The sequence below is a fragment of the Carassius auratus genome, chromosome 18, assembly GCF_003368295.1.
Source record: "Carassius auratus strain Wakin chromosome 18, ASM336829v1, whole genome shotgun sequence".
In the NCBI taxonomy this organism is placed as follows: Eukaryota; Metazoa; Chordata; class Actinopteri; order Cypriniformes; family Cyprinidae; genus Carassius; species Carassius auratus.
The window spans coordinates 17685592-17757680 of record NC_039260.1 but is presented as its reverse complement, the minus strand read 5'-3'; the positions used below and the strand labels follow the sequence as shown (position 1 = coordinate 17757680).

The 72089-nt window shown below is 37.1% G+C and overlaps 3 protein-coding genes across 4 annotated transcripts; all 3 read right to left on the bottom strand.

Moving 5' to 3' along the window:
* Positions 1-28202: 28202 nt before the first annotated feature.
* LOC113118567 (anti-apoptotic protein NR13) lies at positions 28203-34596 on the bottom strand. Its single transcript, XM_026287842.1, has 3 exons — positions 34441-34596; positions 33057-33467; positions 28203-29063 (listed from the first exon to the last, which is right to left on the bottom strand). Exons 1-3 carry the CDS (start codon positions 34501-34503, stop codon positions 28941-28943), a joined length of 597 nt encoding a protein of 198 aa, XP_026143627.1. The 5' UTR covers positions 34504-34596; the 3' UTR covers positions 28203-28940.
* A 564-nt stretch (positions 34597-35160) lies between these two features.
* On the bottom strand, positions 35161-50871 carry LOC113118566 (guanine nucleotide-binding protein subunit beta-5b). Of its 2 annotated transcripts, XM_026287841.1 has the most exons (13): positions 50784-50871; positions 48977-49126; positions 47389-47500; positions 46674-46810; positions 45699-45740; positions 45095-45171; positions 44812-44944; positions 43230-43373; positions 42808-42899; positions 40130-40178; positions 39534-39630; positions 35830-35996; positions 35161-35512 (listed from the first exon to the last, which is right to left on the bottom strand). In XM_026287841.1, exons 2-13 carry the CDS (start codon positions 49100-49102, stop codon positions 35501-35503), a joined length of 1188 nt encoding a protein of 395 aa, XP_026143626.1. In that variant the 5' UTR covers positions 49103-49126; positions 50784-50871; the 3' UTR covers positions 35161-35500. The 2 variants fall into 2 exon arrangements, with proteins under 2 accessions (XP_026143626.1, XP_026143624.1); XM_026287839.1 differs by lacking the exons at positions 48977-49126; positions 50784-50871 and having other exon boundaries at positions 35165-35512; positions 47389-47649.
* A 1845-nt stretch (positions 50872-52716) lies between these two features.
* On the bottom strand, positions 52717-54624 carry zgc:171509 (trypsin domain-containing protein). Its single transcript, XM_026287838.1, has 5 exons — positions 54460-54624; positions 53965-54115; positions 53551-53801; positions 53219-53355; positions 52717-53126 (listed from the first exon to the last, which is right to left on the bottom strand). Exons 1-5 carry the CDS (start codon positions 54524-54526, stop codon positions 52977-52979), a joined length of 756 nt encoding a protein of 251 aa, XP_026143623.1. The 5' UTR covers positions 54527-54624; the 3' UTR covers positions 52717-52976.
* Between the last annotated feature and the right edge of the window lie 17465 nt (positions 54625-72089).

The following is a 72089-nucleotide window of genomic DNA, read 5'->3' as shown; positions in this document are numbered from 1 at the left end:
TTGGTATTGACGAAGACTTGACCCTCTTCTGGTTTCTGTCTTGACTCAGACAGAGTCTCGACTACAACACTGCATGGTGTTGAAAAAAAAACGCTACAGTAGTAAGTGGTGCTTAGCTGTGCATTTGCCTAGACGACTTGAGGGTATTGATATGTAGTTGCTAATGGATTCTGAGAGTTTTTTTTAGCATGTAGCTAACATGTTCTGGGTGGTTGCTAGGTGACAAATCCATTTTATTGGCAAATAACTCTAGTTGCTTAGAGAAACAATAGCATAGTATAACAGAGATATCATACATGTGCATTACACAAACTATGCTGGACGAGTTATTTACCAAAGCTTAAAGTTATAGTTCACACAAAATAGAAAAATTCTGTAATTAATTACTTATTCTCATGTGGTTCCAAATCTGCAAGACCTTTCTTCATCTTCAGAACATAAAGATATTTTTGATAAAATCCTAGAGCTTTCCGACCCTGCCTAGACAGCAACAGAACTACCATGTTCAAGGCCCAGAAATGTAGAAAGGACACGTTAAAATAGTAATGACGTGATGACAGTGGTTCAACCTTAATATTATGAAGCAACGAGAATACTTTTTGTGCATTAATTTTATTAAACATTTTTTAATAATGACTTTATTCAGCCTTTCTTTCTCTCCGGGTTCATGACAGTACCAAAACACATGGGTGTGCATTCCTCTTTTTGTAAACAAGACACAGCGCATGCGTGTTCTACGTCAGAATGCTGACTCCTGTGTCAGCAGCACCACACTAAACAAGCTTTCAGATTAAATAAATAAATAAAAAATCTTAATCTGTGTTCTGAAAACAATTGAGGGTGTTTTGGGTTTGGAACGACTTGATGGTAATTAATGACAAGAGTTTTCATTTTTGGTTGAACTATCCCTTTAAGATTTATGGTTGAGGGTTTGCTCAGATCCTTAACTCCAGTTTAAGGCGTAATAATAGTGATGTTTGCCTTGGCAAACACGGCTAATTCTTTCCTATTACTGAATTCCCCACACCACATTCATCCAGTCTTTCTCTTCATTAGCATTTCCCATGGTCTGCTATATAGTCATCAACACCAACAGGCTGTGACAGAATAGTGACAGAAGCATCACCTGCTTCTATTTCCCATGACTGAAAGAGATCAGTTTCAACTAACCAACAGATCTCTGCTCTTCTCGGCTGTGCCCTCTGGTGAACTCAGCCCATGCTTTGCTTTTTATTGTGTCATATCCAAACCAGGTTTGTGTCATTCACACACAAGCCGAGTGACCCTCACTGACAATACCAGTCAAACTGTCAGATGGCGTTAGGATAAAAATAATGGCTGTAGAGCTGAGGGAACAAAAGGATAAGCTGCTTTTGAAGGTAGTCAGCTGACAGCAGCTTAATGGAGCACTTGTTTAACTCAAGGTCACAGACGTTCATTTTCACAGATAGCCAGTTACAGCACTGTATGAGGGATGAAGCCATTATACACCCCAACGTGCTCACAGAACTTCTAGCAGACTATAGCATGGCCCTAAAGTAGCATCTAGAGAGTGTCACTCTGGTTTATTGGTGTCATATAAAGTATTTTTAGATTCTCAGCTGGCTTTGATAAAGACCCTTCACTTTAAATCACACTATCCCAAAATGTGCTATTAATAAACCCGCTTTTTCAAAGTATGTGAACACTTGTTGGATATTGTGTACAGAGGATGTTCTGATTTATGCAGCTATATAACCAGTGTTTCTGTTTTTTTATTCCTGGATCAAGTTTTTGTCAATTGTGTTGTTTTCTAGTCTGATTTGGTCACCTTAGTCTGCGATGATACTGTCAGCAGATGACAACATAAATGAGGTTCCATGCTAAATGACCATCCTAGAAAATATCTGATACTTTATACCACTTTTCACTATTCTATATTTTTGGTTCTTGATTTTTAATGGATGTGCAGCATTCCAAAATTGCTGATATAACAGTCCAACATTACTGGGACTTTTCTCTATTTATATCACTCCACTTGTCTGTGATTGTACATTTCAGACAAAGTCTAGCTGTGTCTCATTTCGAAGGTTGCATTTGTCTGCTTACATACGTCATTGAGAATGTCTCGTTTCAGAAAAGTAATTATTATAAAATTAACTATTCCTCAAGATGCATAAATTATTGTAATTTCATTTTTACTTTGTGATGTAATGGTTACTTTTCTTAAATAAGGCAGCCTCAATGACATATGCAGCCGATAAATGTGACCTCTAGAGATGCAGCATTCAAAATTAGACACAGCGTGTTTGTCTGTGCCAGGGGTCCAGTCCTGCTCCAGGAGGGCAAAAGTCCTGCAGTTCAGTTCAAACCTGTCCCAACACACTTGATTGGAAGTTTCTAGTTGCCCAAGACAAATTTCCCTTCGGGGACAAATAAAGTTTATCCTTTATCCTTATCCTAATCCTGAAGACCTTCAGGTGTGTTTAATCAGGATTGATGCTAATAGTGTTCTGTGCATTCGTTGTGGGGATTTATCAGTGATTTTTCAGGTTTTGCAGGTTATAGCTATCACTGGGGGCGACTTTATGGGTGAGTCACTGGGTGCGTCCAAGATCTGAAAAAAAAAAAAAAAATGCAGTCTCCAGTGAAGGATACATAACTAAATAATCCCATCCACTAACACACAGGCAAAATGTTCTCAATTCTGTTCTTGGATTCTGAAAGGTTTAGCTTCAATCTCGATTAAACAACTAAACTAATCAAGGTTTTCAGGATTACTAGAAACTTCCAAGTGTGTTGCGACAGGTTAGAGCTAAATTTAACTTTGATATCCCGGTATCCCATGCATTCAATCCCATCACAGCTGAGATGAAAAATAAAGTGGCTTGTGAAATTTGTGGTTGGTTGTTTTCAGTTGCATTGGTGTCTAAAATTGTTTTTCAAGAACTTATTTGACTTTTTAATTCATATAGTAATAAATAAAAAAAGGCACTGTGTGAGTAAATACACTAATATCCTTGCTCTTCCCTATACAGGCTTTACCTAATATTCTCTTTGTCCTGTGTGTGTGCATAACCTCAGTGAAGTGTTATTGTTCAGATACAAAAACTGAAGCACCATGTTGAGTGGCACTATTGATGCAATACGATCTTTTTGTTTGCTCTTGATGAAGCACTCAGCAATGACATGAAACAGAGAAAAACTGAATGTCATGGAAAAAGTATTAAATGAAGGAGAAGATCAAATGCATGCCAAAACCCTGATCACAGAAGATCATTGTTATATAATAGTACTTAACACCACAGCAAAGACTATCAATGTGATATGTGTAAGAACACACTGCCCTTCTCTATACTTGTTTTTGTCTTCATTTAATAGACAGAATGAACACGCATTCTCCCTACATGGATCTTTTATATTGTGTTGTTAATAAAAGTATTTTACAATAAAATGAACTCTGAATTTAGTGTGGATCTGTTGTTCTAATTAAACACATTTTCCAGAAGGCTCTTTAAAATCTGACTGAACTCAGTTTTCATCCACTCGGAGGAACATAATGTGGAAAAACTTTACGGTTGGCCATGGAACAGTCCCTGAGTGATCTCAAGAGGTTGACAAGACTTGTTAAACAGGTAATCCAGCATGTGGAGCACCTGTTAGCTCTAGAGTTACTAAGAGGATGACTCACGAATCATTCTCTGGAATCAAAGAACATCAGACCGACCAAAGCCTTACGCATACAGAGACTCTCCTTCTCTCCCTCCCACACCTCACGTTTTTCTGTCACTCTTAAACTATGAGGAACACTGAATGTGTCTACAATAATTACCCTAATGACCACATTATATGGATAAAAATCATTATTCATACTTTGTTATTCAGTGAAGATTATTCAGTGAATAACACCCACCCTAATTATAATTGGTGTGTCTAAGTGAGAAGCAATTTATGAATGAATGATTCTGAGAAAGATTTTTTTTTTTTTTGTGACAGGTGATTCAGATCACAAAACCAGCCTAAATTGTTTGTTCTTTTCCAGTTTTAGCAACATAATAATTTTTTTTTTTTTTAGCATACATAATATAATTTTTTATAAAATAAGTACTGTTTATTTTCTATGGCTGCGTTTCTTTTCTCTCTTGCTCCATTTCCACGTCTTCATCAAGCAACAGTGGTAAATCAGAGACGCATCCAAGCTTTAATTGAGGACAGTAAGAATGGGAGGGCTGTAGATACGGCTTTGGATGCGACTAGCACAGGGAGTCCAGTACATTGCTTGGTTCCGGATACAATGCCCCTGGAGCAGGGCAAATGGGTGACTGTAAGGAGGCATTGTTGCGGGTGAAAACACAGCTGTTCGGTTCCGATCAAAACATCAAATAGATTATTCCCACTCAGTGATGCACTCACTGAGAGACCTGATGAAAGTGCTCTAGTTATTGGTGATTCTATTGTACGGACCTTGAAAATAGAGACACCAGCCACCATAGTCCACTGTTTACTGGGAGCCAGAATGCCTGACATCTTGGCAAATTTAAAAATGTAGGCTAATGCTAAACGTAAATTCAGAAAGATTGTTACCCACACAGGCACTAATGATGTTCGACTTCGCCAGCCTGAGATCACAAAAAATAACATTAAAGTGATGTGTAAACTTGAAAGTATGATATCAGACATTTTAATATGCTCTGGTCCCATCCCTTTTTACCGTGGTGATGAGATGCATAACAGACTGTCGTCACTCAATGGCTGGATGTCTAAGTGGTGCCTGCAGAAATAGGTTTCAAAGACAATTGAATGAGTTTTTGGGGGCAGACCTGGTCTGTTGAAAAGAGATGGTATTCCTCCCTACTGGGGTGGTGCCTCTCTTCTCTCTAGAAGTATGGCACAAAGTCTTAGAGTTTCTACTTGACTAACTGGGACCCAGGTCAGAAAGCAGACAGACTGGCTAAACCGGCCATCTGCTAGCCACCTCATGTCACAGAAGTCAGTTAATTATCAGTACACAGAGATCCTTTTACCTAGATATCACACTATAGAGACTGTCTGTTCCCTGAACTAGAAAATAAAATAAAAAAGTAACAATTTATTTGATGTTCAACAAATAAAATAAAAGTATATAATACAGATAAACAAATAATAAAGCTTGGCTTCATTAATATCAGGTCCCTTTCTATGAAAGCACTTTTTGTAAATGATATGATCTCTGATCATAATCTAGATATGCTCTGTTTGACAGAAACCGGGCTAAAACCTGATGATAACATTATTTTAAATGAGTCTTTCTCCCAAGATTACTGTTATAAACATGAGCCACGTCCAAAAAGTAAAGGGGGAGGTTTTGCTACATTTTATAACAATATTTACAGTATTTCTCAGAGGGCGGGCTTCAAAAATAACTAATCTGAACTAATGGTGCTTCTGTGTCTTTTAACATTATCCAAAGAAACAAATGTTAATGATAAATCCCTTATAACGTTTGTGCTGGCTACTGTATACAGGCCACCAGGGCACCATACAGACTTTTCATCAAATAATTTGCTGATTTTTTATTTGAGTTAGTGATGGATGCAGATAAAGTTTTAATTGTTGGTGGTTTGAATATCCACCTCTACTGGGGTTAGACAATACATGTCAGGACCTACTCGTAGAAATCATTCTCTAGATTTAATAATGTCACATGGAATTGATGTTAATGGTGTTGATAGTGTACTGATGGTGTACTGCAACAAAGCGATGATAACTCAGATCATTATCTAGTCTTGTGCAAACTCCATATAGCTAAAACTGTAAATTCTACTCCTTGTTAGGAAGTATGTTAGAATCATCACCTCTACCACAAATGACTGCTTTGTAGCAATCTTCCTGATTTATATCCGCAGCATATCCAATAGCTCAGGACAACTTGATGATGTAACAGAAACTATAGACTCTCTTTTTTTTAGCATTCTAGCTCCTTTATGTTTAAGGAAGATTAAGGAAAACAGTCTGACACCATGGTCTAATAAGCACACTCACACCCTAAAGAAAGCAGCCCAGAAAATTGAGCGCAGCTGGAGGAAAACAAAACTAGAGGTATTTCGTACTACATGGAGACAAAGTACCCTATCCTACAGAAAAGCATTCAAAACTGCTAGGTCTGATTACTTTTCGTTTCTTATAGAAGAAAACAAACACAACCCCCTAGAAAGGACCTCTGAAGCCCTGAATGTCAACGGAGACCAGGACAACTAGATGAGCCCCAGAGACAGATCCACAGTCAAGACCTTGTCTTCTAGACAGTCATCGGGACAAGATCACAGGAACCAGACGAGAACTTGATTGCACAAATACTATTTAAACTGAACTGAGCTTTCGGAATAAGGAATTAAGGATTAATTTCTCATTTAATGTAACTGCATGAAAAAGAGCAACCTGCATATCCTTTTTAGTCCCATGTAAGGCATCCAGGTTTGGAACAATATGAGTAAATTGTGTAAAAATTATTCTGAGGAGGATCATACCTTTAAGCAAACAAAGTAAAACAAATGTATAAATTACTTAAAGATAGCATATTGTAAAGATTTGTGGCTGTAGGCACTGTTGGTTTAATTATTAGAATGCGGAAGCAACAAATGGGATCGATACTGCTGAGGTTTTTAATCAAAACTCTTTTAACACAACAAGCACAAGGTCAAAGGGAGACTGAGTAGATTGTCAAGCAGTTCATCTTTTAGCAGTGCATAAGTGCCATCCAACTAACCACAATCAAGTGCTTGTATGAAACTCCTAAACAGAACCAACTGATCACACACACAGAGTTTTGCCTAAAAGCACAGTAGTGACCCACTTACAATGTGGCACAATAGTTTGTGGTCTGAGGATTGCATGTTTATCCTGGACTCAAAAGTAATTGGTTGTGATATCATGCTGTGAATCTTTTCATCCAGAGGGCCTGGGCCACTTTTTAAAGTAGATGAACATATTGGAAGAATTCAACTCACGAGAGGTGTGGAAAGCTCCTAAGCTTGTAACTTGTTGAAAGCTTGACAATGTAATTGATCTATAAATGAAGATTGTATCTGTACTAAATGTTGGCTACTGTATTACACTTATTATGTAGTAATTTGCTAAATGACTACTTATAAGGGTCAAATGAACACAGGCTCAAAATATAATTTATGGCAACTGATTAAAACATAATTCACATACATAATTATGAAATGGGAAGGCATTATGCATGTAAATATATATTATTATATAAAAATAATTAAATACATATGCTGCTGTTTTTCAGTATTCTTTGATTAATAGAAATGTATACAGCATTTATTGAAATGTAAATCTATCATTTTAAATGATTAATTTAATGCATCCTTGATGAAGAAAAATTACACTTTGAAAAATCATTTTGAAAAAAAATCTTTCTACAAATTATGAATGATAGAGTATCACAGTTTTCATAAAAATCTTAATAATAATAAATTGTACTTTCTTTTATGTAAAGCAATTTGAATTACCATTGTGTACGAAATGTGCTATATAAATAAACTTGCCTTGCCTTAAATACAATACAATACAATACTATACATAACAATAGCAATTATTGTAATTAAATTATTAAGAACTCAGAAAATCTGATGTTATTTTATTTCAAACTGATGTTAATCATCACTGTAGAAAGATTATAATGCAAAAAATCAAAAACAATAACAATGATAATCTAAGAATATTTAAGAATAGGCTATTTATTACTTATTGGTCTGTACAGTTTAGCAAGCCACTAAAAATAAAACCGTAGAATCTGACTGTTCAGGTTATACAATCAGTAAATGTACAAAATGATGCAGCCATCAACATCAAACACACAATAGCACACGACAAGTAAATAATCCAAACCTCGAAGGCAAACAAAATCTTAAAACACAGTAATAACCAAGCCCAGAAAAGACAACAAAAGATGATACATTCAGCGATACAGTACAATAGGTTCTAGCAACATGAGCATGAGAATAGTGAGACTGAATAAACAGTCAACAGAAACCAGGTGAAAATAATCAGTTTCCCCATCGAATTCTAATGATGGTGCCCTCTTTTGGTGAGCCAGTGTAAATGCAGATATTATAGACAACTGTTGACATCAACTAACAAGAATAGCAGCAGACAAGCATAGCCCTCTAAACACATTACCTTGACATAGTATGACAACATTTGATATGCATTCAGTACTTTAACATTAGTAGATATACTAAAATACATGAGATGGTGTCCATAATGCAATTTTACAAGCATTTTACTCTGAACACTTCCTAAGAGCAAATATTTACAAATATTGTCCGATTGTGTGTTTTATTGAGTGAGTGACCTCCAGTTATAATCTCAAAAGTAAAACTGGTTGTTTTCTTTAAAGTTGTTTTCTGGCTTTTTACCTTTATTTGAGTAGACCATTGAGGAGAGACAGGAAGTTGAGATGGATCTGGAAAGAAAAAATAACCAGAACAATCCAATACACTCCACTTGACCTTTAATTTTAAATTTGAATCACAAAATCACTTCACATTTTGGCAAATGTAGTATGCCATTTGTGTATACCATTCATACGGTTTGCATTCTGTGCATTGTGTATATATATGAAATAGTTTTGCAGGATACGACTATTGTGGACCATGCCATTCTGAACATAACCAGAGAATCCTATGTGTGTGTGGTCAGCATGAATACATGGAGAGGTGATAAACTCAGATTCCTTCCACCTCAGCTGCTGTGAAATGTCACCTCATAGCAAACACAGCTAACGTTATTCAGTATGCTAACTTCACTCAACTGATCATGTTTCAGTCGAGGTCCCTTCCTTGTTTCACCTTTGATCAATTAGCTTTTTATTTAAAAATATTACATATATGGAATGTGAGCCAAAATCATCACAATTAAAAGAACCAAAGACATAAACTACTTCAGACTGTGTGCACTGAATTTCTTTAATATATGAGTTTCACAATTTGAGTTGAATTACTGAAATAAATGAACTTTGCCATTACATTCTAATTCATTGAGATGTACCTGTAAATGACCACTAAACTGTAACTGAATGTTGACAGATTTTCTACATAGATTTGTATTTTTAATATTTGATCTACATTTGTGACCAATCACGGAAAGTAGGGACACAAGTCGGTTCTGGGGCATTTTGAGTTATTCACAGATTCTGAAAGTGTAGTCTCCAAACTTTCCAACGATGTGTAACACATGGAAATCTGATAATATCTGGAAAAGTTGTGGCCATTTGAAGGTAGTTACTCAAAAAAAGCTCAAAAAGCAGAAAATAGCCTCTAAAGATTGTACAGTTCTCACCTGTTCTCACTGCTGGGAGTGACAATAGGGCTCATTTACATCTAATTACATCTCATTTACATAAGCCATACCCCCTGTAAAGCTTCATGTTTGCATAGCAAAGACAGACACAATGGGAAAAATTTGACCGCATACTATTAATAATAAAGGATAATGTGCATTGTAAATGTCAGTTATTTATCTTTTTTGACTTTTATAAAAATGATTTAGAGGCTGAAATATGTGAGTTTTATCTTTTTATAAAATCTTTTTTGTCAAAACTCTATTTGAACTTGTGCATTGTAAATAACGTTGCAAGACACTCCTTTAAAATCTGTCCATCATTTTAAATGTTATTATTTTAATGTTTATGTAAACAAAAAGTACATATTGATGCTAATTTTATTTGTTATATTTTTATTTTGAATTGATTTCATTGTGTAGCATTAGGACTTTTTGAACAGGATTCTGTGATAACCGTGATCATTTTGGTCACTATAATCATGAAATGAAATTTTCATGCCATTTCATCTCTAGTTATGATCAACTATGATAAACAAAAATTCAAGGACTTAATATGGGGACACATTTTGAGTCAGAGCAATGTTACATCGTGTTACCTTGTAAAATGCATTGTTACAGTTTTCATGTGTCAAAGACAACTATGCAAAAAGCTTTTTTTTTTTTGCATTTATTTTTGGCCATATGACAGAGGTCTGATATTCTATTTGTCATATTTCTGTTTTGCATAAAACTGAAGAATATTCGGTACATCCTATACTGTATTCTAAAATGATCTGATATTAACTTTTGCATGGATTTTATTGAAAAGAGCTCATGTAACCAGTCATTTCACAGTGCGTCTGTGAAATGCTGAGGTACCGTAGTAGTTTTGTGTCTCGTTGCCTTCAATGAAATAAGTAACCATCTCAAGTTTGCACTGTGCGTCTGTTTGCCTCTAAATGTCCAATAATTTGCATGTCCTGCCACTCTTTTTCCGCAGCTAAAGAATCCAGCCGTATGTTGTACATAATGTCTGGAGAAAGCTTCTGGCTACCTCTCTCCTCGTGTAGCATTTACAGTCAAAGTCACGGATTTTCCCCATTTCTCTGTCTTTATCCCCATCAAATGTTGCTATCGATATAGCCTCTGATATCTTACGGTCCAACTCGTCTGATGCCAGTCCAATACATTCGGATACAGCCAGCCAGAGCGCTGCATAGTAAGTAGCCACGCTTCCCTCGGAGGGCGGGGGCAATAACAAAAGAAACAAAAGCCGGCTTATCCAGTATTGAAATACACACACGCCCCTACTGAGTGCTAGAATCTCCTAAAAACTAGCCGATTTCAACCTCAAAATGTACACTTTTAAATATACCAATATTGCTATCTCAAACACGGAGAGGCTTCTTTGTGATCTCAACTAAGAGATTCTGCAAAAAAAATGAAAATCACCAATTTTGAAAAAAAAAAAAAACGCTTCTTTCTCATTTTGCTCGAAAGTTGTGCTGCCGACTTGTGTCACTGGTTTTCGTGACGGATCACATTTATTATCTACAGATCCCCTCTGGTCCCACTTTGCCAAAATTCTAACTATCTTGTGGCCTCAAGATACTAACTCGTGGCCTCAAGATACTAACTTGTGGCCTTAAGATTCTAACTTGTGGCCTCGAGATGCTATCTCGTGGCCTCAAGATACTAATTTGTGGCCTTAAGATAAGTAACTCGTGGCCTCAAGATACTAACTCCTGGACTCAAGATACTATATGTGGCCTCAAGATAATAACTCGTGGCCTCAAGATACTAACTCGTTTCCTCAAGATATGTAACTCGTGGCCTCAAGATAAGTAACTTGTGGCCCCAAGACAAGTAACTCGTGGCCTCAAGATACTAATTCGTGGCCTTAAGATAAGTAACTCGTGGCCTCAAGATAATAACTCGTGGCCTCAAGATACTAACTCCTGGACTCAAAATACTATATGTGGCCTCTAGATACTAACTCGTGGCCTCTAGATACTAACTTGTGGCCTTAAGATTCTAACTTGTGGCCTCGAGATGCTATCTCGTGGCCTCAAGATACTAATTTGTGGCCTTAAGATAAGTAACTCGTGGCCTCAAGATACTAACTCCTGGACTCAAGATACTATATGTGGCCTCAAGATAATAACTCGTGGCCTCAAGATACTAACTCGTTTCCTCAAGATATGTAACTCGTGGCCTCAAGATAAGTAACTTGTGGCCCCAAGACAAGTAACTCGTGGCCTCAAGATACTAATTCGTGGCCTTAAGATAAGTAACTCGTGGCCTCAAGATAATAACTCGTGGCCTCAAGATACTAACTCCTGGACTCAAAATACTATATGTGGCCTCTAGATACTAACTCGTGGCCTCTAGATACTAACTCGTGGCCTTAAGATTCTAACTTGTGGCCTCGAGATGCTATCTCGTGGCCTCAAGATACTAATTTGTGGCCTTAAGATAAGTAACTCGTGGCCTCAAGATACTAACTCCTGGACTCAAGATACTATATGTGGCCTCAAGATAATAACTCGTGGCCTCAAGATACTAACTCGTTTCCTCAAGATATGTAACTCGTGGCCTCAAGATAAGTAACTTGTGGCCCCAAGACAAGTAACTCGTGGCCTCAAGATACTAATTCGTGGCCTTAAGATAAGTAACTCGTGGCCTCAAGATAATAACTCGTGGCCTCAAGATACTAACTCCTGGACTCAAAATACTATATGTGGCCTCTAGATACTAACTCGTGGCCTCTAGATACTAACTCGTGGCCTCAATATACTAACTCCTGGACTCAAGATACTAACTGGTGGACTCAAGATACTAACTCGTGGCCTCAAGATACTAACTGTGGCCTCAAGATACTAACTCGTGGCCTCAAGATACTAACTCGTGGACTCAAGATAGTGAAGTGTCTGACACATGGACACTTTGTTTTTAAACTGGACCCTTTCCTGTAGTGCAGTGTAATACTTCACATTCTGTACAATATTGTCTGTTTTAATATTCAGTGTAATATAGTTTATAGGCCACGAGTTAGTATCTTTTTTTTTTGACAAAGTGGGACCAGAGGGGCTCCGTAAATATCTGATACAATAAGTAGGCATGCATAAGCAGGATAATGTAGTAAAATAAACCCCATTTTAGCACCTGATTGGGATATATATTGTTTGGCAGTATATCTTACATCTTAAAAAATGCTAAAACAGTCTAGTACTGCATCATGATTAATCTCAATTTGCACTCAGTTTTAATAAGTAGAAAAACCCCAGTGCTGATCCATGTGCGGATATTAATATCAGTATGAGCTGGCAAATAGAAATGTGTCATGCTCTCAGTCATGCAGTTACCAGCACAAGTGAACCATCTCACTTTCCTCAACATGTAAGGATAGGTGCTATGTTTAGTACAGCAGCATTCTCAAACACATGGGATGGGAACAACTCTTCCACAGAGTCAATGAGTGTTAAACATAAAACAGCCTCTCAGCTTTCATTATTGGACACAGAGAGTGACAGAAACCTTCACACCAATCACACACACACACACACACACACTGTTCCTGTATGTGCTAAGTACCATGTGTATGTGTCTAAATACCACATGGTTTGTGCCGTTTGCCTCATTCATACAAATTCATACACATTAAAGACTAGTGGAAGTGAAGTGAGTTTAAAGTCTGTGTAGTAGCTTTATTATAAATGAAGGTTTTGTGCCCTCTAGTGAGGAACCCAGAGCATGACAGTAGCTGTCATCAACCAATAAGAACTGCCTGGTCTGATGATGTCAGCAAAACAGTTTCATTCATCTAATGCAGGGGTGCACATTCCTGTTCCTGGAGATCTGCCTGGCAGAAAAGTTCAGATCCGACCCTGTGTTTGATGTGGAAAGGTAAATCTCCAGAAACAGGATTGGGCATCCTTTCTCTTCTGTATGTCTTTAATAAATTAGCATTATCTATCCATCCATAGAATCCATGAGGAAGAAAATGTTTATACTGCATGCTGTTAAAATCTCTCATAAATGTAAAAGAGACAGCCTATTCATAAGGTTAAGAATAATCAAATATATAAGCAAAAAAAAAAAAAAAAAAAAAAACAGGCTACAATCTACAGGGAATTTATATACATAAAAAATGTTTAGAAGTTATATTGTTAAGTTCCAAAAATAATAGTTTTGCTAAAAATGTACTCATCCTCATGCCAGTCAGATGTAGATAAGTTTGTTTCTTCATCAGAAAAGTGAATGGGTGCCAGAAGAATTTCTTATATATATTGTAAATCATAGAAAAAAGTGAGCATGAAACATATCCATCGTGGAAACATTAGTGAGATGCAATTTTATATGAATTAGCCACCAGTTTGCCAAAATGTAAAACAATTGCAAATTATGAGATTTTTTTATGGGATATTTAAAAAAAAAAGTATTCAAATATTTTCTGGAGCTATAAGACAAGAACAGTTTGGTGCTGTTTTCATTATGTGGATCACAACACAATAAAAAATCATGAAATGTTTTAGAATCTATTTCTTCAACTGATGTTACAGAATGCACTTATATGCATGTAACACATGTATCACAGATTCCAGAGTGATGTTTCTGAAGAAAAATGAGAATAAATCGAGCAGAAAAAGAAAGAAAGAGAAGAACAAAGGAAGGAGTGTGCTGAAGCGTGGTTAATGTCTGTATTGTGAGGATCAGACAGATCAGATCGCTCAGTCTAAAGTGCCCATCAGTCATAGAGATGTTCCTCCAATGATTTTCATCTCCTCCCACCGGCTCGTCTCTTAACATCAATGGACCATCATGGAAATAACCCTCAGATAGGAAAACACCTGTCTTCACGCCCAATCAAACATGACGTAATTCGAGATTCTAGCGGCATTACACACCCACAGCCAAATCAAAATAAGTGCCACAACATGTATGATTCGTTTTTTTCTGGTTTCGAGATGCAAGGGTGTGGACCTTTAGGCTGGTCTTTGAACATTCTGATCTGATTGACATTGTTTCTGCATGTATAATTTTCAACACGTCATCATTCACTGCTGCTCTTTTTCATGTAATGAGAGTGAATAGGGCTTATAGAGTCCAAAAAGTACATGAAGCACTATAAAGGCATCATGAAAGTATTGAACTTGTGCTCTTTTGGAAGTCTTTAGAGGTCATACAATATATTTTCACGAGGTACATGGCAAAATATTAATAATATGTTCTGAAAACCATATACATATATTATTATGATTATTAATATTATTATTTTCTAATTAAGCCTCACACAAAGCTTTAATAGAACACTAGGAATACAGTGCACAACTGATAATAGACTACTGTTAAGTTTTAAGGGTTTTGTTTTTTGACATTATGCTTTGTTTGCTTTCATTGTATTTAAAAAAAGCAACATGAACATTATTCTAAGTTGCTCTTTTTGTTTTCCACAGAAAAGTTACATTTATTTATATAGTTTATATTGTTCTTTAAGTAATACAGATTGTTTCAAAGCAGCTTTACAGAAATATATAGGCAAAAAAAAAATAAAAAAAAATGAATCAATTATGAAAGTGCTTCAGTTCAGAGTGGCATTGTTGCCAAGTTAATCAATTCTTAAACAAATTCAGCTCAGCAGTTCTACAGAAGGCAATTCAGAGAAGAAAACATAATTTTCACTTTTGGTCAGCTATTTACATTCCCAGACTTATTCTTCGCTCATGTTGTTTGCTTTGTGGGGGAGGGTTGTTCCATTAATAACATCTTCTGAGAATCATGTTTTTTTGTGTGTCACAGATGTTGTCAGGCAGTTTCTACAGATTCTTATGTTGTTCACAGCTGGAAAACATGGTCAGCTGGCCCAGTGAGCTCATTGGGCGGAACACAAGTGATGTCATAAAAAAAATGTCCTGCCAGGACTTGTTGTAATATCAGGAGTCAATGTCTGTCTGGAGCCTCCCTTTCCCAGCACTAAAGATGATTGAATCCCAGTAACCCCAATTAACTGTAAGACAGCTGACTACACGTCTTTTAAAACATGTGTTTGGTTTCCAGCTACTGCAGAAATTGCTGAGATTCGAACCTCTGGACTTTTATTGATGCTGCTAAGGAAGGCTTTATGGAAATCTGGGAATTACCCCATTTTAATAATCTCTGTAATCCCAAAGACAAACAACTTCATGAACAGGACTATAAATTATGAAGGCCAGATGTTTAGATGTATATCTTCATGAAATATACATAATCAGTAACACTTTGTGACGTTACTGGTCTAAATGAAGGCTTGATGTCCTTAATTTTCTTAAACACAATACTCATTATCAACAATGCTCTATTCATGATTACTCCAACAGGAAATGAGGTCACTGATGTTCCCTATGAATTCTTGTAGAATTAGCGACACTTAGCCAAAGTCTCTTAAAGACAAGCCATGTCATTTGGCGGCCATCTTTGAAATGCCTCTTTGGGCATCCAAGCACAGCTTCTATCTCTTTGAATGGGGAAACATCAAATTCTTCAAAACTGTTCACTACGCTTAGGATTACATTTTTATATTTTAAATCATCAAAGAAATCTGACAACAACTGTGTCATAAATGTTGCTACTTTTGCTTGAATGTGGTTATTAAAATGCGTATTATTCAGGCGCAGTCTTAAGAACATGTCTCCGAGCGTTGACTGTTTCTATAGCAACCGGGACTTCTAATGGCATATTAAGCATGGCATTTTTTCCAATTCAGAACTATGCAAGTGATATGTCTTGGGTATTCTATAGTCTTTGACTTATCACCTTTGTTTTAGAATTGTTTTGTTAGAACAGCCCTTCACACAAAAACAATTAGTTAGAAACACATTGTGTGCCTCTCCTCTGGTCTGGAACTCAACATGACTCTTTGCAAAGTTTTCTGAGGAACGGCTTTATACGCATTCAATATTTATACATCTGCTGAAAGTTGAATAAATTAGCTCTCCATTGATGTATGGTTTGTTAGGATAGGACAATATTTGTCCGAGATACAATTATTTGAATATCTGGGGCCTCATTTATCAAATGTTGTGCAGAAACCATCCTAAAATGGATCTTACGATCATCTCTCAAATATGCGTATGTGTGATTCATAGAATGAACGAATGATACACGTCTCTTTAGATGTCAAACCTATGAATTGCAAATTAATGTCATTAACATGTAAAAGATCACCAGTCATCATCCATATTCTTTCATTGAGAACAGCAAGCTGCAAGAACATCTTGCATTTTCAAAAACCTGCAGTAGCCACTCGAACAAGTAAAAGAGCGTACGTCTGCTCAGACCCTGATGTGACGCTAAGCACCTTTCTACATCAAAGCCAGTTCTTACAAATATAAGCATTGGCATGGATTTAACCCTCATGTGGTGTTCGGGTCAATTTGACCCGGAGAAGATTTTCTTTTTCCCGAAAATAATAGTTAATGTTATCGCTTTGGACTGAAACTTAGTGACTTTGTTCCCAAAGGGTATAACTAAAACTCAATTTTTTGGGGGAAATTTTATTACTTTTTTGTGGGGGTTTTGTTACCTTGTTACACTTGTGGTGTTCCTGGTCAAAAATGACCGGCCCATAAAAAAAAGCTTATAAATCACTCATTATACCATATTTTCACCCAATCTTGGATTCAATCTTTTTGTCAACTTGTTCTCTTTCAATTAGGACTGGTTTTATATTTCTGTTTGCATCTGATTAATCATGGGCCTCATTTATCTGAGAGTAGGCATCTCATTTTTTGAGTAAAAAACAAATAATTTATGAGTAAATTTGAAAATATGAAAAAAAATTATGAAAAAAATGGCTACTGTTGATCACACTAGTCTACTCTAATGTTTCACCAGGAATATTGTTTTGAAACTTTTGTTTTGTAAAAAATATGGCACATAGTCACACTTGTGGTGTTCCCGGTCAAAAATGACCGGCATATAAAAAATAGCTTAGAAATCACTCATTATACCATATTTTCACCCAATCTTGGATTCAATCTTTTTGTCAACTTGTTCTCTTTCAATTAGGACTGGTTTTATATTTCTGTTTGCATCTGATTAATCGTGGGCCTCATTTATCTGAGAGTAGGCATGGTCAAAAATGGTCACAATGGCCGACCATTGAAAGTGAATGGGAGAGACTGAAAATAACAGAACAATTTAGTTTTCAGGAGCATGTTCATTATTTTCATGTACACATATGAGCATATGTGCTTGCAAACATCGAGCCCTTGGACCTGTGCATGTATCGATACATTTATACACACGCTACCCAATCACACACACGTTAAAACACACAAACTTTTTTGAGTATTACACAAGGAAAACCTTCAGGAGGAGGCTGTTCCTAGAAGAGCTGGGGAAATCCATGGTGACCCCCCTGATACAGAGGTGCCAAAATATACCCAGAGCACTGCCCTCTGCTACATTGGTGAGAGACATACAAACACCAGAACCAGGTCCTTCAGCTGGCACAGGCAAAGGAGAGAAACGAAAGAGATGCACTTTGTGTGCCCCAAAATATGTGAAAACAGGCACTGTCTGTTTCAAATGCAGAGTGCACATTTGCAAGACACATACATTATACTGTTGTCAGTCATGTGCATAAGTGACACAAAATGACCAATTGCAAGTTACCTTAAAAATGCTTTTGTTAGTCACTTGCATGAGTTCACACAGAGACCGTCACAGTTTCTTATTTTGGTTAGTTCATAATTTGGAAAACTGAAAGAAAATGAACAGTGTTTGTTTTGTGTTCTCTATATGACAGCGTTTTTGCTTTTTTTTTTTTTTTTTTTATGTCACAATGGTCAGATTTGTCAGGGAACAGCACACGTGTTACTGTGCACCCCTTTTCTGAAAATTAAAGCATTTCAAAATACAAGCCCTGTGTTTTGTAATCTTCTACATTCACTTTCAATGGCCAGCCATTTTTGACCGGGAACATCACAAGTGTGACTTTGTGCCATTTTGTACAAAATAAAAGCATTTCAAAAAAAAATTCCTGGTTAAACATTAAAGTAGGCTAGTGTGATCAACAGTGAAACTTTTTTTCACCTTTTTCACAATATTGACAAAATTATTAACAAATAATGCTTTTTTTCACTCAAAAACTGAGGTGCATAAGCTCGGATAAATGACTCCTACAATTAAATAGTTTGAAAATTAAATGCAAAACCAGTCCTAATTGAAAGAGAACAAGTTGAAAAAAAGATTGAATCCAAGATTGGGTGAAAATATGGTATAATGAGTGATTTCTAAGCTATTTTTTATATGCCGGTCATTTTTGACCGGGAACACCACAAGTGTGACTATGTGCAATATTTTTTACAAAACAAAAGTTTCAAAACAAAATTCCTGGTGAAACATTAGAGTAGACTAGTGTGATCAACAGTAGCCATTTTTTTCATAATTTTTTTTTCAGATTTCCAAATTTACTCATAAATTATTTGTTTTTTACTCAAAAAATGAGATGCCTACTCTCAGATAAATGAGGCCCATGATTAATCAGATGCAAACAGAAATATAAAACCAGTCCTAATTGAAGGAGAACAAGTTGACAAAAAGATTGAATCCAAGATTGGGTGAAAATATGGTATAATGAGTGATTTATAAGCTTTTTTTTATGGGCCGGTCATTTTTGACCGGGAACACCACAGGTGTTATTGGGTTTTGAACACCACATCAGGGTTAAGCGTACACACTGTCTAAGATCAAATCTGAGCATATGCACGCTTTATAAATGAGGCTTACTCTCTTCTTTGTCAGCCGCGCCACAAGAATACATTTTCTACATGTATTTACGCTTTGATTTGAAAGAAAACTGTGTATCCTTGTGTCACAGCTGACACAGAAGAGCGTAAGAGGAGACAAATGACTGAATAAAGTCTTCTTTTTTATGCGTGTACAAAAAGTATTCTCGTCGCTTCATAACGTTATGGTTGAACCACTGATGGCAAGTGGACTATTCTGACAATGATTTTCATACTTTTCTGGACCTTGACAATGTATTTTACTTGGTAGTCTATGGGACAGTCACAAGCCTCCCTGTTTTCATCCAAAATGTCTTAAATTCTGTTATTCTGAAGAAGAACAAAGCTTTTACGGGTTTGGAACGACATGAGGGTAAGTGATTAATTACAACATTTTCTTTTTGGGGTGGAATATCCCTTTAAGATTGGTTTTGTGGTCCAGGGTCACATGCTTTAAAAAGATATATTAAAAATCCCACTGATCTAAAAACTTTTAAATGGTAGTGTAGGTAAACGACTCATTGTTTTCATATTCTTTTTGTTCTCTGGTTTATTTATTTTAAGAAGCCACATGGCATTTTATGTTGGAGTTAAAAGAGTATTGGTCATTTGAGCAGCTTACAACTTTAGCAACGCCACTAATAACCTCCGAATCAGCATCCTCAGTGGCCAAACCTACAAAAACAAGGATAGTTCAGCATCCCCCCGCCTCTTTGATAATGCAGCATCTGTTGTTTGTAATAACATAAATGAGGTCAATGAATGTTTAACCAGCCCCCAATGAATCACTTGGTGTATGAAATAAACACAAGCACTCTATTCCAAAACACAGGCAGCATTTTCACACCAAAAGGTTACCTTGCTTTCAAAGGCACATTATTTTGGCCACATTAAGGGCAATATGTATTTATTTTGTGGAGAAAGTGATCCCAAAATTGCATTGCCACACACTTGGCATCAAAATAATACATAAGGTAAAATAAATGATGAGTAATGCTTACATTATTACAGCTTAGCAACATGCTAATTTCAGATTCCAATGATTTTTGTTATTATTAATGTTGTGTGTTCATTAAAACTTTTATTAATCACGCAGTGGCTCCTTGGTAGCCAAAAGGCTCAACTGTGGGCCACAAAAAGCCAAAGGTGTGTGTGATATCTCCCCTCTGCTGATTGAACACATGCACAACACAGTTTTTCCAGTGGAATGAGCACACGAAGCAAATGCTTATCTGATCCCTCATATCTGGCTATCATTTCAGTGCGTGATAAAGATCAGAGGATGAAATGTGCTGCACCACTATCACCGTTACCGCATCTGGCCTTTGGACAGTGAATGATTGACACAGAGATCAGTAGAGGCCAGGAAAAGGCAACATGACACTGTAGCTTGAAACACCTTTAATGAGGCGGACAGAGTGTCCCAGACAGGTACAATGTACAGATCGACACTCTTAATACTGTTTAATTTTTAAAGGAATACTAAAGGATAAGTTATGAGTCATGCTGCTTTTCACTGTTCTATGGAACATGACAGATGCCTCCAGATGATTAGCAGTTTGTAAAAGTTTAAAATAGTAGACATAACCATATGTGAATTTACTTGAAGGACAAGATTATGAATTTAAACGAGAATAATGTTCACCAAAACATCTAGGATAATATGGTAATTCTAAATTGACAAACCATCTGAGAAATTATCAGAAAAACCTTTTAAGATGTGTGATTTAACAGAAATATATTTGGCAGAAATTAAATAATTGGATAATATTGAAAAATACAATATAATTTTTCACAATTTTTTAAGATAATGACAATACTTTAAGTAATTGCTATTTTGACCAAAAAATAAAAATATGAATATTATATTATATTATATTATATTATATTATATTATATTATATTATATTATATTATATTATATTATATTATATTATTATCAAGCTTAAATTTGTATAATTCATGAATGAAAATATTTTGTAACATGATATTGATGTACCATGGTAATGCAATGTCTGATTTTAAAACGCGTTTCAAAATGTGTCTTTTTTTAAACAAAGGTCAAAACTCCTGTTATAATGTAGATTTTTGAGGGTGCACTCTTGTCATAAATTAATCTATTACTTTTCCTACATAATTTTTAACAAAAAACATTGTTAAAATATATATTTGGGAGTCTTAGACTTTTCCAACGAAATATAGTTTGTCAAGATTAGATTAGATTTGATTGTAATATAGTGAACTAAATGTAGGCGTCCCATAAATGGGACATGGTGACAGTTAAAGGGTTAACTTCTAAAAGCTTTATATAAACACTGCTCCACTCACCGGTCTCGAGTCCCACAGAGTAGATCGGAAAGGATACAAAAGACGAGTGACGACAGTGAAGGACGAGAGAGGACCAGGCCTGCACTTTATTTTCTGTTTTGGTTTTGTTTGTGCATGGCAGCTGTCCGTGAGGGGCTGTCACACTGTTTTGTGTTTATTTTATTATTACAACTTAATTTGAATGTTCGCCGGTTTCCGTCTCCTTCTTCCCCATGATTATGAAGTTTGTACTCCGTTACATACATACATACATAATAATATTATTACACTTTACATATACATAACACAGCTCTATACATTTGAAAACAGTTACTACATAATAAAAAAAGTCACATTAAAGTCACATTTAATTTTAATTATTTTATAAAACAAATTCATTATTTATCAATTTATCAAGTTTCTGGCATAGGTTGTCTGTATGAGTGATTAATAATTTTAAGAAATACAGAACTGCTCAGAATTGGTTTACACTTTACATGTTTTGCGGCACATTTATAAGAACACTGCCAAGTCTACTGCGAAAATGTCCTACAATGGTCTGACGTTTTTGCAGTTTGGCCACTAAGAACAAAATCTCACGTTGCGCCTATGCACACATGACTTTTGTTCTCTTTCATGTCTCCTGCTTCTCGACTTCACGAGTCCTAACTAGAGATCTTTAAGATTGTTCTTCTCACAGAAATACAGCAGGAATGTCGTTCAGGATAAGGGCCCACCCAGCGTTCCATAAAAACGGCTGATAAGACCACCAGCAGGTCTGGATGATAACGCAACATGATCCCAGGCATGGGCCAAGTTCATATTGTTCCAGCTCATTTTCAGTACTTCTGGTACTTTCCTTAAACACCATTTAATTAGAGGAGAGCCACAAATACAATCTGCTGCATGCTGCCTTAACACTTAAAAATGAAATGACATAGGACAAAACTAGCAAAACCATTATTAATTATGTTTAAAACATCTTATTTCAAAGTCTTCATCACGGTCTGAGGTAAACGTTTTGTTAGTGATAAGTGTTGTGTGTTCTAAGTGTGGACTTATCTTTGAGAAAAGGGTGAGACAAGTCACATCTGTGATGTCAGAAGCAGCACAGGAACAGGATACAGCTCAGCGCTTTAATTGAATTCTCAGAAATGTGACAGGAAAACGCGCTCTGACTCTACACAACACATGGGTGCTAGACCAAAACCGTCAAATTCAGCTCTGTTCTGCATCTGTCAGCTCTGCAGGCTGATACGAGAATGACTGAATTCTATTTAGTCTTGCACAGTGGTCTCAACCACATTTCCCCCAACACTGCATATCTGTTAGGGGGCTACATTAGTCTTATACTGTGTGACGTATTTGATCAACATTTGCATGTACATTTTATATTTACTAATGGAATATTAAGCATTCCTAAGCATGTAATTCCTAAGCATGAAATATAATTCAATATTTTGATGGATTTAAGGAAAGAAGGAAAATAACTACAATGTACTGCAAAGTAATTAACCTGAACTTTTTGCGAATCATTTTTTATTTTTGAAATATGCACAGTGCACACTCTTAATATTCATATGCCAAAAACTGATCTATTGATGTTTCTTGTCGCGCCACAGTCCACATTTCAGAGACATTTGACAAAAAAAGCTGAGTAGTTTGCATCACTGGATATTACTGTAAGTCGTTTAACACATTTATATCGTAACAGTTGTCAAATATTATGTGTTTAGCTACTTACATTTTACCTCGCATGCTTGCATTCTTTCACTATTAAAACATTGCATTGAGTGCTGACAGGATGAAGAATTTTTGCAGGCCAAAACACAAACATATGGAGCTCCACACATGACATGCAAGAAAAAATAAATAAATCGCGCGCACGACTAATTCGTTCCCTTCGATGTACTATAACATGCACACGATTACTGTTTTGTTCCCTCGATTTACTAAATCGTCCTGTCGATTTACTAAACAAAACGCAATGTAAAACAAGTTAGCATCAACAAATTTATTTATTTATTGGTTTGGTCTGAAATAATGTCTGTGGTTAACACAAAGTCAAGATATTTTTACATTTTATTTTGCAGTTTTTTAAACCTTCTATTTGTCTTGAAAATGCGGTTGCTAATAAGTGGCTAAATGAGACTACAGAGGTTGTAAGAAATTAAACGTTATTATACCAAACAGTCAAAACCCGCATTCTTTGATTTGATTGGCCATCTCAGTCATAGTGACATTGATGAGTGCTGTTAAATGACTGAAGCAGACCAGCCTAAAATGTAAATGTATTTGTTATCCTAATGACACACAAAGCTGTGTGTAATGGAGTGCAGCAGAGCAGCATCAAGGTTTTCAAATATTGCGAGAGACAATTCATATCTGATTATTGGAGGGTACTTGTTACCCTTAAAGGAATAGTTCACCCAAAAATGATCAAATGATCTAAACTGCTATTCACATTTATTGTACATTTCCATACTCTGTATGCCAGAGACCTCCAATCCTGCTCGTGGAGAGCTACTGTCCTGAAGACTTCAGTTCCAAACCTGCTCAACACAACTGCTTGTAACTATCAAGTAATCCTGAACACCTTGATTACCTGGTTCAGGTGTGTTTGATTGGGGCTTGGAGCGGAAATTCTCCAGGACAACATTGGAGGCACCTTCTGTGTCAACACCTGACTCATTTTGTTGGTTTCAGTAATTTTCAGAAGCATACTATGAGCAATATAACTTTCCTTTGGGTGAAGTGAGTGCTGATTTGAATTATCAGAATGGAATCAGAATGCTGGGAAACAATAGCAATATTGTGTTTTATAACACACACAGAAAGTAGCATGTTTTCAGTGCTAACATAACTTCGCAGAACCAGTTACTTACAATACTATCAAAGACAACACACAACTCAAAGAGATCTTTGATGCAGGTATCTGTGGAATGACTTCAAAGAGAAAACTGATGTTATGATTTTAAGCATCATGGGAAAAGATGAAAAAGAAACTGAATAAAAGCATGTTATGATGAGGTATAAAGCATGTGCAAAAATATTTATTTGCTGTCTGCAAATGTGTTTGTTTCGTTTTTGTTCCAATATGCTGGTATAAACTGCATACTGAATGCCACTAAATGTTCTGTCTTGGGTTCCGGCTGAAGTTCAGTGTGTTAGCTCAGATGAAACATTAAGCAAATGCAGACATGACCCACTGAGACAAAGAGCAATGTAAAAACTTGAAAAAAAAAATGAAGAAAATACATCCTTGTTCTGGTTCCCACATCAGATCTGTGAGTGAGGGGGGTAAAGGCTAAATCGGAAGAGCACATGCAAAGCACTCAGTCCATCGATGCAAACTATGAGATAATGTAAAGCTGTGTAAATACAGACACAGAGTCTTTCAGTTATCGTACATATTCTAGACAGGACTGTGTGCCATTTAGAAATGAATCAAGAATGCCTTGAGCAGAATGTAATTATAAAAGAATGAAATAGAAATTTAAAAAGAAAAGCTTTTCGTTTTCAAAATCAATTACCTAAACATGCTCATACACATAAAATCTGAGGTATTTATAAACCCATTGTTAAAAATTCTTAATTTCCATACCACATACCACAAATTAGTGTTCATTTTAATATGTTTGTTGCAAAATGACTAAGATCAAAAAATCATTTGCATTGCAATTTACGCAATTACTTTTCATGCCATTCAATTGCTGCAGGACATGGCCACATCGTTCGAATCCATGAATTGAAAGAAAGCCAACCCCAGGGCTCTTTTGGATTTGTTATGCACAGATCTGATCTGAGCATGTATACGCTGAATTATTTTATTTTATTTTTTTACGTGGAGTGCTTTGGGCTAAGTCAAGCTCCAAGTAGTTTTCCTTGTGGCAGATCTGAAGTACTGCAGATTTTTGTAAATATACACATTTTAGAAATGCTCTTAGATCACATGACATATTTTATCCTTCATTTTATAAAAGAGGCTCTTGGTCTAGGGTAAAACAGTCTTAAAGAACATTTGTTTCTGTATTTCCGTTTTGTAGCATTGTCAGCATTTGGTAAATGGAACAGCTGGAATGCTCTGCTGAGTCAGTTACTGGAAACCAACACAGTTGGCTTTAAAAGAGCAGAAAGAGAAAGGAAAACATGTAATCTTGGCTGTAACAATGGCACTGCATGATTGTAGTCAGTTTGTTGCTCTGTTGGCAGATACATTTTTGCACACCGTGAGCTCTGAACGTTCACTGAACAGCACTATATGAAATAATGTTTCCCCTGATCTACACAGTAGGGAGATCATATGGAAAGCAAATGGAGATGTTTGCGTAAGTCTCCTGTTTCCCAGAAGCTCCTTTTGAAGAACAAGAACTCAAGTAATATCACATGAGTCTCTTTCAGAAGAAATGTCAGTAAGGTCTTATCTCTACTTAGGCTTTCCAAGACATCGAAGTCTACGATTCAAAAGAAATATATACCTCAATATGAATTCAAACATTTCTTTTCAAATGTTTGGTTCTTAACTTATTCCACTGAAATGCTGCATTCTTCCAGACGATCTCACATCTGCCAACCAGTACTTATTTATCTTCCAGAACATTTTGTGTATGACTACAGCTGGTATGATAAAGACACAACAGAATTACTCTCTCAGCATGTGTGCTTGTGTGCACAACATGTTGGGAAATGTGATAGTCAGCAGAATGGTATCCAGTTTCTCTTAAGTGGAGGGATTTTTTTATTTTATTTTTATTATTATTATTTTATTTTTATTTTATTTCAAAGTACACAGAAAACATACTCAAGTATGCAATGGCAGACAAGAATGCTTGACCAATGCATTGTATTTTTACTTTTTACCTTAGCAAGAAGGGAATAATTAATTATCCAGGTACCAGGCTTTAAACAATGTAAACAATTGTTGACCTGGGGGGACTTCTAGAAAGTAGGTTATGCCACATACCTGGACAAGTTTGTGGATAGGTAAATGGATAACCTCACATTTCAGTTCCAGAAACTGAGTTAAGTTTTAGGGTGTGCGTGGTTTAATGTCGTGGAAAAGTTCATTTATTTCAGTAATTCAGCTCAAATTGTGAAACACGTGTACTAAATAAATTCAATACACACAGACTGAAGTAGCTTAAAAGTATTTGGTTTTTTTAATTGAAACTCAAGGTCCTAGAGTGTGGAGGAAGGGTGGAGAAGCTCATAGCCCAAGTCCAGTGTTACATTTCCACAGTCTGTGGTGATTTGGGGTGCAATGTCATCTGCTGGTGTTGGTCCATTGTGTTTTTTTGAAAACCAAAGTCACTGCACCCGTTTACCAATACATTTTGGAGCACTTCATGCTTCCTCCTGCTGACCAGCTTTTTGAAGATGCTTATTTCATTTTCCAGCAGGATCTGGCACCTGCCCTCACTCCCAAAAGCACCAAAAGTTGGTTAAATGACCATGGTGTTGGTGTGCTTGACTGGCCAGCAAACTCACCAGACCTGAACCCCATAAAGAATCTATGGGGTATTGTCAAGAGGAAATGAAAAACAAGAGACCAAAAAATGCAGATGAGCTGAAGTCCAGTCAAAGAAACCTGGGCTTCCATACCACCTCAGCAGTGCCACAAACTGTTCACCTCCATGACATGCCGAATTGAGGCAGTAATTAAAGCAGAAGGAGCCCCTACCAAGTATTGATTACATGTACAGTAAATGAACATACTTTCCAGAAGGCCAACAATTCACTAAAACTTTTCATTTTATTTTATTGGTCTTATGAAGTATTCTAATTTGTTGAGATAGTGAATTGGTGGGTTTTTGTTAAATGTGAGCCAAAGTCATCACAATTAAAAGAACCAAAGAACTACTAAACTACTTTTTAAACTACTTCAGTCTGTGTGCACTGAATGCTCACGAGTTTCACAATTTGAGTTGAATTACTGAAATAAATGAACTGTTCCATGACATTCTAATTTATTGAGATGTGCCTGAATACATTGACGTTTCAGACCCTACATTCCCTAGACTCTCAATTAATGCTTTTATTTGCAATGTCAGTGTTATTAACTAAAAGAACACTGCATGTGATCTATTTACATGAATGCTCTATAGCATTGCGTAGCATCCTTATATACTGCCAAGTGTTGTGAAGTTTTCTCTGAAAGGAATTTTGAACTAATATATATATATATATATATAAAACTTCTTAACTCCAATTGACATTTTTCCCAAATGCTAAAATGTTCATATAGTACAACACACTGTGATTGTCGAAAGCATGTGAATATGAGGTAGACAACATGTCAGTTGCCAAGCATTGAGTCGTTAACAGTGTAACAAATGCATTGTTTATCGAACAAGTTTTAAACCGCAAGGCGGGATTAACACCATAAAAGTAGAAAAGGGTACTTTGAGATAGCTGAACATACAATTACCATAAGTTATAAAGATTTGGATTAAATCAACCCACAGTTTAGGCTTTATATGACACTAAGTTAACCTTGCTTTCTAGAATACTTCCAAGAAAGTTAAAATTTGACCATCATTATGCATGTTTTTGGTTTCAGAAGGCCCCTTTGTAGCCCAATAATGTGCCATTCCTATATGCTTTATGTGGACTACTTTTCTATGCACCTAATTAGAAATTAGGTGAGAGAATCTCAGGGGCTCTGTAATAACACATCTTTTGGCAATTATGCAACAAATACTTGCGTTGCAAAATGAACTGTGCCCTGAAGACAACAAAACCTGGGCACTTACATATTAGAGAAGCAATCAGAAATAAACCAATTATTATTATCATGTACATACAAAATAAAACCTTAAGTAAAAAACAAAATCGTTTCACAGTTAAATCATTTTATTAAGAAGATAATAAATACAAATGCAAAAAATATAATGTTTTTTACAATTGTTGGGAATTGCCTAAATAGTAATAAATTGTTCTCAAGAGGTAAATAAATAAATTTACAGCGTAAACTTACAATGGGCAAAATATCACAGATGTTTGGAACCAAACAAGCTAGCACCTTTAAAACAAATGACTTCCAGGATGAAACTGAGAGACATCCCAAAGGTGTAAATGATCATATGTAAACCACTAGTAAAGGCAAAAAGTGGTCTAACAAAGACAACTGCTCTGTCATTACAAAATATATGCATCTTATCTCTAATGTGTTACAGTGGTTTCTGACACAACTGATTGGTGGGCATCTTGTTTTCAGACTGAAAGAAACTTTACAAACAATAAACTGTGGTCTAATCTTCACAAACTGTAAATACTATCTAAACTAATTTGATTTACACAGGAACAAGTGACAAAAGCAACTATAAAATAAAAAAAAGCACCATGTTAGATATGAAAAGATTTAGAACTTCTATCCTTTTCTCCTGAAGGCCATGTGAAGAGTGTACAATCGACAAAGAATGACTGTTTGCTGTAATTACAGGCGTGGACATGTAAAAAATGTGCAAAAAACCTGAAGATCAGAACTGTTTTGACTTATTCCCATATGACAGAAAACAGAAAGCAGGTGTGGTGTGTATGAAAGAGAGACAGTGAGAAAACCTAAAAACATTAGCGTACTAAGAGAAAGGTTAGACCAGCTAAACCCACTCCTGCTGCTGCAAACAGTGCTGTCTTCATGGAGGACTCTTGGTTCATCTGTCTTGCATTGTGGAAAAACCTGCAGAAACCCTCCTACAAAAGACAAGACAGATCAGGATGAGATTCACATTTTGCTTCCCATATGATCCAGTTAGATCAGTATGTTGGACCTCATTAGACAAAGTAGCTAAAATGTCAACAATATACAGAGAGATTACATAATAGCACAGCCTACTTACACACTCAGAAGAACATATGAGAGTATTACATAACCCTGCTCTCAGGAGGAGCGGCACATACATCTTTAACATTTCCAATTAAATATTCCTCAGAGCTCTGGAGTAGAGGATCATCCACATGTCAGAATCTAGTGAGCAGCCTAACAAAACAGCATACTGAATACTGCTTTGGCCAAACGTAGCAGACATAATCCATGCACTCCTGACAAAAGGACAAATGGAAGAGTAAAGGAACGCTCACTTTGACACATCCTATTAAAACTGCTCGTTCTACTCTCTTTACAGCCTTCAGAAGCATTCCCAGTGTCAGGAACAAGTGGATAGTGTATTTTTGATACCCGCCATAAATATTAAACTAATACACGGCATCGTGGATCAAGTCAAACGATTTTATGTTTGTTCAGAGCATTTGACTGCAGATTGTTTTTGTAAACAAGGAACAGTGTAATGGAGAGTTTGTAAATAAACTTTTATTGAAAGAAGCAGCAGCCTACCATATTAGATCTGATAGCCGCTGCATCGCAAACTAGAAGTAAACCATTTCATAAAGCTTTGTCCATAAATGTGTGTTGATAATTTTAGCCAATAATTTTGAAGCTGCCTCCTCTTTATAAAGAGTTCATTTGAATATACACACATACACACGGTACAGACCAAAAGTTTGGAAACATTACTATTTTTTATGTTTTTGAAAGAAGTTTCTTCTGTTCATCAAGTCTGCATTTTTTTGATCAAAACTACAGAAAAAATAATAATATTGTGAAATATTATTACAACTTAAAATAATAGTTTTCTATTTGAATATACTTAAATAATAATAATAATAATTTATTCCTATTTTCAGCATCATTACTCCAGCCTTCAGCGTCACATGTGACATCCAGTCTATCACATGATCATTTAGAAATCATTCTAATATTCTGATTTATTATGAGTGTTGGAAACAGTTCTGCTGTTTAATATATTTGATGAATAAAAGGTTAAAAAGAACTGCATTTATTCAAAATAAATAAAATTCTAATAATATATATTCTAATAATATATTTTCTTTATAATCACTTTAATCAATTTAACACATCCTTGCTGAATAAAAGTATTTATTTTATTTAAAAAAAAGGAAAAAAAAAATTACTGACCCCAAATTACTGACCAGTAGTGTATATTATTACAAAATATTTATATTTTAAAAACATAGCTTTTTTTCTTTCTACTTTTTATTCAAAGTATCCTAAAAAAGTATCACATGTTCTGAAAAAATATTAAGCAGCAGAACTGTTTCCAACTTTGATAATGAATCATCATATTAGAATGATTTCTAAAGGATCATGTGATAATGATCCTAAAAATTCAGCTTTGCATCACAGCAGAAATCAATGATAATTTAAAGTATAATAAATGTAAAAACAATTATTTTAAATTGTAATAAGATATCACAATATAAAAAATCTGTATTTTTGATCAAATAAATGCAAGCTTGATGAGCAGAAGAAACTTCTTTCAAAAACAGTAAAAATAGTAATGTTTCCAAACTTTTGGTCTGCATATATATATATATATATATATATATATATATATATATATATATATATATATATATATATAGTGTGTGTGTAGAAAGTCTTTATTAACATTAATATGTTTCTTGAGGTTCACTTATAAAGTATGTAAAGTAATGCCATGATCCAAGTTTTAGTGCTAGACACGGGTTCGAATCTAGTCTGCAACACCATTTAGACGGCTTCCTCCTCAGTGTTCACCCCTCTACTCTGACATTACTCTGGGCTCTACTCTGGTCTTTCTGTGGCCTAGCATGCCAGTTTCAGAAGCAAACTGATATTTCAAGGGTTAAATATGACAGTTTCAAAAGCAGAAGGCAAAAGCACAGGCGTGCGTGACTGCTGTTTGTAACTGCCTAAGGACCAGAACAAACAGCAGAAGGCTTGAGGAGTCAGTCTGAGCAGCTGTCTTCAGACAGACACCTGCTGCACTGGTCAGAGTCCAGGTGCACTAGCTCACATTCATATGCTGCACAAACTCGGAGTCAATTATGGAGTATGGTAAGCAACTGTATGGTAAACACAATAGAGTAGATGGCTGAGTGGCCATCGGCTCTGCTTTCAACAGCTGACAAATAAAAGAGAAAGAGAAAATAGGGAAGAGAGAAAGAGAGGGTCAAACCAGGACTCTCAAACTCTTCATTCATGCAAATACAAGCTGGCGTTTTCCTTAAGCCAGCACATTAATAACTTTAAGACTTCACTATGACACCACTAGTGACGTTTAAAGAGAGTATATTTGCCCCTCATGACATTCCAAATCTTTGATTTTCCCTTGCGGAACACAAAAGAAGCAGCGCAACAGGTCCTCTTTTTCCATAGAACAAAAGTGGAAGAGAGTGGACAATGTAGTCCAAGTCATCTGAAGTCATACAAATGCTTTCTGTGAGGAACAGACTGACATTTTTAATCTTAATTTGCTTAAAATCTTCCTTTCGGTCAAAGCTTTTCCTCTGCATTCAAATTTGGCTAATCTAAATGGCAAACACGATTACTTCTCGTATATTTAATGGCTTTAGACCTGAAATATAAACAAAAGTTGTATAGACTACTTTTATGCACCTCTTTAAAGCTTGACAAATTGTTCCCTATATAACTATATGGAAAAGAGCAGAAGGTTTGTGAAAATTCATATGAAATTTTGAAGCTCAATTACTCCATTAAAGTTGACATGAAATGAAAATTACCGAACTGTGGTCAAATTTACCATTGTTTGGTGAATTTTCACAGGCAAAAATCCAGTCATTTCAATACGAATCCACAAAATCGGGAATTTTGTGTGAGGCCAAAAAATATTTTGCAACAGGTTCAAGCTGGACTTGTAAATTGTCCATGTTAACCAACAGCAATTAGCTTGATTTGAAAGTGACTGTGCTCTTTGCATGGCTACACTATTGACAAAAAATAAATAAAAACACAATTGCCTTTTTGCCCACAAAATTTGGGCAAAGAAAATGTGATTGCACCTTTACTACAAAAACATTAAGAAAGTGGTATTTTTTAAGCTACATAAAGTGCATTCATTAGACATGATCTTTTAAACAAAAAACAAATCTGTATTAAACCACCCTATGGCTAAACCATTTGCATTTGACAGTGTTGATTCTGCGGAACATGTTAGTCATGAGTGTAATTACAGCAGATATCAGTCTGCATGAATAAACAACATCTCCTGGGGTTATTGAGGGTATTTAAAGTTGGAACAAGTATTGCTTTCATAGGTCAGTGCCTAGGAGTCTGAAGAACTGGACGCCCACACAGAAAAATGTCCTTGGTGAGACACTTGAGAGCCTGTTTAAAAGCGTCTTAAAGAGCAGTTCTGCTTCCCCACAAGCATTCCCAGGATTCTTTGGCTTGTCTCACTCTCTAATTGACAAAAACAGGGTGGCCACAAGAAGGTACACACTGCCCTACTCGGAAAAACTAGACCAGCATATAACTGACACTGCAATACCTTCCAATGACAGTTTACAATGTGCATATTGAAGTATACAGAAAGGAAAAGCTCATAGATTCTGGTATCAAACGCTGTACAAAATAGGCTGGCTTTCTGAGAGCACAAACGAAAGATCAAACGATGCACTTTAAACACCCACGCAGTTTCATATTAAACCAGAACTGATGTAGAAAAAAGCCCTCACTAAATGCCTCGCTAAAAGTTGAAACTTTTAGACAACTACACCGGGCCTTCCTACTACCTACACATCAACGCTGTACCGCACAAACAAAAAATATGATGGCTTTAAAACCATCATTTACCAGCATGAAGGCCTCTGCCGCAGTCTACTTACCCAGCCTCCGTTTTCCACCAGCCAGTCTTGTTTTTCCTCTCCAAGGTAATCAGCGATGGTCTCGGCCAGTCTCCGGGAGCACTCGGAATTCTCTCCTCTGGACAGAAGCTCACTGGCCAGCACTCCAGTGAAAGTAAAGATAGAGACCACCCTCCCCCAGTTCAGTTTCCCATCTACCACCAGTTCCCTCATGACTCTCTGCAGACAATTGCTGGGGTCTGATCCGCAGACGTCCAGGAACTCCAGGGAGAGCGATCGGAATTTGGTTCGGTGCTGCTGCTCCATCTCTTTGGCCAGGTATCTCATGGCCTCTGCTGACTCGCTGGGAGGCGTCTGTTGGATCCCGCTGCAGAAGCCGATGTAATCTTCTGCCAGCATCAAAGTCTGTTCCCTCAACCAACAGGACATTTTCTAAAAGGCAGGGTCATAATACATTAGACAGGGTTTTGTAATATTAGAAATCTTGTTTATCACATGTCCATTCATGCAGCTAAACTTAGTTAAGAGACTAGGGAATATGTGAATGTTTAACATGAATGTCACTCTACAGTATTTAAATAAATTATTATACGAAATAACATCAAACATAGTAAAGTTTTAACTTGAAAATGTTTAATTAATTATTATTTTTGCCATGTTATTTGTCAACTAGGCCTACATTTTAATGGTTTGATGTAAACATCCCTTGCAAAACAAATTACTATAGTAGGCTAAACACAATTTCGACCAAAATGTTAGTTACTGCTGCTATTGTCACTTCTGTCAAATCATAATTAATATTATGTAGGCTACTGTGTATATTGTACTTATCATTCAGGGTTACAAGTTTTCAGAATGTTTTCATTTTGTCATCATTTGTTAGTTATGGCTAAAACCTTTACCAGTTTTATTAATAACTCATTTCATTTCAGTTGTACGTCATTACAGGTTAATTCAAGCAAGCGCTTGCGTTCATGTGTCTATACAACATTAACAGAACGCAGATCAGTTCATAAATGCGTAAATTATTCATAATAAATGCGTATTTGAGCCTGTTTGTTTGGGTTCAGGCCTTCAGGCAAAACATAATAACATTTAGATTCAACAATGTCCACCGTAAACCCGCTTACGTCACTTTCTGTCGCTAGTATTAACACAGAATCTATATGAATGAACAGAATTTGATAAAAACGGCACTGAGAAATGAAAGGCAGCGCACGCAACACTGTGAAACACAAAGCCGGCTGCGCCATTACGCACGAGAACACAAAGAAGCGAGCCAAAAGAAAGGTTTTAAATATACGTTTTTCTCCATACATTTCAACTAAAGTCTGATTCTTAAAGGCACTGTATAATGAAATTGATAATTTCTCTCTATAAAAGTAAAAATAATAAAGCAGCTCACCCTCCCAGCGATGTCAGACTGCGCTCTCCACCGACAGTTGCGCAAACAGCAGTCAGATCTCATAGGAGACGCTCCGTCACTCCACCCAGTGCACACGCTTTATCAACGTACGCCCCCTTTCCTTACGCAGACACGCCTCTCGCGTCAGGACGCCTTCTTTTCATATTGTACTTTCCATTCAATATTTCTGATCCAGAACGATTTTCTGTTTTCAGTATTACGACACTAAAAAATGTAATCATTGACAGTTTTCATTGATTCCCGAAGAATTGTAACTTGCGTAAAAATCTTTTCCAATTCTGTTTTGACGAATTATTTTATTTATTTTCATTTTTTTAAGTGTGTTAACATATCAGTTTTGAACTCGTTTATCACACGGTATAAACACTCAAACAAACACAAAAACAGGAAAATACTTTTAATGCTCCCAAAAACAATGGCAATATTTTATAAACCGCAAACAATAGTAAATATATAGTTTATATTTTCAGGGAACTGCTATCAATACTGATGTGGACAAACAAATCAATTAGCTAATTGGTATTATGATTATATTACATATGATGTCAACACACACTTTAAACCCTATATATATATATATATATATATATATATATATATATATATATATATATATATATATATATATATATTCTACTGCAAGCAAAACTCATTCAAGAATGTAAATTTCAAGACTTCTAAAAATATACGTATTTGATCTAGACCAAATGCACAAGTAATCCTACTAAAATATATCTAAAAAAGTATAGTTAATTATATTAAAACATTTATGTTTTAATTAAAAAAATATTTTACATACAAATTCTTGAACGGCAATCCTTTTCAAATAGTGCATTTTATATATATACTTAAATATATTTATATATATTATTATTTATTTATATATTTATTTATTTATTTATCTGGTGAGAATCCATGGAAAAGAGACATCTAATTGTGCTAAGATAACTATAAGGATCTCTAGATAAGTCCCAATGTGTGCTGTGATACTGAGAAGCCAAAGTACAAATATCTTCTGACACTGATGTAGAAGAACTCTTCAAGCCCAGATCTGCAACAAAGAAATGAGATAAAATTATGAGATAAAATAGTTCAGTGCAAACCAAGATAATCACCATAGCATATTATAATTCACAAAAGAGGAACTGAGAAGTTTCTATTCTTTACACCTTATGAAGGTTAGACAGAAATGGCTACGGGGAAACTATAACCTATGTTGAGTAATTCCCCTAATGCTCTCAAGGGACAGGCATCACAGTAAGTGTAAAACACCTATATATAGTTCCTGATGCCAGTAAAGACCAAAACCATACTATTCAGTATATTACGTAAGTCACTTCCCCCAGAGAACCTGAAGCATACACTCACCCGCAAAGTGTTGTCCCATGAGCCTGAGCAGAACGCGGTCCCATCAGGGGACACTCTGACGGTGCTGACCCGATTTTCATGGCCAAAGAGAATTGCCACTCTTGTACCTTTCAGGACATCCCATACGTTAATGGTGTAGTCATTATATCCTGCAAACAGCAATCGACCTGTAAAAAAAAAAAAGAAAATTGTAGGAAACAAGGGAAAAATATTGTTGTTTAGTAAGTCAAGTCACATTTACTTTATACAATAAAGATTGTCAAAGCAGCTTCACATGAATAAACAGGAATATAATATGTAATAATGTTGCAAAATTCAATCCAATTTTCAGCTAAGATAGTACTGTCTCAATTTAATGTTGATTCAATTTAGCTCAGTAACAATGTTGCAAAATGTCTCGGTTATGAAGCAAACTTAATTCAATTATAAAGCAGCTCTGTAGTTAGTAGAGCTGATCAAGTCAGATCAATATTCATTTAGTTCAGTTCAATAACAGTGCAAAGTTCATCAGTTATGAAATGAGTTTAAGTCAACTCTACAGAAGGACATTTTTTAGCTCAAGACAGGTCAATGTTAATTTATTTCAGTTCAATAACTTACAATGTCTCAGCGTTCAGAATTCAATAAGAGTAGAAATCTCATCAATTCCTAAACAAATTTGATTTCGCTATAAAGAAGCAGTATATGAAAAAAATTGTGCCATTATCCATCTCAATTCAGTTTAAGTTTTGCTTTCCCTCTAGTGTCAGTGGAGTGGTAATATTACAGAATATGTCTTATTTGTCTTATGTAAAATTAATTACATACATAGTGAAATATTGTTCAGTATAAAGCCACAGACAATTTAAATTTAATTTTAATCACTCTTTTTTGTCATTTGAAAGCTAGATTGAAGATTTAGGTCTTAAGGCTTGGGTTTTTTGTGGTACTTTTATGGACTTTGTTTAATATTTTTGTAGCTTTCCACTGTCAATCCCCTTTTATTGCATGGAACAAGAATTCAGCTAAACTTCTCCTTTTGGGTTCCTCAAAAGTCATACAGGTTTGGAACAACATGAGGGTAAATAAATGATGACAGCATGTTCAACCCTTCCATTATAACTTATGTATGCTACGCGTTTTTGAAGACTACAGTATATCTTTATACTCTTCTTGAGCAATATAACTGTCATAAGTCTACATTCCCTAATGAGACACATGTTAGACACATGCTATCCTAGCAAGTGTGTGTGTCACAGCTGAGGTAATTGCCTGTTCTCTCATTTGACTCTGTTATGTAACTTTCCTTAGAAACCCCTGGTTTCATTAGAGCAGATATCTCTCAGTATTAAGCATGTGTCCTGTGTACTAAAATAAGTAATTAGCAGAAACCTGTATAGTCAGTGCACTTATACAGTGCCTTGCTAATGTATTCATACCCCTAAATTTTTTTCAAGTTTTTAATTTATGTATTTTTTTAAATGTTGCTGCCTTATCTTTAACTACTTTAAATGACTTTGAATCCCACATCAATATACACTCCATACACTATAATGATAAAGCAAACCTTATACACGATAAACAGGTTTTTATACAGGTTTATCAGAGCAAATACCAAGCCCTGAGGTCAAAAGAACTTCCTGTAGAGGTCAGAAACAGGTTTGCATCAAGCCACACATTTGGAGAAGAGTTTAGAAAAAAGATATACTTCATTGAAGGGTCACAAAAGCAGGTTGTGTCTGTTACTCTTAATGGAAGAAGTCTGAAAAAAACAGGACTCTTCCTAGAGCTGGCCTTCTGGCCAAATTGAGCAACTGATGGAGAACCACACTAACTAGATGGCCACTCTAGTTAAGCTCCATGATCATATGATGGGAGATACAAATGGAAGAAACCTACAGAAGGACAAACATAACTCCAACACTCCACTGATTTGGGCTTTATGTATTGTGGCAAGACTCAATCCTTTTTTCAGTGAAGACACATGAAAACACACTTAACATTTGCACACACACACACACACACACAAAAATCTGGTCTGATGAACCTCAATTCCTAACATTATGTTTGAAGGAAACCATCTCCGCTCATCGCCGGTGGAGTACCATCCCAAAAGTAAAGTGTGCTGGTAGCAGCCTCATGCTGTGGGGCTGTTTTTTCAGCATTAGGGACTAAGGGACTCATCAGAATAGTACACAAGCTCAATGCACCAAAATATTGATATTAGCTTTAATAAAAACCTAGTCAAGAGCATTCAAAACCGCAGACTGGGTAGAAGGTACACTTTCCAACAGGACAATGAAGTACACAGCAAGAGTGGTTTATAGACAACTGTGAATTTCCTTTAGTGGCGCTGCCACAGCCTGAGCTTGAACCCAATCAGATATTTCTGGAGGAACCTGAAAATGTGCATCTGCCCCATCCAACCTAAGCTTGAGAGGAGAAGAGATGAGGAGAAGAATTGCCCAATGCTGATGAGCAAAGCTTGCCTCATCAAACAAAAAGACTTGAGACTGTAAAGATGCTTCAGCTAGATGTACTTATTTCACCTAGAGCAGTGTATAAGAGTCAGTGTATCACATGTAAGTGAGATGTCAGAGCAACTTGATGATCGATGGCCAGTTCAAGAAATAATTTCCCAAATGAAAATTCTGTCATCACCCTCATGCTGTTTCAAACCAGTGTGACTTAATACGGTTACAACATACAGAGAAATCTAGCTCTCTGGAATGCAATGAAAATAAAATGGTTTTCAAGCTTCAAAAAGCACATAAGTGAATCAGCTAGGCTTCATGACACATACATTCTATAAGTCTTCTTTTTTTTAACACCAAACTCTAACACAAAAAAAACATGTCACATCATGTTTTGACATTAATGACGATACAGTCAAAAAATATGGATGTTTGATATCAAGTCTGGCATGACAGGTTTTTGAAGGGATGGTTTACCATGTTTTAATCCCTGTATGACTTTCTTTTTTTCTGTAGAACACCTATATTTTGAAGAATGTTTCAACAGTTTTTTTGTCTATGCAATTAAAAGTCAATGGGGTCCAAAACAACAAATAACCCCATTAACTTTCATTTGAATTCCCATATTCTTTTGTACAGGCTTGGAACAAGATGGGGTTGAGTAAATTATGACAACATTTAGATTTTTGGGTCAGCTATCCTTATCATTATTCATATTTGAAGGTACAATCACTCAGTTGAGACTTGAGAGCTGATGTAAATTGATGTTGATCAGCTTATGTAAAGATTTCCAGTGAATAATGAGTACTTATATTAATTTGATGGTCCCTTTGAACCTGTTCACTTTAACCCTAAGAGTCTATTACCCTACTAATACTATAATGTGAGTAAGCTGACATGTAGTTTTAAAGGTAGCCTACCTAAAGTCAAGGGGACCATCCAAATTGTAAACTTAAATGTTTGTCTGTTGTCAAACAAAGTTGTCATATAGGCTTAAAATATAGCAGACATATGGAGCAAATTTATGACACTTTTGTGGCTGGTGCTTTTATGGTAAAGTCCTCATTCAGTTTAAAAATATGAAAAAGAACACCTGGGACATTCTCCGTTTGTGTTTATTGAAAAAACTAAGAAAATTTGGATGGCATGAGGGTGAATTAATGTTTTTTTGGTAATTACATTTATTCATATACATTTTTATTTTTATTTTTAGTTGAACACCGCTTTAAGGGCCTTTGTCCACTTTCTTACCACTGAGGGAAAAGTCCACACTAGAGGCTCCAAATATGATACTCTCTTTGGAGTAGATGGCAACCTCACGGTCAGCTCGCAGGTCATACAGGCGACACTGAAACAACAGGAAAGTTCACAGTGAGGTCAGTGTAAACATACAGAGTCTTATTCATTGAGTCTCAGTGATCATTGGCTGACTAACAGGTGACATGATCTGATTTTAAAACAAGAACACACTGCATGGACCTTGACCTGGACTTTACCAACAGCAGCCTTACTAAATCCTAAACACTCAAACATCTATTCTAATGCACTCTCGCACATCATCAGTCAACTGAGTATCTCTTAACCTAATTTGATCAACATTATTAAATCATCAAGTCATCAAAAATTCATTGTGTATCATTATCTAAACCAATTATCAAGCCATTGATTCAGTCTGGCTCAAGAGGGTGTGTTTGGAGGAGGAATATTAATCAGTGGACACAGGGTTACAGGTTTTACACTATTGATTGTGAATCTTTCTGTCAAAACTTTGTAATCTCTGAGAAGCCAACTGTTTGTTTTGAACTGATATGGGGTAACTGATGTGTTGTAATATAGTAAAAACTTACCGTAGCGTCATCAGATCCAGTTGCAAAAGCATCTCCGCTAGGGTAATACCTGCATTCATATAGAAGGTTCAAATTTCCATAGACAATTAAAGAGATAGTTCACCTAAAAATAAAAATTTGGTCTTGGTCATTGATTACTAGCCCTCATGTCATTCCAAACCAGTAAGACCTTTGTTCATCTTCTGAACACAAATGAACATATTTTTGATGAAATCCAAAAGCTCTCTGACCCTAAACTACTGATGTCATTTGGACTACTTTAATGATGACATTATTACTTCTGGGCCTTGAATGTATCAGTTGCATCACTGTTTATGCTGGGTAAGAAAGCTATCAGATTACATTAAAAATATCTTACTTTGTGTTCCGAAGATGAATGAAGGTCTGACGGGTTTGAAATGTTTTTTTGGGTGAACCATCCCTTTAAAACACATAGACGACACTATGACTATGTCCACACTACAGATTCCCAATTCTAACTCTTACCTAAATGTTTTTGGGTTTGTGAGGTTGGCCACATGCGCTTTTATCATTTTAGCACTGTATATGCTGTGCATACATGGCACAATTATGTAGCACCCTATTACAATAAACAAGTTTGGCTATTTTAGCTTTGAACATTGGTAAAAAAGTACACCAAATCAAGCTTACAGACGTTGAATCTCCCAATATAATCAATTTAGGTACAATTGGGATGTTTCATGTTTTATCATGACACTGACTGTACCCCTATGTACAAAGAAAGACCAATTTAGAAATGCTTCACTGTAACTGATGTGGAAGAACAGGTTTGCATAAAACCCAGACATGAACCCAAATTGAATGTAAATGGTAACTGCAAGTTAAAACCCATATTCCAACATCAGTCCCTGACCTTGCTGATGCTCTGTGTGGAAGTGAATCCCCACAGGCATGATGCAACACCTAGTGGAAATTATTCACAGATGAGTGGAAGCTGTTATAGCAGCAGAGGCCAATTATTGCCTATGGTTTTACATTTAAACATTTAATACACATATGGGTGCATTTCTTGGATGACTATGTCTAACGACACGAGTAGAGTAATGCATCAAACACTGAACACAATACAAATCTGAACAGTTAAATAATAACTTAATACACTTAAAGCTGCAGTCGGTAACTTTTGACTCTCTAGCGGTTAATAAACAGAACTGCTTGCGTCTTGCAGAAGAACATCGTAGCCAGATCTACTTCTGTCTGTTTATGTCTATGAAGAATCACAAAGGTACTGGGTTACTCCGCCGCGGTACCCCCGAAGCAATCTAAAATAGTCTGAATATAAACACTTATTATAGGTGCACCCTAGTGATTCAGGACAAGCTAAAAACACCAAGGACCACTGGGAGGAGCCAGAGGAGCTTGATTTTTTCACAGATTATCTGTCTCATATTCTACTGTCAGGACATAATGACAGGTTTAACAAATATGTAAAAAAATATATTTTTGCAAAAGTTACCTACTGCAGCTTTAAGATAGTACATGTGTGTTTTTTGTTTAAATGCAGTACCCCAACAGTCCATGCACTCACATTATTATTATTAATTATTATTGTTGAAAACAAGTTTTTGCTGTTGTTTTTTGTTCAGTGAACAGAAGTTGTTGGAAAAAATATATATTTTGTAACATTTTCTTTACCATCACTTTTGGCTAATTTCACGAATTTGATCAATTTCACTTCTGAATACAAGTATTTACTACTTCTTTTTTCTTTTTTACGTTTTACATAATGTTTACCCAAATGTTTGAATGATAATATATCACCTTTTCCACAAAAATATTAGGCAGTACAATTGTTTTCACCAATTATAACATTCTTTTCTAAATTCTTTAACATTAAATCAACATTTTAGAATGACTTCTGAAGGATAATGTGGCACTGCAGACTAAAGTAATAAATAAATGAATGAATGAATAAATTACTTTTTACAAACTATTATAATAATTATTATTATTTTGATGATTTTTATATCAAATAAATGTAGCATTGGTGTGCATAACAGACTCCTTTAAAAAAATTCAGAAATTTTTTTAATTATTCCAAACTAGGGCTGTCAAATTGATTAATTGCAATTAATTCCATCCAAAATAAAAGTATGTGTTTATATATTGATACACACACACACACACACACAGACACACACATGCACATGTAAATATTTTTTAGCTATATACATGTATGTGTTTGTATGTATATAAATACATATACATACACAGTATTCATACACAAATGACGTCAACACAAACTTTAATTTAGGATGCAATTAATTGTGATTAATCGATTTGACAGCCCTACTCCAAACTTTTGACCAGTAGTGTATATATACACAGTGTACAATCTATTATATAATCTATATCAATATGTATATAAATGTTATAAAACTAATGGCTGCTTTTATTGTCCTTTAGCTTTTCATGCCATTTAAGCAATTATGATGAATATTGATAGATCGGAATAAAAACACTTCAAATCCGACTGTTTACAGTGAAGTCAGATTGTGAACAAAGTCTTATATTTCCCTGATTTATTTCCACATAATAAAGCAGCAAAGATCAGATTAAAAAAATATCAGATTCAATGAGATTTTTGCTGTTCACAATGTTAAAACTGTGATGTGAACATAGCTTAAGAGGATTATCAGAAAGTGGCAGTCACTCACTTCACACTGTTGATGTCGGACTCATGCGTTTCAAAGGACTGAACATTCTGTCCCGAGCGCATGTCCCACACATTAGCCTTCTTATCACAGCCCTGAAACATACACACAGCACTTTAGAGACCAGCAGAACAACACTTACACACAACAGGGTGTATCTCAGGAGAATGATGTCCTAAAAATAGTTACGTTGTGACTGAACAACATCCTAACATGTCAAATCAATCCACATGACTTCTAACGTTAATTATGGCCATTTAGAAATGATTACTTGTATCTATTACTCTCTTTCATCTTCATAAACTGAAATGAGTATTTCACTGACTCTTCTGTAAGGATAATAATCTAACATGTGTTATGTGGGTGGGGGGTGGGGGTGTGTGTGTAAAACAGTATATGCGTCAATGGTGTTTTGAGGATCTGACCCCTGATACAAAGGTGTTTCCTGTTTCAGAGGGCGCAAGGTTCAACGAAAGAACATCAGCTGAGTGACCGTGGAAACTTTGTAGCAGCTGCCCGCTCTCGACATCCCATAATGCACATGTCCCATCACCACTTGATGTGAGAATCTGCAACACACACACACACACACACACACTTCTGTGTCTGACTTGAATATATGGATAAGCAAGTGTAGATCACTATATGTGATCTATATGTAACCTTACATTTTATAATTACCTGAAAAGAAAAAGAATAAAAGTATATAAAAAAAATACCTATGTCACCCTCTAGTGGAGATATTGATTATTAGCATGTCAGGACCACAAACACATGCAGCAATACAATATTTGTTGTTTCCTCAACTTTCCTGAAGAAATTATATTAAAACAACCAGCATCAGGTTGAGTAAATGACACAATGTTACATTTTATGTGAAATATCCCTAATTATCTATTAGTTTGAGAATCTAAACCCTAAAAAAACATAATCACTGGAATCATCTTCTATGAATAGATGTACTGAATCCCCTGTCTTGACGAAAACAAAACATTTCACTTCGTCTTTTTATTATCTTTGTCACTGACAGGAACATAATCACGAAAGAGGAACAATCCGTGATGTGAGATGAGGCAGAGAGAGAAAACCCCCAACCATTTTTTCGAAACACTCATGACAAACACAAACCCAACAGAAAGCCGTAGTGATTATTTTTAGAATTAATTATTCCAAATGACTGTTATGCTCACCGAACAGACCAAATCACCGGACCCATGCTGAAAAAGCAATAAAAAATGCTTTTCTTACTGATCCATGACAAGGTTAGTTTTAAAAGCAGAAATCACGTAAGGGGAACTTCAGGGGATTGCTGTGATATTTGCTATGAGAAATGTGTTTATGTTCTGTAAATATCTGCTCAATCATTATTAAACCATGAATTCATATAATTTGACCATTTCAGCAAATAGTGCACTGCGGCTCAAAAAAAATTAATAAATAAAGTAAAAAATAATTTCATTCATTTTTAGAGCTGTGCATGTAATCTGTTGGTGTGATTTAGAAATAAATCAATAAATATATACAGTTAGTGCAAAATTCCATGAATGCAACCTCACACAGGGTCTGATGCCAATTCAAAAAGAATGTGTTTTTATCACTTATAAAAAAAATTACAAAAACACGAATGAAAAAAAAATCAAAGAACACATTTTTGTAAAGAGCTATTGATTAAGATGTAAAACCTTTAAAGCAGCAACAGTTATTACCTTATTAAATAATGGTGGAACATAAATGTATTCATAATAAATATTACATTACCACTCATGACATATAGAAATTAATTTGTGCTATAATTCCAGTGGTACTAATGATATTTGTATAGCATTATTTACCCTATTCCTAACTCTCAAATAAACTTTAAAAAGCTAAAATGAGTCAAGAACACATCAAATTTCCTAACAAGTTTTTTTAAATACTTTTTAATATATCTGTGAGTGTTTTCAAAATGTAGGCCATCACAAGCATAACCAACCCTGTTTACACACACACACAAACACACACACTCACCTGCATGTCAGAGTTGGTGAAGCTGCAGGATGACAGATAGTTGGTGTGCATGGCCACAGATTTCTTTTTAGCTGCCAAGTTCTCATTTTTATCCAAAGAAAGAGGATAGACGGAACATTTATTATCCAAACCACTGAACGAAAAACAAAGAGAAATGTTAACATTTTGTAGAAATTCACAGAGATAAGGTTTTAAGATAAGGATTAAGGTTAGCAGTGACCTACAAAGTTATGAAACTTACAACTACTACTAATAATGCTTATGACACTCTCATGATATTTACCCACAAGCCACAGCACAGCCAGAAGGAGCATAAGCACAAGCCATGACCCAGGTGCAGGGCATAGTGACCGCATGCTCCTATATAATGCACATCAACATAATACATAATACATAATATACATGAAAATGAAAAATGGACGATTGATCAAGGTCTGGGTTTTCATGGTAAAACTAAACAACTGCATTGAAGGGGCATGCATGCCTAATTAATTACTAAAATTATGTTTCTGTTCTTTTTCATTTCAACAAACCACATACACAAATATGAAAACTTATTTAAACTACTTTTCTCCATACATGTTTTAAACCCATGCATAAAAAACATGCAATGAAAATGCAGGTTATTTTAATAATAACACTAAAAAAACTATGTAAACATATGTCTGAGTATTTCAATGGTCCTGTATATATAAGAAAAAAGATTCTGCATGTCTGATGTGTTAATGTGTGTGATTATATTGCTGCCAGATTAGTTTGGCACTAATACCCTGGGTTTCCATTAGAGTGCATTACATCTATAAAACATGCAGATTATTATTTTGAAAAGCACTAGCACTGCAAAACATCAGCCAAGAATACTGTGTGACACAGATAGAAAGATTTACCTTATTGGTTGTATATGCATCCCACACAATGACTTTTCCATCCTATAGGAGAGATTCAATGTTTCAGTAAATAATTTTTTTTTTCTATTTGAAGCAACAAAAAATGAGAAACAAAGCAATTTTTAATAGCCGATGACAACTAGATTAAGAAGCAAACAAGAGAAGAGAAAAATGTTAAGGGGAGGGCGTGTGTGTTAGTGGTTTAAGAATGTGGGGTGTTTAAGTGCTTGTGGAATAGATGTGTTTTCAAATGTTTTCAGATAGGTCCTTCAAAGTATCTTGGAGAGGTAAGGTGTCCATTCGCAACATCTAACTACTGGGGTGCCTCAGGGCTCAGTTCTTAGACCATTGTCTTCTCTGTTTACATGGCATCACTAGACTCTGTCATTTAGAAACATGGCTTTTCATATCACTGCTGATGACACTCAACTCTACCTCTCATTCCATAATGATGATCCAATGAAAGCTGCTCATGCATGTGCAGTGCTATCGAACCTTCACAATTAATCCAGAAAGCAGCAGCAAGATTAATTTTTAATGAGCCGAGTCGAAAAAAATGCAAGGCATTTATGTTTGCCTACAGAACAGCCACTGGCTCTGCACCCTTGTTATGTGCCCCCTAGAAGCTTGCATTCTGCAAGTTAATGTCGCTTTATTGTGCCATCCCAAAGAGGCACAAAATCACTTTCACAAACTTTTTAATTAAGTGTTCCCTCTTGGTGAATTGACCTGCCCAACTTAATCTGAGCAGCTGAATCCTTAGCCATCTTCAAGAATTGGCTAAAAACACATCCCTTCCTCTTAAGCTAACTGAGACTTCTTACAGGACTTGCGTATCATAGCTATATTGTTGATTTTGATTGCTTCCATTGTTCTCATTTGTAAGTTGCTTTGGATAAAAGCGTCTGCTAAATGACTAAATGTAAATGTACACAAAAAACAGTTGTTAGGTTCTGTGATTATATGTCCTGTTACCTGAGAGGAGCTGACGATTCTTCTCTTGTCCCGGCACCAGTCCATGCACAGCACTTTATTTCCATGTCCTTTTAAGGTTCTCCTAGTCTTCATGACAAATTGACCTAGAGCCTCTATCTTCTCTGCCACTTGATGCACTGAAGTCAGAAAACAAATCTCCATTAACCACAGCACCACCTGAAGCAGCATGTTTCCTAAACTAACCCACTTACAGTAAATAAGCACAGACATACACATAACATACAAAACACAGACAGCCAACTCCAAACATGACAAAACAACTATATATCCAGTAGTAAAAAAAAAGCGTTGAGTGCCAGCATAGTAATGCAGGAAACTATAGCAGTTAATCTGTATAGATACAAAACATTTCTTTAATGCTGACTTTTTTTTTCATGATTCTACCGGCAACCGTTCCAAAAAAAAAAAAAAAAAAAAAAAAAACCATGACCTTTTAAAAACAATTTCGAATATCTCAAATATCAAATATGCTAAAAGGTATAGTATACAGGCCTTAATCAATTTAAAGGTTATATTTAAATTGACATTTCTACGTAATATTTATATCCTAGTTCTCGTAGTTCCGTATTATTTTATGGATAGATCATATGGACGTAGAATAAAAAGCATTAATGTCTAACCTTCATGTGCACGAATGCAGTCTATAGGGCATCTCGCCGGGTTTTGACACACAGCCGCTGAGTGTTTTACTCACGTTCGACGTCGTGTAGTTTCGCTCTCTCCTCTTCTAGTTTGCCTTTCAAAGTCTCAGACTCCGCTTTCAGCGTGTGGATGGTTTCACCCTTCGCTAGTCCTTGACAGGCCATCTTTACAAAACACAGACGGATGACGGATATGTCAATAAATGTGCTCTTTATTATGAGCCGAGACCGATACTCCAGTCTGCAAAGCTGATGATGCTCTGACGTTGACGCAAACGTCACGTGACACATCTCCACCATCAGCATCACATTTATTTCTGGAGCTCCCTTCCTGAAGCATGTCAATCATATTTACATTTGATTTATATGATTTAATTAATTCTTTTTTTTCCCACAGTTTCTAAATCTTTTAGCTAAATTGTATTTCCATTAATTGATTGCGTTCGCTGTTTGTAAATTGATTGGTATTTCATTGGTTACTTTTGTGACTACAATACAAATACAAGTAAGAGTGCTGCGCTCTAAGAGCCTAAGTGTGTTTTCAGAAAGCTCACAGATAAAGCACTTTGCACACGTGTTTTTTGTAAGTGATGACATGAGGATTTGGTTTGCAGCATCTGACATCTCTGACAAAAAACTCTGAGCCATTAAAACAACAGGACAAAAGTATCAGCGTTAGTCAGTGTAACAATTTAACAATATCAAATTCTTAAAGATGAAATAAATAATACTGAAACAATAAAATATAGCTTTAAGATTTACTTTCAAAACAGAAAAACAGCCAGTTTTTTTTTTAATTAATTAACATCCACAAGTCCCCCATTAACAAATGATGATAATAAATCCAACATAAAAAACATTCACAGATCTGTATTATCAGATGAAAAAAAAAAAATGAAAAAAAATGAAAAAGAAAAGAAGAGATAAATCTAATCTAATAATAAAACTAATTTAACCTCAAAATTGTCCAGGTGGATAAATCTCACAAATGTTAGTGTTCAAATAAAATAAATCAAGATTATTAAGAGCATTTACATTCCATAAATCTGGCGAGAAAAAGAACATCTTTCAACAGTAGTAGGCTAATGCATATCGATGCAGTTACTTTCTTAAAACAAGCAATGACTTTTAAAACCATCCAAAACTTTTCAAAATGCATTTTTTTAAATAATTCTAACAGACAATTATCATGTGTTTCTGTCCCAAATCATACTCTTTTTATGGTCATTAACATTGTTGTTGATTTTGGTATCACGTTTAGTACTGTCTTGTGATGGCAGGATGTATTTAGTTTACTTAGAAATATAAGTGCTGTGTTTCATGTACAAATTGTTGATGTCTGTTTATGGTATAAGGTGATATTTCATGAGTGTTTTTGTTATGTACTCAGAAGTATTCATGTAATGTTATCAGTTTGAATAGTGATATTGATTCAGTATTAATATATTCACTAAATAAGTAATACAATTAATGGTGGCTGATATGATAGACAGAAATCATGTCTTGAGAGATGAAAGTAATACAATTAATGATGGCTGATTTGACAGAAATTATGTCCTGACTCCTGAGAGACGAAAGCCTTAAAATACACATTGTGTTGTTGAACTGATCCTGAAGCAGCTAAAGTGTGTGATAACATACCAGCTCCACACACAGGGAGCAGTAGTTAATGGGCTCATTCTTCAGATAAATATTCATCAGAGGTTTGTTCTGACTGCAGTTATCACACGGGCCAAACGTGATGGCCAAAAAAGTCTGGTCGCACATCTTTGCGTCTGGTTGCGGCTGGACCTGAACACATGAGGAGAGAGAAAAAAAGAGTGTATTCACAATAACCAAAATCCACACACAAAAACCATGAATGTAACACTATTTGAAAAAAGACATACTCTCTGATATGCCCTAACCATATGTCCCATTTCAACGGAAAATGCATAACCACCGGGAACTTGTCAAACCATTTTGTGGGATTTTAAATGTTTATTTTTGCCATGGTTTGTGCATGTACTATACAAACAAAAAAAAACAGCTGTTAAAATGAGCACAAAATGGTGTCAGTGTTTTATCCAAGTGTTATGAACTAGTAGTCGGACTACGTCAGACTTCCTACTTCCGCTCAATTTCATTTCGCTTCTGTACTCAGTCTGATACAGCGTCAGAGCTTTCTGTTTGCCACCGGTCTGGAAACAGCCGGGCCAATCAACGAACAGAGGGCGGGCTGAGAGCCGTGACGTAGATGCTTAGCGCCGAGTTTTACATTGTAGGTTAGAGAAATCAAAAACCGAAACGACCGCGGAAATGGGAAACGAGACACGGGATGCAATTCGCTCTGTTATGGAGAACATTCAACTCTTTTTTTAAACTGCAAAAGTCGTTTACAGCCATGTTCACTCCGGTATTTCGCTCGCATCATCATGTGTTAACAACAGGTTTACAGTGGAAGTTCAGTCATAGATTTGTATCAGGCGCATAACATACGTCATAACTAAACGTATCTGATTGGCTACGGGTAACCAATGATTTTAAACTTGAGACAAGCGCCCCCTAGCGAGAGAGAAAACACTTCTCCATTATGCCATTCCTGACTCTGTCTACGAAACAAAGCGAAGTAGCAGAGTCTGGTATTACCAGGCTAATGAACTAGTAGGAAATGTTGAAGAAATGAAACTAATAAATAAATACAAATACTCAAATTTCACAGTACAAATGTTTAGTTTTGCAAATGGAAATACAGAGGCCAATTAAAGCTGCAGTAGGTAACTTTGGTAAAAATGTATTTTTCACATATTTGTTAAACTGTCATTATCTCCTGACAGTAGAAAATGAGACAGATAATCTGTGAAAAAAATCAAGCTCCTCTGGCTCCTCCCAGTGGTCCTATTGCCATTTGCAGAAATACACCACTCCCTGTAGAAAAACAACCAATCAGAGCTGCGGTCCGTAACTTTCTTTTGTGTTCAAAATTGACAAAATGTATATAATAAGCGAGTGCACCATGAATCCATTTTCCAAACCGTGTTTTAAGCTTGTCCTGAATCACTAGGGTACACCTATAATAAGTGTTTATTTTCAGACTATTTTGGAGTAACCCAGTACCTTTGTGATTCTTCATAGACATAAACAGAGAGAAGTAGCTCCGGCTACAATGTTCTTCCGCAAGATGCAAGCAGTTCTGTTTATTAACCGCTAGAGCGTCAAAAGTTACTGACTGCAGCTTTAATGGTCATCAATTTATCTTTTAATAACAACTATAACCAATAACAGACATTTTCATGATACCAGAGTACAGTAATGTTCAATGTTTGACTGCACTCAGTCACTAACTCAATCTGTTTACCTGAACAACAGAGCAGTAAAAGGACATGCTTTTGTTTCATAGTTATCTGTAAACACTAACAACATTGTCCAGATTTAAATTATACTGCAAAATCAATTTATTTAAACATACCTTTCAAAAGATGTTTGTATCAGGTGTGAGCTTGCAGGCTGCAGTCTTAAGAGTTAGGAGAAAGGGATTGAGCCGGAGAGAAGCAAACGATAAGCTCCTTACTGTAGCATTAAGGTTTTAAACCTGGAGAAGTTTCACCAGCAGAAATAGTAGCCAGTCAGAGAGAGACTCACAAATAGTACTGCTTAAGCTGGTTAAAGCTAAGGCCCAGTACTTCATCAGTGAAACAGCAGCAAAAATAAATAAAAAATACTTATGTGGTCGTCGAATGGCTGTTCAGATTATAACTATGGCCTTTATTGAATCGAGTAAGAGAGGAATCAACACTGGCTTTAAACTGACATTAGAGCAAAACTGTGAAAAGAGCAAAACAAAAATTCTGAACTGCACACAGTCGTGCAAAATGTTTTGAGCCAAATCATGCAGATTAAACCCCACACTTTTTGACCTGCTACATGCTGCAGAGATTAAAAGAGAATGACAAAGGAGAGGAGAGGAGAGGAGAGGAGAGGAGAGGAGAGGAGAGGAGAGGAGAGGAGAGGAGAGGAGAGGAGAGGAGAGGAGAGGAGAGGAGAGGAGAGGAGAGGAGAGGAGAGGAGTTATAGGTTTATGAGATTTCTGTTTTAAGTCACCAGAGGGGGCTGTTTTGACCCTCTCAAACCTAAAGAGTCTAGACACGTTTGAACTGCTTAAAGTTTCTCTCTACTGTTTTCTAGGTGGAACTATTGGAATGTTTTTTTTTGTTGTTGTTTTTTTTTTGTTTGTTTTTTGTTTGTTTTTTTACTTCTGTCAGGCACAAGTGTATCACCATAATGTTATTTTATTTATTTTATTATCTTACTGGCTCTGCATTTCTTCTAACAATTAATACCAGCAAAATGTTACCAAGTTAAACTTCACCAAAAAAAGTAAATTCTGTAAACATTTCTGTAACGTAGATCCAAACTGATCAGACTTTTGTTAATCTTAAAAATACATATTAAGATATTTTTAATTAAACATGTGAGGTTTCTTTCCTGCCATAAAAAGGCATTAATAAATCCATATGAATTGAATGGCTATTTAATGCTGTATTGAGAACAGTATTCATCCAAAATTAAGGACAGATCATAAACACAGTGATTGTGTTGTGTTTTAACCAGTTATTATTATTATTTTTTTTCAGGATTTAAGTTAATACATTAACCAAGTGTGAGACAAAAAACCCTGTTAACAAAAATCCATTCTAACTCCCTTTTGATAATGTTCCCAATAAGAACATTAAAGACAACATTAAGTGAACATTCCATTTGATTATTTTACAAACATTATGGGCATGTAACTTTTGCATGTTCTCTAAATAATATGAAATTAGTAAATAAAAAATCAATAATAAAAAGGTTGAAATTACAAGTGGTTTGACTAAATGTTTTATAATTTTTATATGAAGAACCTTTTTAATAACTGTTTATTTTCATTAATATTACGATAACTGACAATGAAAATGAATAAATACATAAGGAAATGAAACACAAAATAGAAACAAAAGCAAAAGGCGATCTAAATAGTAAAGGTATTACATATAAAGAACTTTTAAAGAACCATGTTTTTAAGGTGTAGGTGGAGAATAACCCATGGTTGTGTTTATCTATATTTGATCTATGAGTGGATGACAAAATAACCCGAACTGTTTTACTTTAAACCCAACATTTCATTTCAGAAACATGCATTCACTTTTCAGGCCAAATGTAATTTTTGTAAATTTGACGGGGCAGCAGATGGCGTTGTTGTCAATACTCTGAAGTATGTGACACTGCAGCACACTCACATGATGTTGTACTTCATTGTACCATGCCAGGGTGATGCTGTAGCAATTTAGTGTTAGAGATGGGGAGCAACCAGAAAACTATAAATCATTCAAATAAAAGACTGAAACGTTTTTTTTTTTTTTTTTTTTTTTTTAGAATGAATTTAATTCAAAGATTAAGATATACAAAGCTGGTGCACTCAAAAATGCAAAAGCAAATAGAAAAAGGAAAATGAATAATCCCGCTTTCTAAATAAAAGAGCCAATCACAAACTGGTGAAGGCAAGAATAAAAAAGCTGTCTGAGAGGCATTTCAAAGTTGGATGACTTGCTTTAAAAGGACTTGGACTTGATTACAGATATTATAGAAAAGGACTTGTAAAGGACCAACCAGAATGAATAAACAGTTAGTTACTAGCTATGGTGGATTTGATCCATCTAGTGTAGCGGCACACCTCAGCATAAACCCCAGGATATTTTGGTTTAGCACAGCCGTTGCCAAAGGAAACAACACCTTTCAGTTGCCCTTTGCACACTACAGGGCCACCTGAATCCCCCTGAGAAGAAAATTGGAAAATGAAAATGAAAAATATGTGCATTTGTATGCAAATTTCAAACACATATAAAAAGGTAGAAATCAATTACATACCTGGCATGAGTCTTTCCCTCCCCTAATGAATCCAGCGCAGAACATGTTTCTAGTTATTATTGAACCATATGCAGTCTTACACACCTTTTCTGAGAGTACAGGCAACTTCAAACACTGCAGGGTGGAAGCTATGCCGTCTGGAAAGAGAATATGAGCAGCGTTAAAACTTTTCATTTTCTGCATATCTAATGGTTGCATGCAGGGTTGAAGCAAGCATGGAGCGAGGCCCATGTGAACGCTGACTGAAAATAAAATATATGTAGACAATTTTAGTACAAAATAAAATAAGTTATAAGTATATAAAGAGGATTTTAATTATTCAGCCATCTCACCTGCAGTTCTGCCCCATCCAGAAACCAAGCACCTCTCTCCCGCAGAGGGGCATTTATTTGGCAGAGGGATTGGCTTCACATATCTGTTGAGGGTGGCAGGTTGTTTCAGCTTGATTAACATAATATCATTGTTATGAGGCCGATCATTGTATTTCGGGAAAGGAATCATCTTCTCCGCTTCGATCCTCTGCTCTGTGTTTTCAGCAGTTACCAAATTGTGCCTTCCAAGGCGGACGCTGAGACGATCTTGCCTATAACACAAGCAACTCATAAATGCACAAATAGATTTCAAACTGATCTTATTTCACAGTAAAGCTGGATTCCAGTGTCCAATAAACGTATTAATGGAACTGAAAGGTAGGCTATAGTGAAAAATGAGATCGATGAAGTAAAAAAGTGAGGTTATATACTCACTGGAAATTGCAGTGAGCAGCAGACACAACCCATCTTTCATTAATCAAAGATCCTCCGCATGAAATTCTATTATCAGTAAGGAAAGCTTGCCAGGGCTGGGAGTGGGGCCTACATTCATAACCTCCAATGATTTCATCTGCTGAGCTGAAAGCTTTATAAAAATGTATTGTTCTTTTGTTAACAGTAATGTTAAAAAAATTATAATACAGGTCAGTGCAAGTTTAAACAAACAATCAACTGTCATATTATTTCAGTAGTCTAGATATTCTACTAATTATAAGTAACTTTGCAAGTAACTCTCATTAGAAAATTTGTAGACTATTAAGCTAGAGTTAGATTTAGTAGAATGAGTTGACTATAGTCTGTTGGGGGACCATCAAAATAAAAGTGTTAGTAGCAGACAGTCTACTAATACTGATGAATGCTAGTTGCAAAGTTACTTATAGTATCAAAATAAATTGCTACCAGAATAACTGAAAAGATAGATCTACATACCCACAACCACAACCAAAAGAAGGAACACAGAGGTCTTCATTGCAACTGAGGAGAGTAGAGAGCACATCTGGTAAGTCCAGGAATAGCATTCACGTTTTTAAGCAATCGATTTTACATTGACGCCTACAGAACAACCAATAAGATCACGACCAATGATTTAAAAAAAAAAAAACAAAAAAAAAAACACGTGGGATATCAATTTTTTACACACTTTTTACACAGTTTTGTATGGGAATGATAAATGCAAGTGTTGACTTAGTATGAATCTTACACAAAAAACAGATGTAAAAAAATGCAGTTTCACAACTTAAACATTTTACTATGGTTTAATAAATACAAAAAAAAAACAGTGTTCCAAACACATTTTTTTTTTATTTTATTTAAAAAAAATTATTTATAGCACACCAGGGTGACTACAAACATGAAATTGTCCAGCGATGGCTTCGTGCTTCACAGGAACATAAATATGAGGGAAAACAAAGGCCAAATTACCTTCATCATCAATAAGAAAAAAAAAAAACGAAGAATATAATTCTTATGTGCAGCTCTTGTAGAAAGAAAGAAGAAGGAAGTCACTCCACTGTAGAAGAAGTGGTTTGATGTAAGCCTTCTGGTGAAGGTGGTTGACAAAAATGGTCTTGCTGAAATGCAAGTAGGCCAGCTCTCTGTATGCAAGCAGTGCTGTGAAAACAAGCATTATTTTTGCTTTTTTATTTTAACATTTAATGGTTTAATGAAAAAAAAAGAAAGAAAAAAGATTAGATTTGGCAAGTTCACAGGAATTCACAAACACCATGATGTAACAAGTACCCTCGACATAGGTTGGTGCAGTGGACCAGTTCATGGAGAGCTTTGATGATATTAATTAATATTAACACAGGTCATTAGATGAAATACGCTGCAGTGTGTACTGTATTTTGAACAATATAGTTAACAATATACACCAGGGTTTGAAAACAAGACAACATAGTGAACAACAAGAAAATCAATCCACAAGATATGAACATGTGTTGGTTTCTCTTTTATGTTTGTAATTCTTTCTTTTCTTATTCTATTTTGTCTTTGTTTTAGTGTTTTCCAGCACTGCTTGTTTACATTGTCTTTGACAAACTTTGAATAAGCAACACAGCAAAATGAAATAAAATTTAATATGATTATCATACTATAAATCATAAAAAAAATAATCAACTGAAATGTTCATCAATAACAAATACATTAGATTTACATTTCAGTAGTCAATGACTGGTTCTCTTCAGAAAAACCCCGTTTCTATGAATATGGACTGTATGGTTCCTTGAGATTTCTAGAGTAAAACGGTTGGTTCAATCCTACCAGTGCAAAGAAGTTTCCAATCAAAGCAGAATGTTTTCCCACTTCTATCAGGGTAGATGTTCGCATAGCCCTCTCACTGAGCTTGTATTCACATAAATGCATTTGAGTGCTTGCAAATTAGCATTTGAGCATAGAATTTGCATTTTAGCATTGAATCTACCATTCACATTTCCATATTAAATAATTCCTATTAGTACTCAGAAAATATGTTAACACTCCCCACAACAACATAAATGTACATCTTCAAAATAAACTCACCCTAAATATATATAAGTCTGGTTCTGTTTGTCATTCTTTGCGAAGTCTAATGTTGTTAATTGGTGCAATTTTAAGCCTTGTTCCATGTTTCTTCCGTGTCCTGGTTCCTGGTCCTGTTACTCTGCCTGCCGTTTAGATCAACCCTTTGTCTGTTTTTAACCTGCTGTTATTGTTTGGACTTATCACCTGTGTTATGACATTTGCCTGTTCTTGGTCTGTTTGTGGATTACCCTTCATTAAATGAACTGCATTTGGATCCTCTACCTTTGTGGCATGGAGCAGTTCATTACACAGATATATTATTGGTCAATTTTATTATACATGGTCAACTGGCTTAGCCTATTAATAAATCACTTTCATAATTGTATGAAATAAATTATGCAAAATAAATTACCCAATTGTATTTCATTTTTATATGTAAATACGTGTGTTCTAAATAAATCATAGATTAATAAATTAAAAAACATAAATGTTCATTTATTTCAGTAATTCAACTCAAATTGTGAAATTTGTGTATTAAATAAATTCAGTACACAGATTGAAGTAGTTTAAGTCTTTGGTTCTTTTAATTATGATGATTTTGGCTCATATTTAACAAAAAGCCACCAATTCACTATCTCAACAAATTAGAATACTTCAAGAAAAAAAAAATATAATAAAAAAAAAAATTGTGAAATGTTGATAATGATGTTCATTTACTGTACATTTACTTAATACTTGGTAGGGGCTCCTTTTGCTTTAATTTCTTCCTCAATTTGCCATGGCATTGAGGTGATCATTTTGTTGCACTGCCGAGGTGGTATGGAAGGTTTCTTTAACAGTGACCTTAAGCTCATCTGCATTTTTTATTTTCTTGTCAATACCTCATAGTTTCTCTATGGGGTTCAGGTCTGGTGAGTTTGCTGGCCAGTAAAGCACACCAAGACCATGGTCACTTAACCAACTTTTGGTGCTTTTGGCAGTGTGGGCATGTGCCAAATCCTGCTGGAAAATGAAATCAGCATTGTAAATAGGTGCAATGACTTTGGTTTTCAAAAAACAAAATGGACCAACACCAGCTGATGACAGCTGATGATTGCAGCCCAAATCATCACAGACTGTGGAAACTTAACACTGGACTTCAAGCAACTTGGGCTATGAGCTTCTCCACCCTTCCTCCAGACTCTAGGACCTTGGTTTCTAAATGAAATACAAAACTTGCTCTCATCTGAAAAGAGGACTTTGTACCACTGGGCAACAGCCCAATTCTTCTTCTCCTTAGCCCAGGTAACACGCCTTTGACTTGCTCTGTGGTTCAGGAGTGGCTCAACAAGAGGAATATGACCACTGTAGCCAAATTCCTTGACACATCTGTATGCCTTGACCCCAGCCTCAGTCCATTCCTTGTGAAGTTCACTCAAATTCTTGAATCAATTTTGCTTGACAATCCTCATAAGGCCATGGTTCTCTTGGCTGGTTGTACATCTTTTTCTTCCACACTTTTTCCTTCCACTCAACTTTCTGTTAACATGCTTGGATACAGCACTCTGTGAACAGCCAGCTTTTTTTTTTTTTTTGGCAAAGAATGTTTGTGGCTTACCCTCATTGTGAAGGGTGTCAATGATTGTCTTGTGGACAACTGTCAGATCAACAGTCATGATTTTTTGCTGAATCAAACTGAGAGACCATTTTGGAGGCTCAGGAAACCTTTGGAGGTCACTGCATGAAAATGAGCACTTCCGGACTGTTCACGTCAGTGTATAAACCCATATTGAAAGATTCTGGATAACCAGCTACGGCTGAACTCATAAGCATATAACATATCATTTCGAGTGAAAAATTTAAGAGAAAATCCAAAAAATGTCAAAGGTACAAGACTGTGTACATATTTTCATTTCGAGCGCAGGAACTACTCATCCCATAAACCACCGTGCCTCATAGATTTCTACTGGAGCCACAACCGCGAACGAGCCTTTTGAGCGACTTCCAAATCTGATGACGACTTTTTCCTCCAGTGAATTTGATTTTATATAGTGAATGTGCAGTAATAGCAGTTCTTTCAGTATTAATCATGTAAATAAATAGTGTTTTAAATAGGTATTGTGTATTGATTTTTATATTTTTTTTATTAACGATCTTCAGTCTTCAGAACGAGAGATCCAATCGCAGGTATGCTTTATTAGGTAATCCAAAATCGTTGTCAAACATGCCAGGGTCAAAACCAAAACAGACAGTCCAAAAAATAAACAAAACAAAAGAGGGAAGAGGCAAGGAAAAAGAACTCGGAAGACGAGAAGTTGAGGAAGGAACTCAGAATACAAGAATTCTTGGAGGGCGAGAAGACTGGACATACGAAGGGTAAGGACTCCATACAAACAACAGGGAAAGACTGGTATTTATAAGGAAGCCAATGACAATAGATTTCCTACACCTGATGCAATTAACTGGAGTGCAATTACTGTGAAAACAGGACCAGATTAGAGGAATTCTAGTGCCTATGGTGAAGTGCCTTAGGGGAAGTGAGCCCACTAGTGGACACCCAGGGAAACAGAGACTAGACAGCGTGACAGTTTATTGTTTGGATTATGCACCATTGTAAATTAACTGCATTTGGGTTCATCTATACTCGCCTCAGTGGACTACTAGTTACACTTGCCTACATATTTAAAATGACTGGACGATTACTTTTTAACTGATAAATATAACGAAAAAACATTATAGAGCTTGCTCACTTAATTATGATATTAACCATGGTACATAAAAAATGAATAAATAAATAAAAAACATGATTATTGTACTCACCATGTAAACATAAATTAACCATGGTACACTAACCATAGTTTTTCGTGGTAGCCTATTTTTAGCAAAACTGCTGTTATACAAATGGCAGTCAAACTGGCACAAAAAAAAAAAAAACATAACACACTTTTACTATTATAATATCATGGTTACGTTTTTATGAGGGCTTGTGCACTGGAAATCTCTGAACACGTCTAGTGTGTGCAATCAGAAATATCCTGTATCCAGAAGTCTCTCTGCATATCAAGTGTGTGGTGGTGTACCGGGACTCAACACACTTGCCTGGGCAATTTTTGTACACGGCTTGTACACCTTAAAGGGTTAGTTTACCCAGATATCAAATTTATGTAATTAATAACTTACCCTGATGTTGTTTCAAACCCGTAAGACCTCTGTTTATGTTTGGAACACAGTTTAAGATATTTTAGATTTAGTCCGAGAGCTCTCAGTCGCTCCATTGAAGCTGTGTGTGCGGTATACTGTCCATTCAATTCAATTCAATTCAAGTTTATTTGTATAGCGCTTTTTACAAAACAAATCGTTACAAAGCCACTTTACAGAAAATTATGTTTCTACAATATTTAGTAGTAGCTAGTAGTTTGTGCACATTTGACAGGATTTTAGAAAAAATAAAAATAATAATAATAATAATAATAATAATAATAATACAAGCTAGACGATGAACTATCAATATTATTAATTAAGTTATTAATATGATTCAGTCACACATTTAGCAATTATTGTTAGTTCTGTTTGTTGATTCAGGGTTAGCATCATCTGAGGTCCTCTGAGGGTCAGCATCATCTCTTCTCAGGTGTTCTGGATCCAGACTGGAGCTTGTGTAAATCCTAGGTACCACGGGATGTAAATCCCGTGGCGAAACATAGATACAAAATACAGACATCATTAGCATAGCTGCTGATCCAACAAAGTAAAATTAGTTTAACCCAAGCTAATGAATTAAAAAGCACCTTTGATCAGATGCAACTACACTCACAATTTAGAAGATACATTATTCGAATGCTTGGCGAAAGAGATGTGTTTTTAATCTAGATTTAAACAGAGAGAGTGTGTCTGAACCCCGAACATTATCAGGAAGGCTATTCCAGAGTTTGGGAGCCAAATGTGAGAAAGCTCTACCTCCTTTAGTGGACTTTGCTATCCTAGGAACGACCAAAAGTCCAGCGTTTTGTGACCTTAGGGTGCGTGATGGGTTGTAACGTGGTAGAAGGCTAGTTAGGTACACAGGAGCTAAACCATTTAGGGCCTTATAGGTAAGTAATGATAACTGATACGGAACTTAATAGGTAGCCAGTGCAGAGACTGTAAAATTGGGGTAATATGATCATATTTTCTTGACCTCGTAAGGACTCTAGCTGCTGCATTTTGGACTACCTGTAGCTTGTTTATTGACGAAGCAGGACAACCACCTAGAAGTGCATTACAATAGTCTAGTCTAGAGGTCATGAATGCATGAACTAGCTTTTCTGCATCAGAAACAGATAACATGTTTCGTAGCTTGGCAATGTTTCTAAGATGGAAGAATGCAGTTTTTGTAACATTGGAAATATGATTTTCAAAAGACAAATTGCTGTCTAATATAACACCCAGATTTCTGACTGTAGAGGAAGTAACAGTACATCCGTCTAGTTGCAGATTGTAATCTACAAGATTCTGTGTAGTGTTTTTTGGTCCAATAATTAGTATCTCTGTCTTATCCGAATTTAATTGGAGAAAATTATTTGTCATCCAATCTTTTACATTTTTAACACACTTTGTTAGCTTAGATAATTGGGAAGTTTCATCTGGTCTCGTTGAGATATATAGCTGAGTATCATCAGCATAACAGTGGAAGCTAATTCCGTATTTTCTAATAATATTACCAAGGGGCAACATGTATATTGACAATAGAAGGGGACCTAGGACGGATCCTTGTGGCACTGCATATTTTACTGATGATAAATGAGATGACTCCCCATTTAAGTAAACAAAATGGTAGCGATCAGACAGGTAGGATCTAAACCATCTTAGAGCCTACCCTTGAATACCTGTATATTTTTATAATCGATCTATGAGTATGTCATGATCTATGGTGTCGAACGCAGCACTAAGATCAAGTAAGACTAGAAATGAGATGCAGCCTTGGTCTGACGCAAGGAGCAGGTCATTTGTAATTTTAACAAGTGCAGTTTCTGTGCTATGGTGGGGCCTAAAACCTGACTGAAATTCTTCATACAGATCATTTTTATGTAGGAAGGTGCTCAATTGAGCAGACACAACTTTTTCTAAAATTTTAGACATAAATGGAAGATTTGAAATAGGCCTATAATTTGCCAGTACACTAGGATCTAGTTTTGGTTTCTTAATAAGAGGCTTGATAACCGCCAGCTTGAATGGTTTTGGGATGTGTCCTAAAGATAACGACGAGTTTATGATATTGAGAAGCGGTTCTTCGGCTACAGGTAACAGCTCTTTCAGTAATTTAGTGGGTACAGGATCTAATAAACATGTTGTTGGTTTAGACACAGTGATAAGTTTATTTAGCTCTTCCTGTCCTATGGTTGTAAAGCTCTGCAGTTTATCTTTGGATGCGATGGATGAAACTGAAGTGTTAGATGCTGTAGAATCTGCATTCACTATTGTATTTCTAATGTTATCTATTTTATCAGTGAAGAAATTAATAAAGTCATTACTATTTAACGTTGGTGGAATATTTGAATCAGGTGGCGTCTGGTAATTTGTTAACTTAGCCACTGTGCTAAATAAAAACCTTGGATTGTTTTGGTTATATTCAATGAGTTTGTGTATATGCTCTGCCCTAGCAGTTTTTAGAGCCTGTCTATAGCTGGACATACTGTTTTTCAAGGCAATCCTAAAAACTTCTAAGTTAGTTTTTCTCCATTTGCGTTCAAGACTACGAGTTACTTTCTTGAGAGAGTGAGTATTACTGTTATACCATGGTACAGTACGTTTTTCTCTAACTTTTTTCAATTTGATTGGGGCAACAGCTTCTAATGTATTAGAGAAAATAGTGCCCATGTTGTCAGTAATTTCGTCTAATTCATGTGTATTTTTGGGTACAAATAGAAGTTGAGATAGATCAGGCAGGTTATTCGCGAATCTTTCTTTGGTGGCTGGAACAATAGTTCTGCCCAGACGGCATCGCTGCGACATATAGTTAATATCAGTTATACGCAGCATGCACGATACAAGGAAATGGTCTGTAATATCATCACTTTGAGTAAGATCGATTCCATGCGATATAATTAAATCTAGTGTATGATTAAAACGATGGGTGGGCCCGGTGACATTTTGCTTGACTCCAAAGGAGTTTATTAGGTCAGTAAACGCAAGTCCTAATGTATGATTTGCATTATCAACGTGAATATTAAAATCTCCCATGATTAGCCCCTTATCAACTGTAACTAGAAGGACTGAGAGGAAATCTGCAAATTCTTTTAGGAATTCTGTATACGGCCCTGGTGGTCTATACATAGTAGCCAGAGCAAGAGATACATTAGATTTCTTTTGCATGTCTGACAGAGTAACATTTAGCAGAAGTATTTCAAAAGAGTTAAACCTGTATCCTGTTTTCTGGGTAACATTGAGAACATCACTATATATTGTTGCAACACCTCCCCCACGACCAGTCTGACGGGGCTCATGCTTATAACAGTAGTTTGGTGGAGTAGACTCATTTAGACCAAAATAATAATTTGGTTTTAGCCAGGTTTCAGTCAAGCAGAGTAAATCAAAACTATTATCTGTGATCATTTCATTTACAATAACTGCTTTTGGTGTGAGTGATCTAATATACATGAGCCCAAACTTAAAAAAATGTTTTTGTTCATTTACTTTACATTTTTCTGGTTTAATTACGATAAGATTTTTTCTAGATCCTACATTATATATATATTTATATTTTGACCTCACTATTCGGGGAACAGACACGGTCTTAATAGATTTTACAGCGCAAGTACTTTTAGCATTTAAGCGGGTGGAACAAAACTCATCATAATGGTTATTTGAGAATTGTCTTACTAGTCACATGGAGCGAAGTGTCCTGGAGATGTTGTCAGAGAGAAGCTCCGCTCCAATTCTGCTGGGGTGTAATCCATCAGCGCGAAACAGTCTAGGACGCTCCCAGAAAAGATTCCAGTTATTAACAAATAGCAGTTTCTGTTCTTTACACCATGAGAACAACCACCATTCATTTAAAGCAAAAAGTCTACTTAACCTTTCGTGTCCTCGTCGATACGTGGGCAGTGGTCCTGACACGACGATCGTCGTCGCGGGCGTCGTGCTGCGAACCGTCTCGATCAGGCTCCTGAAGTCCCTCTTCAGCGTCTCCGTCTGCCGCAGCGTGGTGTCGTTAACCCCGGCGTGAAGCACGACCGCTCTGGGGCTCTCGTCGTCCTTCAGGATCGCGGGTATCTGCGCAGAAACATCGAGAACACGAGCACCAGGCAAACAATGAGTGTGCACTTTACCTTCAGCTAACGTAGCACTTACGTGTCGGACGATGGAGTCTCCGATGATCACAGCGTCGCGTCCTGTCTCGCGGAGGGGAGCGAAGCGGTTCTGGATGGAGATCTCGAAGGCAGGAGGGGGAGAAGTCGTCGCACGGGACCCAGCTCGTGTCCTCCGCTGTGGATGCACCCAGGGTCCGTGGTGTCCCGGCGTCGCAGTGAAGGACATCTGGGAAGATCGCGTCCTGGGTGCACCGGGCCTGCGCAGAGAAACACACGGAGTAGACGTGGTGGGACTGTTAACAGCACGCTGTATACTTACCCCGGACTTGTGAGCGTCAGCCCGGGATGATTCCAGCGCGGCTCTCCGCTCTCCCAGCTGGGCCTGCCTCTGTTCCAGGTCGCGAATCTGCTTCTCCACGGCCTCGAGCTCGAGCTGCACAGAGTGGAGACATTCATCCACCATTAAAGCAAGTAACAGTGAGTACAGCAGTGGTAATGTGTGTGAATAGAGTATTAGCAATGTAAGCGCAGTTAGCAGCAACCACGCTTGCTGATGCTAACTGGCTAAAAGCTAATAGCGGACCCGGGAGATCAAAATAAAACTAGTGATAGCGAGGCGCTCTGATTGTTTTTGTTGTAGAATACAATAGAGGATATATTCACGCGTTATATAAACGGAAACGATGATGTATAAAATAGATTTTCAAGTTAAAAATAGTCAATGAAAAGAAGATAGTGACGGAGCTCAAACGCAGTACATCTGTCCTGTCCATGTCCAGAAAGGTAATAAAAACATCATCAAAGTAGTCCATGTGACATCAGAGGGTCAGTTAGAATTTTTTGAAGCATCGGAAATACATTTTGGTCCAAATATAACAAAAACTACGACTTTATTCAACATTGTCTTCTCTTCCGTGTCTGTTGTGAGAGAGAGTTCAAAACAAAGCAATTTGTGATATTCGCAAATGAATCATTCGATGTAACCAGATCTTTTTGAACCAGTTCACCAAATCAAACTGAATCATTTTAAACAGTTCCCATCTCCAATACGCATTAATCCACAAATGACTTAAGCTGTTAACTTTTTTAATGTGGCTGACACTCCCTCTGAGTTCAAACAAACCAATATCCCGGAGTGATTCATGTAATCAAACAGTACACTGACTGAACTGCTGTGAAGAGAGAACTGAAGATGAACACTGAGCCGAGCCAGATTACGAACAACAGACTGACTCGTTTTCGAGTCAAGAACCGTTTCTGTCAGACGCATCCGATTCGAGAACCGAGGAGCTGATGATACTGCGCGTGAACTGATTCTGTGCTAGTGTTATGAGCGGGGGTAAACCGAAGGCTTGAATCAAGGGCAATCATCGCCAATGATGCCATTACGTCGAGCACAAAAGAACCAGTGAACCGTTTTCTTAGACTCGTTTTTTGAATCGAACTGTCCGAAAGAAATACCGATGATCCGAAAGCCGATGCATCCGGTTCTTGACTCGTGAATGCCTTTATTTATGTACAGTATTGTAGACGTTATTACCTAGGCGAAGCAAAATTTGTTGAAATATAGGCTACAGTAAGAGCGCCTGCATGGTTGTCCATCAGGTGCCTGTCAAAGTTAAGTTCATTATTTTAGCAACAGTAAAAACTGTCATGTTGTTGTAACGAGAAAACAAACTTTCATTATGTCAAGATAATGAGAAAATCAGAATCAGAATCAGAATCAGAATGAGCTTTATTGCCAGGTATGTTTACACATACGAGGAATTTGTTTTCGTGACAGAAGCTCTGCAGTAAAACAGAATGACAGCGACAGAACATAAAACACATAATAAAAGAATAAAAAATACAAATAAGTAGACAGTGAATGACAATATACAAATGACAATTGTAGGCAGGTATATTACAAAATGCAGTTATGTATGTACATATATATTGTGTGCAAAATTTAAGTGTATACTAAGTATGTGTGTTAGATAAATAAAGTGTATGTGTATATAAATATAAAGTGTAGTGTGTTCGCAGTTATTGTCAGCTGTTCATTAGATGGATTGCCTGAGGGAAGAAACTGGTCCTGTGTCTGGTCGTTCTAGTGCTCAGTGCTCTGTAGCGTCGACCAGATGGCAACAGTTCAAAGAGGGAGTGGGCTGGATGTGAGGGGTCCAGAGTGATTTTGCCAGCCCTTTTTCTCACTCTGGATAAGTACAGTTCTTGAATAGATGGCAGGGTTGAACCGATGATTCGCTCAGCAGTCCGGACTACCCTCTGTAGTCTTCTGAGGTCAGATTTAGAAGCTGAGCTGAACCAGACAGTTACTGAGGTGCAGAGGATGGATTCAATGATGGTGGAGTAGAACTGTTTCAGCAGCTCCTGTGGCAGGTTAAACTTCCTCAGCTGGCGGAGGAAGTACAACCTTTGCTGGGCCTTTTTCACAATGGAGTCAATGTGAATGTCCCACTTCAGGTCCTGAGAGATGGTGGTGCCCAGGAACCTGAATGACTCTACTGCAGTCACAGTGCTGTTCATGATGGTGAGTGGGGGGAGTGCAGGGGGGTCTCTCCTGAAGTCCACGATCATCTCCACTGTTTTGAGCGTGTTAAGCTCCAGGTTGTTGAGACTGCACCAGACAGCCAGCTCTTTTACCTCCTGTCTGTAAGCAGACTCGTCACCGTCCTGAATGAGGCCGATGAGTGTGGTGTCGTCTGCAAACTTCAGGAGCTTGACAGAGGGGTCCTTAGATGTGCAATCGTTGGTGTACAGGGAGAAGAGCAGTGGGGAGAGAACACAGCCCTGAGGAGCTCCGGTGCTGATTGTACGGGTGCTGGATGTGTATTTTCCCAGCCTCACTAGCTGCTGCCTGTCTGTCAGGAAGCTGTTGATCCACTGACAGATGGAGGTGGGTACAGATAGCTGATTTAGTTTGGGCAGGAGGAGGTTTGGGATGATCGTGTTGAAGGCCGAGCTGAAGTCCACAAACAGGATCCTCACATAAGTCCCCGGTCTGTCTAGGTGTTGCAGAACATAATGCAGTCCAATGTTTACTGCATCGTCCACAGACCTGTTTGCTCTGTAGGCAAACTGAAGAGGATCCAGCAAGGGCCCAGTGATGTCCTTCAGGTGGGCCAGCACCAGTTTTTCAAATGACTTCATGACTACAGACGTTAGAGCCACAGGCCTGTAGTCATTTAGTCCTGTAATTTTGGGTTTCTTGGGGATGGGGATGATGGTGGAACATTTGAAGCATGAAGGGACTTCGCACAGCTCCAGCGATCTGTTGAAGATCTGTGTGAAGATGGGGGCCAGCTGGTCAGCACAGGATTTCAGACAGGCTGGTGTAACACAATCTGGGCCTGGTGCTTTTTTCCTTTTCTGCTTCTGGAAAACCTGGCGCACCGCATCCTCGCTGATCTGAATTGCAGGTGCCCCACCTGAGAGGGGGGATGCAGGAGGTGTGAATGGTGAGAGTACTTGATTGGAGAGGTGTTCAGGATGGGTTGCAGGAGCTGTTAATGGTGTGAGCTGTTAATGGTGTGAAAGCTGTTAATGGTGTGAGCTGTTAATGGTGTGAAAAATCTGTCTGTAAATTAAGTCGTTATAACGAGAAAATGATTGTCATTATGTCGAGATAAAAAGAAAATTAAGTCGCTATAAAGAGAAAACAAGGAGGAAAAAAATGATAATGCATGGCCACTTAGAACTTCCATAGCTCTAAACGCAACCGTCCCAGAAATGTCCTGGTGCTCCCAATTGCATTTGAGCAGAGTTCTCTCGCTGCAGCAGACACGCGCACTCAGTAGATGTTGGGCGGGGAAATGTGAAATGACAGAACTGATAAAGCACCAATTACAACAAAATAAACACTAGTTTCACAACTGTATGGTACATTAAAGGGAAACGATGCTTGTCCTTAGAGTGATCGCATGCTCTAGCTGTGTATTGCTCCAGGTGTATGAAATCAGATGTATAAATGCTGCTGCAAATATGCTTAATATTCGTTCCTGCAACAGATGCAAAACGATGTTAACCACCAGGCAACATAAACAGCGATATGGATTAAAAGAGCATTCACTTATCTTAGATGTGGATTTCAGATGTTCTGAAACAAACTGCAACAGTTTGATTTGCTAGCAGCAATGCGATCAGTTAATTGCAAGCAGCGATGCGGTGGAAGAGACACTGAAGAATGGGAATTTAAATAGACTGCATGTGATAGGTGTCAAGACTAGATTGGTACATGTCAGGAACAGCTGATTGACGGCTAAAGCAAGCGTGACTAACGTGGCCTGACTGAAAAAAATGCGATTAGGCATGTTTTATATATATATATATATATATATATATATCTATAAGGATCTGCCTGTACCGGTCCTCCTCGGCAGGGATTTGCGGTTCGCCTCCGCAAGCCAGCCTGTCAGCCCCACCGGGAACCGCCCCCCCACACCGGACGACCATGAAGCCCCGACAGCGTCCCGTGCTGCTGGCCTCGGACAGCCCCAGAGTGGGTGAGTCTGCACATCATAACCCTAACCTCTATTATGACCTCTTCCAGCAGGTAATGGGGGCTGGGGTCTTTGCCCGAGAGCAGCACGAGGACGACCGCCTCAAACACTGCTGGGCCCAAGTGAGGGTCGCCAATGGGAAGGACCTCCAACCGGCACCCCATCCAACTCACTTTATGGTAAAAAACGGCCTGCTGTACTGTGTTGCCCAGCGGAGGGAGGAGGAGAAAATTTTATTGGTGGTTCCACGGACCAAAACAGGAGTGGTGCTGGAACTGGCACATGCCCATCCCATGGCCGGCCACCTGGGGGCCCAAAACACCAAAATCATGTCCCTGGTGATGGCTGACCTCTGCAAGCTCCTCCAAATAAAACAGCTCCACACCACCGTATACCACCCACAAACGGACGGCCTGGTCGAGTGCTTCAACCAGACCCTGAAGCAGATGCTGCGGCAGGTGCCTGCTGAGGACAAGCGCGACTGGGACAAGATGTTGCCCTATGTCCTCTTCGGCATCCGGGAGGTACCCCAGGTGTCCACTGGGTTCACCCCTTTCGAGCTCCTTTTCGGCCAACAGCCCCGTGGCCTGCTTGATGTCGCCCGAGAAGCCTGGGAGCAGCAGCCGGCCGTCCACCGCTCCACCATCGAGCACGTCCGGGAGATGTGGGAGAGGATTGACAGGGTCATGCCCATCGTCTGGGAGCACCTTGCCAAAGCCCAGCAGGCCCAGCAACGACATTACAACAGGGTGGCCCAGCCACGGGAATTTCAGCCAAGGATCCGGCTCCGGTAGCCCGGATGGCGCAGAGAAGACCAACTGTACCACGTGAACCTTCTGAATCGCTGGGACCAGGTTGGGACCAGGCCCCAGCTTGCAGCAATTGCTCAGCGACTTCCCGTGGCTGTGGACATGGACCCCCACCTCTCGGCCACCCACAAGTCGGAGCTTCAAAACCTGGTCAGTCAGTTCACCGATGTGTTCTCTCCCCAGCCAGGGTGCACCCACGTACTCAAACATGATATCTGCACCTCACCCGGAGAGATCATCCAGCAGCGGCGCTATCGTAATCCGGAGGCTCTGCGCGACACCACTGATGATGAGGTACAGGAGATGTTGAGGTTAGGAACCATTGAACCATCATGCAGCCCTTGGTCCAGCCCCATTGTTATGGTCCCAAATCCAGACGGCACCTTCCGTTTTGGCAACGACTTCCGCCGCCTGAATGAAGTCTTGGAGTTTGACGGCTACCCAATGCCGTGGGTGGACTTACTCCCGGTATATCTCAACTCTTGACCTCACCAAGGGCTACTGGCAGGTCCCCTTAATGGAGCAGGCCAAGCCGAAGATGGTGTTCTCGACCCCTAGTGGCCACTGGCAATACTGGGTCCTACCCTTCGGCCTACATGGGGCTCCCGCCACCTTCCAGTGGCTTATGGACATCCTCCTATGACCCCACCAGGCCTACGCAGCTGCCTACCTAGATGATGTGGTCATACACTCCGAGACTTGGGAGGACCACCTGTAGTGGCTGCAGAAGGTGCTGTCGGAACTCCGCCGGGCTGGGCTGACCACTGTTTTATTCTTTTCCTGCTTAGCCTCTCCCCTGACAGACCTGACCAGGAAGGGGCAGCCAGAGAAGGTCCCATGGCCCCTGGGAATGGAGAGCGCATTCCAGCGCGTGAAGGCCGCCCTCACCTCCGAGCCCATGCTCAGGGCTCCCAACTTCAATCGCCCCTTCCTGTTGCAGACACATGCATCCGATACCAGGTTGGGAGCCATCCTCTCCCAGGTCCTCGACGGTGAGGAACACACGTCATCTATATCAGCCAGAAGCTGACTTCAGCGGAGCGACTGTATGCGACCGTCAAGAAGGAGGCACTGGCCGTCAAGTGGGAAGTCCTGGAGCTCTGCTACTACCTCCTCGGCCACCACTTCACCCTGATTACAGACCACGCCCCTCTACAGTGGATGGCCCGAGCGAAGTATACCAACGCCAGGGTGACTCTGTGGTTCCTCGCGCTCCAGGACTTCCACTTCACCGTACAACACCGAGCGGGGAAGGCCAACGTGAACGCCGACAGTCTCTCAAGGATATGGTCAGCTTTCGCAGGTCTGTCAGGTTCCACTCCCCACCTATATATATAATAATTAATACAAATGTGTGTATTCTGAGGTTCTCTGGTTTGTTGCACCATTTTTTTTTTCTTTTAGGTAGATTGTGTCCATTTTACACTAAGCATCAGTAGTGAATGAATTCAGTCCAGGTGGAGTGGGTTGTTTTTATTGGGGGTAGTTCTATATAGCTTGTGGGGGCTGAAAAATTAAGGTTTGAATCTCTTGCTCTTCCATATGGACAGTGTCTGATGAGGGTTTCAAGGGTTTGCAGAGCAGGTTTAGGCAAAATTTTTGCTTTTGCATTTTTTGCAACTGCATAGTCCTATACAGAGTATTACATACAATATGATCTTGTTTGTTTTTGAAAAATCAGTGTTAAGGCATCTCTCCGTTATGGACCGTTCTGAAAGCCGAATTTATACAAATGTGTATAAAATGCTTTAAAAACTTTAACAGAGATGTCTAAAGGGTATTTAACAGGCTTGCAACCCACATAAAATTTTTCCAGTTACTAGTAGTCGTTCATTTCTCATTATTTAACTAAACACAAGCTTATATTAAATTAACACAGTCTAATCCATTATGAGAATTAATATATTCTGTGATCAAGCACATGATTAAGTTTGCCGCAAAGCATAGGCAGAAGTGGCCTAATAATTAAGAAAAAGTAGACATAGTTATTTATTAATAAACGTTTGTTTTCTTGTCGGAAAAATAATAAATGCCGCGCACTTAGCATCATGCGTGCCACGCAAATCTTGCATTCTGATATTTTAAGGAATAGAATACACTCCTGCATTTAATTGTGGCTGCATTTTTTTTACCTAAATTGTATAAAATAGAGGTGCTCCGATCACGATCGGCCGATCGTTATGCGCATCTCATCAGTAAAGCCGGTTCTCTAATCAGTGGTTAATTCCATCAGGTGCGTGATTTCACATAGAGCAGCTGTTACTACACAGAGCCATTGTTAATAGAGAAGATGCGCAAATCCACTTCATTTTCAGCGTTTTTTGGCGCATCTTCTCAGTTAACAACGGCTCTGTGTAGTAACAGCTGCTCTATGTGAAATCACGCACCTGATGGAATTAACATCTGATTAGAGAACCGGCTTTACTGACGAGATGCGCATTAACGATCGGCCGATCATGATCGGAGCACCCCTAGTATAAAATCATGTAAAGACCCTTTAAAGTAACCTAAGTTGTCAATTAATTAAGCTCTTTTTTACACGTTGTACACGTTGTTGATTATAATGAGAGAACCTGAGTTTAAACGTGAGGAGGTTTTTTTAATCTGTCCATTATTTTCAGTTTCAATGATTTTGTGGCCTGGTTTCATTTATTAATTTCTTGTTTTAGTTTGGCCTAAATAATGGGAGTGAAATTATTCAGTGCCTCATGTTTTACTAAAATAATGGAAATAATTTTATAAAACAGGCAACAATTTCTTAATCAGTGAACAGACAAATATCTTTTCCCCAAGTAGTTAAGGACGGGTAAAGGACAGGTAACGAATAACAAAGAATGTGTGTGTTTTATTCTGTTTTGTTTTTTTCTAAGAAACGAACATAACTTTATAAGTAGGGTACTAAATTTTCATCTGTGAATGTTAAATATTTTAACAACAGTTTTTATTTAATTTTTCCTTACTGCAACCATCAAATGTATCACACCAGCGTGGCAAAACTGACGACTATTTGCGAATATGTTATTTGATGTGTTTGTTTGATAACTCTCGTCAAATGCACTTTGCAGCCGCGCCGGTGCTTACAAGGGTAGAAAGCGCACTCTGGTTGGCCACCTACTGTAATTCTTCAATAAGAGATACCAATCAATCAATCAATCACCTTTATTTATATAGTGCTTTAAACAAAATACATTGCGCCAAAGCACTGAACAACATTCATTTGGAAAACAGTGTCTCAATTATGCAAAATGATAGTTAAAGGCAGTTCATCATTGAATTCAGTTATGTCATCTCTGTTCAGTTGAAATAGTGTCTGTTTTAATTTGCAATCAAGTCAACGATATCGCTGTAGATGAAGTGACCCCAACTAAGCAAGCCAGAGGCGACAGCGGCAAGGAACCGAAACTTCATCGGTGACAGAATGGAGAAAAAAACCTTGGGAGAAACCAGGCTCAGTTGGGGGGCCAGTTCTCCTCTGACCAGAC

Excerpts from the sequence above, each read along its gene's own strand:
- LOC113118567 (XM_026287842.1), bottom strand. The coding sequence starts at position 34,503 with ATGAGATCTGACTGCTGTTTGCGCAACTGTCGGTGGAGAGCGCAGTCT. Across the intron at positions 33,468-34,440 it reads AGTCTGACATCGCTGGGAGG|AAAATGTCCTGTTGGTTGAG; the intron begins GTGAGCTGCTTT and ends CCTGCCTTTTAG. Across the intron at positions 29,064-33,056 it reads TGGTGGAAAACGGAGGCTGG|GAGGGTTTCTGCAGGTTTTT; the intron begins GTAAGTAGACTG and ends TGTCTTTTGTAG.
- LOC113118566 (XM_026287839.1), bottom strand. The coding sequence starts at position 47,641 with ATGCTGATGGTGGAGATGTGTCACGTGACGTTTGCGTCAACGTCAGAG. Across the intron at positions 46,811-47,388 it reads GAAACTACACGACGTCGAAC|TGCATCAAGTGGCAGAGAAG; the intron begins GTGAGTAAAACA and ends TTCTGACTTCAG. Across the intron at positions 35,997-39,533 it reads TGTGGACTTTTCCCTCAGTG|GTCGATTGCTGTTTGCAGGA; the intron begins GTAAGAAAGTGG and ends TTTTTTTTACAG.
- zgc:171509 (XM_026287838.1), bottom strand. The coding sequence starts at position 54,526 with ATGTGCTCTCTACTCTCCTCAGTTGCAATGAAGACCTCTGTGTTCCTT. Across the intron at positions 53,802-53,964 it reads GCTGCTCACTGCAATTTCCA|GCAAGATCGTCTCAGCGTCC; the intron begins GTGAGTATATAA and ends CTTGTGTTATAG. Across the intron at positions 53,356-53,550 it reads TGGATGGGGCAGAACTGCAG|ACGGCATAGCTTCCACCCTG; the intron begins GTGAGATGGCTG and ends TTCTCTTTCCAG.